The sequence below is a fragment of the Impatiens glandulifera genome, chromosome 7, assembly GCF_907164915.1.
Source record: "Impatiens glandulifera chromosome 7, dImpGla2.1, whole genome shotgun sequence".
In the NCBI taxonomy this organism is placed as follows: domain Eukaryota; kingdom Viridiplantae; phylum Streptophyta; class Magnoliopsida; order Ericales; family Balsaminaceae; genus Impatiens; species Impatiens glandulifera.
The window spans coordinates 16,742,226-16,814,314 of NC_061868.1; the positions used below are offsets into that span (position 1 = coordinate 16,742,226).

Below are 72,089 nucleotides of genomic sequence, written 5' to 3' on the forward strand. Positions count from 1 at the left end.
TGTATTGTGTTGTTGTATTACACCAAAGCGTGAGTTGGTGCAACCGGCGAGTAGCGAAGTTGGGCTCGACCGACAGTGTTGTTGTAACTTTAAAAGTTAGTGGTGATCCTTCTCATAACCTGAGAGGAAGGGGTGACGTAGGAGGGTTTGCTCCGAACATCCATAAAAAATCTTGTCTCGTGTCTTTTATTTATTTCCCGCTTATTTACTCCAAAACCGAAATACGTTAACCGAAATATAATCCTACTCCAATAGTCAAAACCGGTCTATACATACTCTTAAAACCGACTCCTCATAAACTTCATCCGAATCGTATTCGTTGCTTCAGATTGAAACGGACATTTCCGCACTTGAACTCGGTTCAAGAGTCTGTGACAATCTGTGTAGTGTTAAGAGCGGTTTTAGTCTCTAACCGGACTATCACCAAAGTTGTGTGTTGTGTAAGCGACCACCCTTCCTGAAACCGGAAACACCCCGGTCCTCCAAGGGCGTCCCCGATCCTAACAAAACGCTTTTCCAAAACTCCTTTTGAAATATACTATGATCAAATTCCAAGCATACGGTATTTTCGAATCTTTGGTAGCAAATGTTTTGTTCAAAATAACGGCAAGAATTACTTGACCGCTTTTGATGCTAAATCCGATGAGGGAATAATGTTGGGATATTCAGCTGTAAGTAAAGCCTATAGGATATACAATACTAGGACTTTAACAGTTGAAGAAACAGCCCACGTTGTCTTCGATGAATCGGTTGAACGAAACACTGCATTACCCTTCGACCTTCACAACAGAATGGAAAACTTCAATATCTATTCTGATGATGAAGACGAGGTTCCGGTTTTTAGACGATTTGTCAATGACCAAGCGGTTGATGCTGAACCTCAGCCTGCTCAAGCTGCTTTACCGTAGAAAGTTGACTCTTCAGTTTCTACTGAAGAAATCGGTTGGTCTGACTCTGTTCAACCTACCAATCAGTCTAACCTTGATCAGCCAACCGAAAGCTTGATAGACATGTCTCGGATAAACCTCAGAAGGAACAAAAATCATCCTCTTGAACTAGTAATAGGTAACATATCCTCACCCGTCCGAACTAGGCAACAAAATTTGGAACACTATGAAAACTCAACTTTCATATCACAAATTGAGCCGAAAAATGTGGATGAAGCATTGTCAGATCACGATTGGATACTAGCAATGCAAGAGGAATTAAACGAGTTTGAGAGAAATAAAGTCTGGTACCTAGTCCCTAAACTGAAAAATAAACCGGTTATAGGAACATGATGGGTATTCAGATATAAACTCAATGAAGACGGTTTAGTTACGAGGAACAAAGCCCAGTTAGTGGCTCAAGGCTATAAACAGGAAGAAGGCGTTGATTTTGAAGAATCATTTGCCCCTGTAGCTAGACTCGAGGCCATCCGAATATTTTTAGCATATGCAGCTTTCAAAAACTTAAAAGTCTTTCAAATGGATGTTAAAAGCACTTTTCTAAACGGTAAAGTAAATGAAGAGGTATATGTTAATCAACCTCCAGGTTTCAAAAACCCAGAACACGAAAACCATGTTTACCGGCTGAACAAAGCCCTTTACGGTTTGAAACAAGCTCCAAGAGCTTGGTACGATACATTAACACAATTCTTATTTGATCACAAGTTCACAATAGGTTCAGTTGACAAAACACTTTTTAAATTTGAGAGAAAGGAACAAATATTACTCGTTCAAATTTATGTCGATGATATTATTTTTGGATCAACCGATCCAAAGTTATGTGATAAGTTTTCAAAGATGATGACTGAAAGATTTCAAATGAGTATGATAGTAGAACTGAGTTTTTTCCTAGGACTTCAGGTTAAGCAGATTGAAGCCGGAACCTTCATAAGCCAACCGAAGTATACAGCCGAACTATTGAAGAAATTTGGAATGGATACATGCGCTGAAGCGGCTACGCCAATGAGTCCTTCCGTAAAATAGACAAAGATGAGGATGGTCAAGCCGTTGACATCACATCATATCGAGGAATGATTGGATCATTACTTTATCTAACAGCCAACCGACCTGACATTTTGTTTGCGGTTAGGGTATGCGGAAGATTCCAAGCCAATCCAAAGCAATCACATTATACTGCTGCCAAAAGAATTTTAAAATATCTGAAGGGAACTCAAGAAGTGGGACTTTGGTATCCGAAAGACTCAAGTTTCAACATCATAAGCTACTCAGACGCTGATTACGCAGGATGCAAGATTGATAGAAAGAGTACAAGTGGAACCTGTCAGTTCCTAGGTGACCGATTAGTCACCTGGAGTAGTAAGAAATAGACCTCAGTTGCAACATCAACCGCAGAGGCAGAGTATATAGCAGCCGGAAGCTGTTGTGCACAACTCCTCTGGATCCAACAACAACTAAGGGACTTCGGTGTAGAAGCCAATGAATCTCCAATATTCTGTGACAACACCAGCGCTATAACGATTATATACAATCCCGTGTTGCACTCAAGAACAAAGCACATTGATATAAGACACCATTTCATCCGGGAGCATGTTCAGGAGAAACACATCCGGTTGGAATACGTCTCGACCGAGCAACAAGTAGCGGACATTTTCACAAAACCGCTACAGGAAGCTAAGTTTTCTCACTTTAGAAATATTCTGGGAATTACTGATGTTAAGCAACTTATATCATGATCATGCATGCATATTGCTTAAACACGTAATAATGAAGAACCAGAATATGTGTTCAGGGAGAAGTTCTCGCTTCTCAAACCATATTCAAATAGGCCATTGAAAATTCAAGAATGCTAACCGGGAGGAAGTCTCCGGTTATGCCTGATTACTTCATGACGTCAAAATCACGTGTATACTTACTACATGGTTGAAATGACCTGGTAGAAGTGGATATACTCAATCCAAAGTTGAACAAATGTTGACGTGACTCAACATTTCTTCACAATCGGAACAAAATATCCAACTAAAACCGGTCATGGAAAACCGCTCAGTACAAATGCACTCTGGTTTTGATGGAATGAACTTTTCCGGTTAATCTGGGATAACTAACTGAGTTTTCATGCATACCTTGAGAATAAAGCCTGTAATAAATAAAAACAGTCTACCGCAATCGAGATGACGACATGTGTCCATCATCAAGAGAGGGAGACTCACATCTTGTCAACAGATTTTTGTCATCATGAATATCTTGGTAATAATTAGTTTTGCTTTGGAAATAAACATTATACACTTCAACAAGTTAAATCCTATTAACTAATTGATGACATCATCGAGCATGCTTAACCTACTAATCTAGCCGAACCCCTGGCTATATAAACCACCCTTAAATCCTTACAAATCTTCACAAAGTTCACTATTCACAAAAACAGTCTTGAGCTTAAACCATTTCAAGAACATGAACTCCAACTCTCTAGCAAAGAAAATTCTATTGGCTGATTTCAACTCAATCTACCAATACGAAGATCATGAGGTTAGAGAAATGTTTTTAGCCGTTGAAAGAAGCGGGCTAAGAGGATTTCTCGAAAATAGATTCATTCTCGACTACCTAGTAGTCGAAGAATTCTTCCAGACCGCAAAGGAGGTGCATCGAGACATAATCGTTGCACAAGTTTACGGTCAGTCATTTCTATTCAGCGAGACGGATTTCGCTGAATACTGCGGTTTGCCCACTGAAGGAGTAACCGATTTAACATACTCTCCGGTGACCATGGAAGAAATGTGTCATCGGTTCTCCAATTCTGACATCCCGGTTAGACCCTGGGGTGCTAAAAGCCAACTCTCTCACAAGTACCAGCTTCTTTATGAGATTCTGGGAAAGTCCATCTTGGGCAGAGAGAAAAGCTATTACTACACCCAAAGGCTTTTCGAGATGATGATCTCTGTTACGGTTGGGACACCGGTTAATTGGTCTTGGATCATCTTCAGCAACCTGAAGATGCTCCTTTCAAACAAAACCGGCTACGCTCCTCAGCTAAGCGGTTTCTGTGCCAGTCTGGACATCCACTCTGGACCCTTCGTAACTCTCCATCCAAAGCATGTGCTCACTAAGGAGAGAGTACAAGAGCTGATCGACCGATGGGAAGCAGCTAAGGCAAAGAGGAATCAAGCGGCCGAGTCATCAAATGTTTAACTTATCTATCTTTCTTTTTCTTTCCCAAACCGGTAATTTTGCTGTACTACTGGTTTGGTACCATGAATTAATGAAGATCATTTATTTCCATCTTAGTCTAAAATCTAAAATCATAAATGATCAACATTTAATGCGTCGTATCAAACCAAATCGAATCACTCTTGGAAACAGAAATCTCCATTTTTCAAGAAGCATGCCTGATCCGATTTGACCAGACATGACTTTATTCTCTTGATAACTTACAAAACATTAATGTCCAGACATAAACGGTCTGATTTTTCAAAAATATCCTCATTTAATGCATCCAACCGTTCAAGCTATAAAAAGGGATTCAATACTCCATCTTCAAAACACGTCTCCTTCACTCTTCTCTCTAAAGCTTGAAAGATCAAAAGAAATCCTTTCGACTTCTCATTCTCATTCTTCCTAAAAAATATGTCTGCTGAACTAAGAAACACACTCATCGTCAAATTCGAAGAAGTACAAAATAGCCGGTTTTACGATACCACCTTCAAACCGATCATAGAATCGGGACTCCAAAAATTCCTTGAAGGCTTAGACACCATCCTCGTAGAGGAAGTGTGCGAGTTCTTCAACAATGGGCACATTCTCGATGATGGTAGTATAAGGACCATCGTTGACGGAAGATTCGTTTGGATTACCGAAGAGCACTTTGCTACTTTCTTCAACCTTCCAACCGAAGGGTTTTCTAACTTCCCAACGCCATTCCTTCCGGCTAAGGAAGACTTCGGCTTTATCTTCTCCTATTCCATCGAACCGGTCGAAGACCACGGGAAGAAGGAAAAACTCGCCCCTCACTACCAAGTCTTTCATGATTTGGTTCAGCGGTCCATCATGGGAAAAATGCCAAATCAAAACTACAGCCGGGAGGCATTCGACATCATGATAGCCATCATCCGCAAATCGGCAATCAACTGGTCCTCCTATCTCTTCAAAAACCTGAAGCAGCTCATAACCGCTTCAAGAGAAGGGTCAGTTTCGCTCCACAAATCTCTCGGTTTCTGGAGGCTCAACGCCGCAACCTTGGGCCCGGTGTTCCTGTAGGACCAGCCAATACTATGACTCTATCCATGCTACATGGATGGATATCGAGGATTGAGGAACGGACACCCGATAACACTGTGGACAAGTGGTTTGACAGAATGGTGGAAGGGGATTGGGTCGATCTAGTCTAAGTTGTTTGTTTTTATTTCCGGTTTTTGGTCATTTTGTTGTACGACCGAAAATCCGCCCCGCTTACTCTTTCGGACTTATTTATAAAAATTCTCTAATTTTAAAGTCTCCGGTTTTTCCGGTTTTAAGTTTAATAAACATAAGACTTCATGTTAAACGAAACTTCCGGTTAACAACGTTTCCAGTAAATCGGAATCTCAAGCAAAAATAAAAAGTTTGAAAAATTTACCGCCCACGGTTTTACCGCACAAAAATTTACCGCCCATTGTTTTCTCCGCATTTACCGCCGAAAGTTACTGCAGTAACTTTTGGAGGGAAAATTGGCGCCAAAACACTATCAAGTGACGGTTCGTCTTCCAACCGTTTGAAACCGTCTCCTATATAAGTTCAGATCAGTTCATTCTCTACATACGCTTTCTCTCTCTAAACCCTCAAATCTTCAAAAGGCTCTCCAACTTCCTTTCATCGTTGTTCTTCATCTTTCCTTCACAAATTTATCATGGCTCTAGGTAAAGCACCCTTTCAATGGATGTTGCATGTCGATTTCAACGACATCGACGAACACGCTGGGGATAAAAACAAGGTTGTGCTTCAATCTCTAAGAGATTCGGGATTGGAGGCGTTCTTGTCTGGACCGTTCGTCGTGTATCCGACAGCAGTTATGGAGTTTCTGGCGACGACGACTTTGACGAAGAGGAAAGTTTCCGCCACCGTCAACGACAAAGAGGTGAACATCACGGAGGAGCTTTTCTCTAAAGCCCTCGGTTTGCTTAACACCGGCTTGGACTTCAAGACCGACCTAACCGCTGCAGAATCTAATGCGGTCTGGTTGGTGATATCAGCTAACGATCAGGATCTGGTGATTCACTCAAGCCGGAAGAACAAACTGAAACCGGTGTTCAAGTGGTTGCTGAACATCATCTCTCGTTCGATTCAGGGTAGAGGAAGTAACTTCGATAACCTGACCAAACTTAAACTTAAGATGATGATGGCTATTGTCCGCGGTGATAAGATAGATTGGGGAGCCGTCATTTTCGAAGAGTTCTGTGAAATGGTGATATAGAAGGATGGCCGGGTTCAGGCATTTGCAATGCAGATCATCAAAATTCTCAAGTTCCTTAAGATGGAACTTGGTGAAGGTGAACCACTCCCACTCAACAAAATTCTCAACTCTCAACTCCGAGTCAATGAGTGAGAAGACCGACAAAGCGGTTAAGCCGAAGTCCTCCAGAACGAAGTCTTCAAAAGGGACCAGTTCTTCCGCTCCAGCTGAAGAATGTTCAAAACAAGAAAAATTGAAGAGGAAGGCGGTTCAAGCCGAAGCCTCACAGAAGAAGAAGGGAAAGAAGAAGTCTTCCGCAAAGAAGAGCTCCAACAAACCGGCTGACTCCGAGAAAACCCTTTCCTCGGACAATTCACCGGAGAGAACCGGAAATGTCTTCCAGCCCATTCCCATCAACACCGTTCGTCCCATCAATGTTGACTCTCCACCGTCAAGGCAAACCAAACCCTCGGGGAGCTACGAATCCGAGTCAGCATCAAAGGAGGCAGTAGAGGTAAGTATTCACTCTGAAAACTCCAAATCCCCAAGCAAGAAGATCGACGAGGTAATAGCCGACGTAGGCTTAAATACCTCGGAAGTCATTGTGGACGTAGTCCAAAATATTGCTAAGGAAACCAAAGACGATGTGTCAAGTCGTCTTAAGCCAGCTGATCAGGTTGAGATACCCGGTCAAAGTTAAAAACATTCGGTCGAAGAAACGGCCAACACTGTGAATATCACACCTCCGGCTCAGGAGGACAATACTGAAAAACAGGAACCATCCGGTTTCGCAGGAAACAAGTCTGCTCCACACGATACAACGATCCAATCAGCCCAAGATGGGCCAGCTGATTCAACAATTATACCTGAAGGGTCAATTCAGGTTAACAAGGGCAAAGAGGTTATAACCGACTCCCAACCTGAGATAATAACCGAGGCCAAGGTCGCCTTTTCCGCAGAAGAAGAGGAAGAGATGTTTGAGGGCTCATTAGGGACATGAACAAAGATGCTAGTGAATTAATATCACCATACCTTCTATGGGTACAGCTTCGTTGTGAGACAAAGCTGTCAGATATGATCCCAGAGATGAGCGGTAACAAACATTGGGAGAAACTCTTAGAATTAGAAGAAATGGCCCTCAAGCTGGCAAACACCAACCTTATCCAAGCCGCTTTCAGCAAAACCGTGGTAATTCACGAATACGCTCGGTTACAAGCGGTAGAAGACGCATTAAAGGAAGCAGAAGGAGTAGCGTTAACTCCGATTGAATCGAGAATGACTGAACGGTTTCACCCAGTACGAGAAAAGCTCCTTAAAAGTGTTGACCGGCTTGATGCACAATGGAGGAACAACTGCAGACATCAATTAATCAATGCCGACTTATATCAAAGCAAACCCTTCTTTGTTGCCGGGGAGACATCCAGGACAGCAGAAAACCGGGGACGAGATCCTCCTCAAACTGATAAGGCTCCTGAACTTGAGCAGGTAAAGTAGGTGGTGATCGATACACTTGAGTCGTGCCTTGGGAACTACAGCACCGCAACCGACGAGAAGATTGCAAAAGCTGAAACCAACTTGTCGAATACCATCCAGGAATCCGTTCAAACCGAAATGGTCAACACCGTTCAACCCTCGATCAGATCCATGATAGATGATGCTGTGCAAACTTCCGTCAAATCATTGATCGCAGAATCCATTCAAACCGCAACCGCTCCCTTGGTCGATATGTTGCAGGTTATGGCTGTTCAAATTGGGGAGTTGTCCAAACTCCAAGTAAGCAAAACTCAAGAGCAAATCAATTCTGACGCCGAACCCGCAAAGAAACTACAAGACGAAGAAAGGGAAAGGGAACGGTCAAGGAAGGAACTTGAAGACAAAGATCATGAGCTCGCCCAGAAGTGTAATGAGGAAGAACAGGCAGCTATCCAGGAACCCATACCGGCTCAATCCTCACACGCTATGAAGACAAGGAATAAAAACAAGAGGAAAGCGGTTGTAGAGGTGATGAAGCGGGCAGAACAAAACAGTCAAAGAGTGATCGAACCAGTCGGGCTGAACGTGCAACCTCTTGATGAAGAAGAAGAAGAAGAGGACCTCGAAGAACTTAACCGGCGTAAGAAGAGGGCAATCGAAAGTTCAACCGCAACTCCAAGCTCCAGACCGACTGTTGCTCAACCGCCTCGACCACCAAAACCAGTCTGTGCCGGTTTTGGATTCGGCAAAAGAACTCCCGGCATATCAAGTATAGTTGACGGATGGAAAATTGACGCTGCGAGAAAAGCCAGAGAATGGAAGGCAAGGGAGGAAGAAGAAAGGAGGCGATTGGAAAAAGAACTGGAAAAAGAACTGGAAAAAGAACTTGAAAAGGGGGGACCATCCAAGCTTTAGCTTCCTTTTCTTTCCTTAACAACAATTTATGTTTGATTTGGTTTCAGAACTCAATCGTTTTATCATGTTTTGGATTTATCAGTCTTTACATATCCTTTGAAAACTCAACACATGTTTTTGAAAATTTTCTTAAACAGAAAATAATCAAAAAGGGAGAAATTGCTAAACAGATTTTTTTCAAACCGGCCATACATTACAAGTTTTGAATATTTATTCTAAATAATCAAAAATGGAGAAATTGATAAGAAAAATTAAGAAAGTTAATTTTCAAACCGGCCATACATTACAAGTTTTGAATATTTATTCTAAATAATCAAAAAGGGAGAAATTGATAAGAAAAATTAAGTAAAGATAATTTTTTGAACCGGCTAGAAAAACTAAACAATTGTCAACTTTTATGTGCAAGAATAGATCAAATTGTATAAACCGGCTGGAGCCTCGTGAACCGGCTGTTGAAACACTTCAAAGAAATCTAGTTCCAAGTGATCAAGTCAAGATCAGAGGAACCGGTTTTAATTCTCTCAAGAGACCGGCTAACAAAGACAAAATTCACATTCCAGCCGGACTATATTATGTACGAAACAAACCGGAAACTACAATTTGCAGAAGTGACGTAATATGACGAAATAGACGTGTCTTGAAGGGATAAAAGAAGATAAGATCCAATCGGAAGCATGCGAGGAAAGCAATGATGATTTACTAATCCGATGTTGACAACCGGAAGGTGCATGTCTGACACGTGTCTGAATCTGCAAACTGGCAACATCATCTTTTCCTGAGGAGTTCTTTCATGTTTGCCAAGTGTTGAGGAAGGTGAAGCGTGCAAGCAACCTCCCTGCACCGGCGTGATGGTGGATCAACCAATGCCACGGTGAGAGAAGAATGTGACCGTTGGGATCGTCCTTTCTATAAAAGGAAGACGAAGCGATTTCATTAAACACAGAGAACACAACGAACAATCAAACAAAACAATTTACGAAAATCCTAGAGAGATAAAGAAATCTTAAGAACATCCAAAACCGGTGTGTCATAAACTGGAAGCTTTCTGTGTGTATTTGTGTTGTGTTATTGTATTACATCAAGAGTGAGTTGGTGTAACCGGCGAGTAGCGAGTTGGGCTCGACTGGCATTGTAAGTATTGTAACTTTGAAAGTTAGTGGAGATCCTTCTCATAACCTGAGAAGAAGGGGTGACGTAGGAGAGTTTGCTCCGAACATCCATAAAAAATCTTGTCTCGTGTTGTTTCCTTTACTTACTACTTACTCACCTAACCTAACCACAAACCAAAACAATATTACTCCTTATATCAAAAACCGGTCCACTCATATTTCTAAAATCGACTCCTCCTAAACATCACCTAAGTCGCATACGTTGCTTCAGACTGAAACAAACATTTCCGCCCTTGAACCCGGTTCAAGAGTCTGTGACAGTTTGTGTAGTTCTAAGAACGGTCATAGTCTCTAACCGGACTATCACCAAAGTGTTGTGTGTGTTGTAAGAGGCCACCCTTTCTAAAACCGGAAACACCCCGGCCCTCCAAGGGCGTCCCCGATCCTAACATAGTAAGTAAGGCTTCTGAAATCAGTACACTCGTAAAAACTTGTTGTTCACTGATAAAACTGGTACCTCAACCGTTGTCCTTGAGGATCTATATATAGAAGACAATCATCAACAGTCGAATCTTCTAGATGGACATGTGGCAAGCGCCCATTGGAAAGTTTCCATAGTACAAGAGTACAACAGGCTTTGTGCACAAGGATCTATATTATTTGATATGTCAAGACACTTATAGTCTTGGTGATTCGGTGGGTATCCAAGAAAGACACATGGGTAGAACGTGGAAGAAGTTTATGAATCATCGTGGATGGAAATAGAGGGTAACACAAACACGTAAACACACGTAAATGGTCATACGTTGAATCTTTATGGTACAAATGTTGTAACGGAGTAACATATGTCATGTGTTTACATGGAAGAATATTTTAGGAGGTATGTGGTCATTTGAAGAGCATGATATCAAAATGATTCACACATGGTAGCTATGGCATTGATTTGTCTTCATCCTCTTTTACATCCCTCTTAGCTCTTACATTGATGATGGTTGGAGTGGGTTCCCGGATACACGTCGTTCGAAGTCTAACTACTATGTCTTCTTGGGAGATAATTTAATATTTTGGTTATCTAACCATATATAAAAAATTCCAAGATAACTATTAAATGATTACATTTATAAATTTTGTTTTTTTTTATTTTCATTCATGGTTTAGAAACATTTACATTGTTCTAGAAGATCTATTGAAATATATATATATATATATATGTGTGTTTGTAAGATAAAATGAATGAACCAATAATGGTTAAATAATTGAAAGAATGGTAAGAATTCAAGAAACCAAAACAAACCATGTGAAAATGATAATGGGTTGAGATTTGATAACTTATATATATAATAATAATAATAATAATAATAATAATGCTTAATTTGAATCTAATTGGTTTGTCGTGTTGAGAATTGCGGTTAATTTGGATATATATGTGAGAGTAATAGATATTTAGGTCGGATCATGAGTTGACCCGCCCATAAACTTGAAACGGTTAAAAATAAAATTAAAAATACTATATGTATGTTTCGAACTTGCAACCTAACAAAACAAATACAAATATTTAACCACCTAAGCTAATACGACTTTATATTTTAAATTCAACACAAAATTTAATGAACGCGTGATATGTATACCAATATAAGTTTAACTTTTTAACTAACATATATATATATATATTAATGCTTAATTTGAATTTTCTAGGTTTGTCGGGTCGAGAGTTGTGGTTAATTTAAATATTATGTAAGAGTAATAGATATTTAGATCGGATCGTGGGTTGACCCGCCCATAAATTTGAAACGGTTAAAATTAAAATTAAAAATTATATATATATATATGTTTCAAATTTAAAAATAAAAAAAATAAGTACAAACATTTAACTAACCTAACTAGGCTAATATGACTTTATTATTTTAATTAAATACAAATTTGATAAACGCGTGACATTTTAAAAAATGTAAGTTCAACTTTTTAATTAATTAATACATATATATAATGCTTAAATTTAAAGTGTTTGGATTGCCGGATCGAAGCTATGATTAATTTAGATATTTATGTAATATAAAATAGATACTCGGTTCAGATTTTTATAATAAATTCGACCGTAAGTTAATGGATATAGGTATAAGTTATACCAAATGTCTTTTGTTTAATTATTATATTTTATTTATCAAACTTAAAATAATATATGAAAAGTCATTTAACATTTTAACTCTTGTAAACATGAAAATTTGACTTATCCTATTTTCAAATAATATTATTATTTTTAATAATATTAAAATAATATTTTAAATTTTTATATTCAAAATAACTTCAAGAAGTAATTAAAACTTAATTAAGGGTTAATTATTGTGATAATTAAACAATAATTAAGAAAATTATTCAAAATTCCAAAAATAATTTGAGGATAAAATATTGTATTTATTTGACCCAAATTAGACAAAAAAAAGGTGAACATATTTAATTGTGATTTAATCATGATTTATATTTAATTCATGACTTAAATGAATTAAATAAAATACCCAAAAAATATCAAATAAATAAAATATCATAATTGTTATTAAGATTCCAAAAATATATTTTTTTGAATTTTTTGGTGAAGAAATGGATTTAAACTATCGATGGGAGAACCAACAGTCCTCCATCTATTTCCTCAGTATCTAAATGGTGCGGCCCTGCGTTGGTATCACCAAAAGAAGATAGTTTATCTTCAAACTATCGACGAACTCGCGTCAGCCTTCATAGAATGTTTCAACATGCATCTCATCTTCATTCGTCTTGAGAAAAACTCAAGAATGTGAAACAAGGCGAAAATGAGAAATTTGCGGTCTTCATAGAAATATGGAAAGTTCTTAATGAAGAGATTGATTCTCTTCATAGCGAACAAAGACAAATCAACATGATTTTGGATAATGTTAACGGACGATATTCTATTGGATTCGCCGTCAAAACTTTCCAACACATGAAGAAGTTCCTTAAAACGGACAATAACCTCGACGAAGCCTTTGACAAGGAAAGAAAATATGATAAAACCGTGAAGGCATATGTTGCTCCTTCTCAACCTTAAAGGAAGGACAAAGCCAAAATTCACCAGGTCACAACTGCCTAGTAGGCCCTAGCTTCTCCTAAGCTCGGTCTAAGAAAATCAGGGTTTGATAAAACAAGTACTCCGACGACATCTAAGCCACCAATACTGAGGGTCCCAAGACCTCTTAGAACTTTTGACGATCTGGGTATGACCCTGAGTCAAGCTTTTACCCTCCTTCAGTAGAGGAACCTCGTCAAACTCTTAACTCCTCGAGAGGGTGTAGAGTTCCTTGGAAAGTTTGAAGGAACATGGTGTGCATATCATCAAATAAAGAGTCATTCTACTGATAACTGTAGTTCCCTTAAGCATTAGTGTCAAGACCTAATTGATCAAAATATCATTCATAAACCTGAAATCGCGAGCAACCCATTGCCCGATCATCAGGACAACTTGATTTCTGTAGACGAACAGGTTAATATGGTCAATCCATGGCCCAAAAAGGAGGATCGATGAGTTCCACCTCCGTTAGTAGTACCTCGAAATTGGTGGATCATTGACAATCCCACTTTTAGCGCTCCAAAAATACTGCAATGAGAAGTCTCAACAACCTGGGGTGGAGCTGACTTCCAGCCCAATTTCATGAAACAACCCCTACGATTAATCTTCTTGGTCCATCTAACGTTCCAAGAAGGGAAAACGAGCCCAAAGATCTAAACCCCGCGCGATAGTCTTCTTGCTTAGCTTAAGAAGACCAATGCCAATATTTCCATCTGGGAAATCCTAATGTATTCTATCGAGCATAAGAAAACTGTTCTGAATGAACTAAGTCAGACTAGTATATCAACCAACACGACTCTTGAAGAGTTAGTTGGTATTATCTTAGTGGCTCCTAAAATCAACATGATAAGTTTCGAGGACAAAGACAAACTTGCTCCCAATGAACCTCATGTTAAGGCTCTTTACATTTTTGTAAAGATGGATAATAAAGTCATTCATATGGATCTGATCGACAATGGTTCAACATTGAACATATATCACTAGAAGACTCTCCAAGAAATCGACATTTTTGTCTAATAAAGTTCTTTCTTCCAATTTGTGCGTCCGTGGCTTTGATAATTCTCGTCGAGAGATTATGGATAGTTTCTGAACAATGATCTACGTAACTGATACACCTTTTGAGGTAGAGTTCTGCGTAATCAACATGCGACCGTCGTACAACCTAATCTTGGGACGACCCTAGTTGCATTGGGCCAAGGCTCTTGCCTCCACCCTACATCAGAAAATCTGTTTCATGGCTAACAAAAAACTCTTCACCATAAATTGTGAGAAATACGTCACAATCATTGTCGGTTCAACTCACTCCATTAACCTAGAGATTGAGTTAAGTGGATTCGACATTTGTTCTATATTTAGGCAATGTCAGGTTTCCCTTCCACTTCTGATTTTACTCCCTATGGAGTCATCTCCCTACGTCTCATGCAGAAAATGAGATATTTCACAAGAATGGGTCTAGGACCAAATGCTACTGGTATAACTTCTTTCCCTTGGTCTTATTACAACTCATACAGCTTCGATGTCGGCTATACTCCGACAAAGGGTGAGGAATCCAGAAAAGGCTGCACATAATTTGTTTAATTGGTCATGAAATCTTGTATTCTGAAATTGCTGCGATGATGAGACTTTTGTGGACTAGAGTTTCTGATCTCCTTCGTTAGCACGTGCTACGGGTGGAGAGTTACGAAAGGGCCAGAGTGGCTGTCCAGGATTTCACAGAAACCGCTTAGCTGAGGAGTGTAGCCGGTTTTGTTTGAGATGATCATCTTCTTCATATTACTGAAGATGATCTAGGACCAGTTTACCGGTGTCCCGACCGTGATGACAATCATCATTTCGAACATTCTTTGGGTATAGTAGTAGCTCTTTTCTCTACCCAGAACAGATTTTCCCAGAATCTCACTCAGAATCTGGTACTTGTGAGAGAGTTGACTCTTAGCACCCCGGGGCTTAACCGGGATGTTAGAGTTTGAGAACATGTGACACATTTCTTCAATGGTCACTGGGGATTAAGTGAGATCGGTTACCCCTTCAGTAGGTAAACCGCAATATTCAGCGAAATCTGTCTCGCTGAATAGAAATGATTGCTCATAGACTCGTGCCACAATAATGTCTCGGTGCACCTCTTTTGTTGTTTCGAAAAACTCATCGACTACCAAATAGTCGATGATGAATCTATTCTCTAAGAACTTTCTTAGCCCGGTTCTTTCAAGGGATAAGAACATTTCCTTGATGCCATGATCTTCATATTGATAGATGGAGTGGAAATCGGCCAACAAGATCTTTTTAGAGAGAGGTGAAGAGTTCATATTCTTGTGAAAAGTTTAAACACGAGATTTTTGTGAATAGTGAATTTGTGAAATGTTTGAAGATTCAAGGGTTGTTTATATAGACAGGGGTTCGGCTAGGTTAGTAGGTTAAGCGTGCTTAGTGATGTCATCGGTTATTTAATGGGAGTTAACTTGTATAAGTGTAGAATGTTTAGTTCCAATGCAATAGTAATCATTACTAAAGATTTTCATGATGATAATAAATATATGGGCAAGATGTTAGTCTTCCTCTCTTGATGATGGACATGTGTCGTCATCTCGATTGAGGTATACTATTTTATGATTCATAGGTTTAATTTTTCAAGAGGTGCATGAAAACTCGATTAGCCGTCCCAAGTTAACCGGAAAAGTTCAATTTACCAAAACCATGATGCATTTTTACTGGTTGGTTTTCCATGACCGGTTTTATTTAGATAACTTATTCCGGTGTGAAGAAATATTGAATCAGATCAATATTTGTTCAGCTTTGGACTAAGCTATCTATTTTACCAAGTCATTTGAACCGCTAAATATGTAAATGCATGTGATTTGATATTATGAATTTGTTAGGCACAATCGGGGACTTCCTTCCAGTTAGCATCCTTGAGTATGTAATGTCCTATTAGGGTAAGGTTTGAGAAACGAGAGCTTCTCCCTGAACACATACCCCGGTTTTTCATGAGAAAATGTTTGAAATCATTCATTGATGATTATGGCATAAGTTGTTTGCTATCAGTAAGTCCTAAAATATTTCTGAAATAAGAGAACTTAGCTTCCTATAGCGGTTTGGTGAAGATGTCAGCCACTTACTGTTCAGTCGAGACATACTCCATCCAGATGTGTTTCTGTTGAACATGCTCCCGGATGAAATGATGTCTTATGTCAATGTGTTTTGTTCTTGAATGCAACACCGAGTTATATGTGATCGCTATTGCACTGGTGTTGTCACAAAATATTGGCGACTCTTCAGCAATCACGCCAAAATCTCTTAGTTGCTGTTGGATCTAGAGGAGTTGTGCACAACAGATTTCGGCTGCTAGGTACTCTGCCTCTGCGGTTGATGTTGCAACTGAAGTTTGCTTTTTGCTATTCCATGAGACAAGCCGGTCTTCCAGAAACTGGCAAGTCCCACTTGTACTCTTTCGATCGATTTTGCATCCTGCATAGTCTGCATCTGAGTAGCTTATGAGGTTGAAGCTTGAATCTTTCGGGTACCAAAGTTCTACATCTTGAGTCCCTTTCAAATACTTTAGAATCCTTTTAGCCGCGGTGTAGTTTGATTGCTTTGGATTGGCTTGAAATCTCCCGCATACTCCGACCGCGAACAGAATGTCCGGGTACCAAAGTAATGAACCAATGATTCCTCAATATGCTGTGATGTCGACGACTTGACCATCCTCATCTTTGTCTAGTTTTACGGAAGAACTCATCGGTGTAGCCGCCTCAGCATATGTGTCCATTCCAAATTTCTTCAATAGTTCGGTTGTGTACTTTGGTTGGCTTATGAATGTTCCGGTTTCGATCTGCTCAACCTGAAGCCCTAGGAAGAAACTCATTTCTCCCATCATACTCATTTGAAATTTGTCAGTCATCATTTTTGAGAATTTATCACATAGTTTTGGATCGGTTGATCCGAAAATAATATCATCAACATATATTTGAACGAGTAGTATGTGTTCCTTTTTCTTGAATTTGAAAAGAGTCTTATCAACCGAACCTATTGTAAATTTGTGATCAAATAAGAATTTGGTTAGTGTATCATACCAGGCTCTTGGAGCCTGTTTCAAACCGTAAAGGGCTTTGTTTAGCCAATAAACATGATTTACATGCTCTGGATTTTTAAAACCTAGAGGTTGATTAACATACACCTCTTCATTTATTTCACCGTTTAGAAAAGCGCTTTCAACGTCCATTTGAAAAACTTTGAAATTTTTGAAAGTTGTAAATGCCAGAAATATTCTAATGACCTCAAGTCTAGCCACAAGAGCAAATGATTCTTTAAAATCAATGCATTCTTCCTGTTTATAGCCTTGAGCCACTAATCGGGCCTTGTTCCTCGTAACTAAACCGTCTTCATTGAGTTTATTTCTGAATACCCATCGTGTTCCTATAACTAGTTTGTCTTTCGGTCTAGGAACTAAGTAACAGACTTTGTTTCTCTCAAACTCGTTTAATTCCTCTTGCATTGCGAAGATCCAATCGGGATCTAGCAACGCTTCATCCACCTTTTTCGGCTCAATTTGTGATATGAAAGCTGAGTTTTCATAGTGTTCCAAATTTTGTTGCCTAGTTCGGACGGGTGATGAGATGTTACCAATTACTAGTTCAAGAGGATGATTCTTATTCCTTCTGAGATTTATTCTAGACGTGTCTTCCAAGCGTTCGGTTGGCTGATCAAGGTTAGACTGATCGGTAGGCTAAATAGAGTCAGGCCGACCTATTTTTCAGTTGAAACTGAAGAGTCAACTTTCTGCGGTAAAACAGCTTGATCAGGCTGAGGTTCAACATCAACCGCTTGATCATTGACAAACCGTCTGTAAACTGGAACTTCATCTTCATCATCAGAATAGATATTGAAATTTTCCATTCTGTTGTGAAGGTCGAAGGGTAATGCAGTATTTCGTTCAACCGATTCATCAAAAACAACGTGAGAAGTTTCTTCAATTGTTAAAGTTCTAGTATTATAAATTCTATACGATTTACTTACACTTGAATATCCCAACATTATTACTTCATCGGACTTAGCATCAAATGCGGTCAAATAAGTTTTGTCGTTGATGTGAACAAAGCATTTACTACCAAAAATTCTAAAATACTGGATGTTTGGAATTCTGTCATAATATATCTTAAAAGGGGTTTTAGAAAATCGTTTAGTGACTAGAGACCGGTTTTGAGTATAACATGGGTATTGATAGCCTCGGCCCAAAACTTTTGAGCAACACCCGAATCGGCTATCATTGACCTTGCGGCTTCGTTGAGAGTTCGGTTTCTTCTCTCAGCCAGACCGTTTTGTTGAGGAGTTCTGGCACTAGACAACTCGTGCCTAATACCGGAATCGTCAAGAAAAGTAGTTAAATCGCTGTTTGTAAATTCGGTTCCTCTATCACTTCTGATTTTGTTTACCCGAATAGATTTTTCATTTTGTATCCTCAAAATCAGTTTAATCAGGTTTGGTGTTGCTTGAATTTTAGACGCCAAAAATGTTACCCTAGTGAATTTAGAATAATCATCAACAACTACCATAGTATATTGCATGCCTCATATGCTTGTTACCCTAACCGAACCAAACAGATCCATATGCAAGAGTTCTAAACATCGTTCGGATTGATGGTTTCCTTTACTTTTAAAAGAAGACTTTATTTGTTTACCCATTTGACATGCAGCACATACTTTGTCTTTTGAAAACTTTACATTTGGAAAACTGTAAACTAATTCCCTGGAACATATGAATTTTATTGTTTTGAAGTTCAAATGGTTTAGCCGTTTGTGCCAGAGCCAGTTTGGATCATTTCTAACTAACATACATACAGGATTTTCAATCTTAGTTTTCCAATCAACTTTGTAAATATTCTCCATCCGGTTTCCGGTTAGTAAAATGTCATTTTGATGATTTTTAACTAAACATGCATTTTTATGAAACTCAACCTTGTATCCTATATCACACATTTGACTAATGCTTAGCAAGTTGAAATGCAAGTTTTCTACCAACAATACATTATTTATAGACAGGTTACCGTGGACAATCTTACCCTTGCCCGCGGTTCTACCTTTTGAGTTGTCACCAAATGTGATCATTGCTCTGGTTTCATAGGTAATGTCGATTAGTAGTCCACTATTGTCGGTCATGTGTCTTGAGCATCCACTGTCTAGATACTATTCCGAGTTCCTTAGCCGGTTGCTTCTCCTAACCTGCAAAAAAGAAATATTTACACCTTTTTGGTACCCACATTCAGTTGGGTCCGTGGTTGATTAATCCTTTGGGATCCAAACTTTGATGAGTCGGATCACTTTCCCGGTAATGGTTCTAATGGTATTTAGCTTAACCTCTTGCTTTTTGCCCAAGAGTGCCTTGTGTTGTGGTGATGAGGGATTTTGATTAGTTTTATTTTGAGGTACATGTGTTTTGTTTTATTTATCTCCTGACCGGCTGACTCTCCTTCTCTCAGGATGTAGTCATTTCTCCGAATCAGTTGGACTTACATATTTTAGTTCAGGTTTTATAACAGTTTCTGCCTCACTGTTGGTTGAAGAGCTCTTGACAAATCTTACGAAAGGAAGATTGTCTTCTGTGAGTTTCATCCCTTTAGAGTTGTTTGATTTGGCGGATTTGTTTTGTTTGTATCCAATACCAAATTTACATTTAGGGTGTCGTTTATATTTGCACATCTAATCTACGGCTTCACGGGATCTTTCCCAAGCAGCCGTAATATACTGTGTTCGTTCATTTTCTTTGGTTACTGGTTGAATTGTCTCCTTATTTTCTAAGGATAGTCTAGCCGGTTCATATATTGTGGTTTCGCATGGCTCACCAGCAGTACCACTTGACTCTCTGGTTTCATGTTCTGACCGGGTCGGTATATATGTAGATATGTTTCTGAACTCAGCGACCATTTCGTTGAGTGCAGAAATCAGATCTTCCTTAGTAAATTCATCAAAAGAGAAATCAAATACCTCTTCGTCGTTTGCCATGAAGCATGTTACTTTTTCTTTATCATTTTCGTTGTCGGAGTATGCCCAGTCGCTTCCACCGTCGGATGCGATGAGTGCATTTTGTATTTTCTTTCTTTCATCGGCTTGCTGGTTATCGTTCCTTCGGTAATCGTTTCTTTGGTTGTCATTCCTCCGGTAATCGTTCCCTTGATAGTTGTTACACTGATAACGGTTACCTTGATAGTTATTGTTTTGGTAGTTGTTTTCCGGTTTTCGATCGTCTCTTCTCGGTTTCCTACACTCCGACCTGAATGTCCAAAACTATCATAGTTATAGCATCTTTTATTTGATTTATCAATATAGTTATAATTAAAAATGTTGTTAGATGGTGGTTGGTTCTTCTTCATGAATCTCCCGAATTTCTGTGTTAGCATCGCCATCACATCTTCACTGATTTGGTCAGCGTTTTTGACGGGAGCCGGAACGGTTGATACATTGACCGCCGGTTCCACCGATGTAACCAAAGTTCTAGTTGCGGTTGACGTAGATGCTTCATCTTCAATCCGAGACTTTATCTCGAACTCGTATGCTTTCAGATCCTCAAACACATCGTGCAGCTTCATCTGCCCGAGATTGCTTGATTCCCTCATCACCATGGTCTTGATATCCCAAGTACTCGGTAGTGATCTTAAGGCTTTGGTTATTATCTCCCGGTTGTCATATATCTTTCCGAGTGTTTGTAGTTCGTTGACCACACTGGTGAACCGGTTGCTGAACTCTTTCATGTTTTCTCCCGGTTTCATCCTGATGTTCTCATATTTTTGAGTTTCCACCAAGATTTTGTTTTCTTTTGTCCTTTCATTTCCTTCATGGATCTGAATGATCGTTTCACAGGCTTCCTTTGCATTTTCACAATCTGAGATTTTGTTCAGTGTGTTGTCGTCCATAGCCTTATAGATGTGTCTCATGTAATGGTTGTTCAGGTTACTTCTTCTCCGATCTTCAGTCGTCCATGCATCTATCTCCTTGTTGATCTTTATCGGTCCTTCCTTCAGAACCCTGCTCATCTCATCATCCAACGTAATCAGATGTAAATACATCTGTTTCTTCCAGCTGTTAAATGCTTCATTGTTTAGCATCAGTGGCTTATCGTTGTGGGTCATACTTCCCATCTTCTTCGGTTGCTTGAGTGTTAAGAACCTCGCTCTGATACCACTTGTTAGGATTTGGATCGCCCTTGGAGGACCGGGGTTCCGGTTTTGGGGGTGACCGCTTACAACACAACACAACTCACGCTCTGATTGGTGATAGTCCGGTTAGAGACTACAACCGTTCTCAACACTACGCAAACTGTCACAGACTCTTGAACCAGGTTCAAGGGCGGAAATGTCTATTTCGTTTTGAAGCAACACACAAGATTTGGATGATGTTTATAAGGAGTCGGTTAAGGAGGATCGATAGACCAGTTTTGGTTAAGGATTATGTTTCGGTTAGTAATTGTTTGGTTTTAGAGTAGGTAAGTAGGAAATAAGTAAAAGACACAAGACAAGATTTTTTATGGATGTTCGGAGCAAACTCTCCTACGTCACCCCTTCTTCTCAGATTATGAGAAGGATCTCCACTAACTTGAATATTACAACACTCATAGAATGTCGGACGAGCCTAACTCGCTACTCGCCAGTTACACCACTTCACTCTGATGTAATACAAATAACTCAATACAACAATGCTTTTAGTAATTTTGAATTGCAAATTTGGCTCGCACGTGAGATTTATGTCTCTCTCTTAATATTTCACAACCGTGTTTAATGAAGATCCTTCGTCTTCCTTTTATAGTAAATGATATCCTAACGGTCATCTTCTTCTCTCTTCGTAGGATTGGTCATTCTGAAACCATGACGGTTCAGAGATGTTGCGTGCACATTTCATCTTTCTGACACTTGGCAAGCATGCGTCTACCGGTCAGGTTTTGATGACATCAGTGGCTTGCAGTTTTGGACACATGGCAAACATGCACGTTCCGGTTGTCTGATTCAGATTTTGCTTTGGATCTTGGATAAGCAGATCATCATTGTTTTTATCTCATGCTTCTGATCCGGATCTTATCTTCTTGCATTTTCCCAATAAGCATATATTTCGTCATATTACGTCATTATGCAATTCATAGTTTCCGGTTGATCTTTTCGTAGTATGATCCAGCTCGAGTTGAGAACTTTCTTGCTAGCCGGTTTAATTGAGATGTTTAAGGACTTTCTTGCTAGCCGGTCTGGTTGAGAAGTTGAAGTCGGTTCCTCTTGGTCATGACTTTGATCATTTGGAGCCGAATTACTTTTGGTATATTCTCCAACCAGTTTATGCGGTTTGATTTGTTCCTGCACATGAAAATTGAAATTAATTTAGTTCGCTGACCGGTTAAAATTAACCTACTTAATTTTTCTAACATATAAATGTCTCCATCTACCAATCGGTCGTATATACATCTCTTGACATGTTACCTTCAATGAACAACTATTTCCTTTTCTACAATATCATCTTCTGCACCTACTCACACAACCCAACAACCATCGCTATCTATCTACACATATTATGTTCCACCTACAACATCAACATTTATTAATCCACAACCAACCACACCTACCACACCTACACCTCATAATAATCCAATCAATCTAGTCACTACCCCACCTCAATCTTTTCCTAACTCATCTACTCTCACATTAGTTAAATCCACACCTATTCCTAGAAACCCTCTTCCTTGTACTTCAACTATTCGTGTCCCTACATGTTCCCTTCATCCCAATGTCACTCGAGCCAAAAACTAGATTCATTCCTTAAATATCAACTTTGCCTCTTGTGTTGAACCTACATGTGTTTTATCGGCCAATAAGACCCTGCTTGGAGGACTGCCATGACATCCAAATATAATTCTCTACTCTAGAATAACATGTGGACTCTTGTTCCGCGAACTCAGGCTCACAATGTGGTTCAATGCAAATGGGTTCTTAAGCTTAAACAGAAAATTGATGGGTCAATTGAATGAAACAAAGAACGCCTTGTTGCAAAACGGTTTCATCAACAATCTGGAATTAATTATAAGGAAATCTTTATCCCGGTTGTCAAACCAACTACTATCAGACCAATTATATCACTCGTTGTTACACAATAGTGGCTTATCCACCAACTTAATGTGAGTAATGATTTTCTTCATGGAACATTACTTGAAGAAGTTTATATGCCTCAGCCGTTTAGATTTATACATCCTAATTTCTCATATCATGTATGTCGTCTACAAAAGACCATTTATGGACTAAAGCAAGCCCCGCGTACTTGTCATTCCAAGTTATGTAGGGCTTTATTATCCATTGTCTTTATTGAATCAAAATCCAATACATCACTCTTTCTCTATCACAAAGGAGATATTTCATCTTATCTACTAGATTATGTCATTAATATTATATTTACGGGAAACTTTTCACCCCATCTTATGTCTACGATATCTAAATTGTGTAAACTATTTCCTATTAAATACATGGATGATATTCATTATTTTCTTAGAGTTGAAGTTACTCAAACTCATACCAGTTTGTTTCTTAGTCAAGTTAAATATATTTTCACATTCCTCAACATAGCTAATATGGTGGATGCAAAGCCACTTCACATTCATGTTGCCACTAGGTCTTCTCTTTCCAAACACAGTGGTGAACCCTTGAGTGACCCACTTCTCTATCAAGGTATTGTTGGCACACGTCTTGAGCTTATATTTATAGTTAATTGAGCGAGTTAGTTTATGCACTCTCCCACCATTACATATCCTCTATCTATCTTTATGTTTCTCTCACCGCAATGAAAGAACTAACAAAGATATTTATTACTAGGTTTAACATGTACCTCACTTATGAAAAACTAGAGAAGCGATTGAAGTATGTCAAAAAAGGGGAGAATGAGACATGCATGTCATATTTAGATAGATGTAAAGAGATTGCTTGCTAGATAGATAATTTGTCGAGTGAAATGGAATAAATGGAGATGATAGTCGACAATCTTAATGGTGAGTACATCATGATAATGCATTCTAAGGACTATTCGGGATTAGCAAATATAATGTGAGCTAGGGTATATTTTGACAACGCAATAGCCAAGAAGGGGAAGAAAAGAAGGAATACACGACCTTAAACTGAGGTGAAAGGAGAGAAAGTGGAAACCAAATGTACGAGTTCATTTTGTGGCGGATGCATGAGTTGAATGTGATTTGCTAACAAAGAACGTCTATAGAATTGACAATCAACATCTTAAGGAAACTAGTTCATACCTTGAAAACAATGACTCCTTCTACGAGACCGTGACAAAACTATGATGATATACGTAGGAGTGTAAGCAAAATCAAACTGAACCAAAGAAAAACCGAGTAAAATAGGTATAAACGAATCGAACAGAGTTCTAACCGATTTATAATTTTCTATACTAACCTTGGCAGGTTCGATTGGCGGTTTAAATAATAAAAAACTGACGGTTTAAACGACCAACCGTATATATACTTGTTTTTAATATGTTTTTAAATATATGTCATTCTAGCCTATTGGTAAAGGATGAACATGATTAATTTTTTTTGTCCAAAAATTGAATCTTGGCGCACACATATTTTGTTATTTTGATGTATTTTTCTTTGTTAAGCTCATTTTGATTGAATTAATATTCTAATATATATATATATATATATTTAAAGTTAAATAGTTATTTTATTATCTAATTTATTAGAATTTTATTATAAACTCAACTAATTTTTTCATTCTTTAGTTTATTTTATTATATATATATATTAATTTATTTTACAAAACTCAACTAGTTTTTTCATTCTTTAGTTTATTATATTATATACATATTTGTTAATTTTTTTATAAAACTCATCTAATTTATTCATTATTTAGTTTATTATATCATAAATATATATATTTTTTGGGAATTAAAGATAACTTACATGATACCCCACAACCATGACCCTCCGATTAAACTTAAAGCGCTTCCAGATGGAATCGAACCCGTGACTTTTTTGGTTTCTTAAGTCGACTCTTACCACTAGGCTACCTTGGTGGGGTTATTTTATAAATTTTTTATTTTTTATTTTTAGTTTATTATATTATATATTTTTTTTTCAACGATTAACTAATTAATCAACCGAACTAATTTTATAACTAACCAAACTAAACTGGCATTTAATCGCCAACCGACGGATGAAGATTTTGAAAAACTAACACTAACGGTTGGGATGATTTTTCGGTGAAAAAAATGATCGAACCGAATCACTTACACCCTTAGATATATGTATATCAATTTCCAAGGCTTTTGAAGCTTTAAAAGAAAAGAAATTGATCCCGCCACTAACATTGATACTCGGGAAAATAGTATCGGGTAAATGGACAATATCGTGAAAATATCGACTAAACCAAACACGTTACACCCTTAGATATGTGTATGCAAATTTCCAAGGATTTTAAAGCTTTAAAAGAAAATAACTTGATCTAGCCAATAACACCGATACTAGGGAAAGTAGTGTAAGTATAAGTGCAGAATTGTTGTGTGTTTTGTATTAGATGAAGGGTCACGAGACTAATTCTTTTATGTGTTGAAAGATAAAATTCAAGATCTAATCGACAAGAAGGTACTTCCCAAACCAAAGGTAAACACTAACCCTTTACCCAACCAAAAAATGTACATTTGAAATTAGTGAGGAAACAATTTACAACAATCACATATTAGGCGTAATTCAAAATGAAGAATCGATAATAGAAATGACAAAATTTTGAAAGAATGCAGTTAATGAAGAGGTTGATTTATGGGAAGAGATTGCAAGACTTCTAGTAAATTGAACATAAGGTTGATGACGACTTTTGGGAGGTCAAAAGAGAGAAGGTCGAGAAAAAGACTAGAGTTGAATTAGTGGTACATATAAGAAGTCAATATCTAAATAAAGAAGGTTAGGAAAAGAGAAATCATGAGAAGATGTTAATGTGACTAGAAGAGGAGTAAATTTTCATGAATACTATTCATTTTGGGTAGTTGTCCCCATCTAAGACATTAGTCGGGAAAAAGATTGAGCGTTTGATAGCGACTAATGCAGACGAAAACTTGTTGAGACAATTGAAAAAAATCGTAGTTAATATATCAATTTGGGCCATGCTCATGTACTTCATTAAGCATATAAAGTCCATGTTAAGAGAATTTACAAAGAATGATATATCCGTCAATACAACTCCCGAAGAACTAGTTGGCATAATCAATTGTGCAGAAAGAACAAAAGATTGGGTTTGATGATGTAGATTTGGCAAGATTCGGGGCAAGTCATACAAAAACATTATATTTTATAGTGGAGATGGAGGGTAAGACAGTTTCGATGGCCCTTGTCAATAATGACTCAACATTGAATATATTCCCACGGAGGACACTTAAGAGGATTTACATCGGGAAATATTTTACTATCTTGTCAGATCTATGCGTACGTGGCGTTGACATCATGAGGAAAGAAGTCATGATAAATTTCAAGATAATAATCAATGTTTTAGGTGTGCCCTTCAAGATTGACTTTTGCGTTATCAATATGAAATCATCATACAATGTCATTCTCGGGAGGTCATGGCTATACAAGCAAAAGGTAGTAGATTCTACATTCTATTAGAAACTCAGATTTATGGCCAATGATTCCATGATTACGGTTGACGGGGATGTATATTCTACGAATGGTGTTGGTAACTCCCACGTATCTAACCAAGATGTCGATTTGAATGGTTTTTAAGTAAGTGTAATGTTTGCATCAGAGATAGATCATTTAGGTACTACAAGTTTCTCTTACTTTGGTTATCCAATTCAGAGCATGATGTTTAATATGTGATATTTTCCTGAAATAAGTTTGGGTCTATTTGATATATGATTGTCAATCACATAAAGTCAATCCGAGAGAAGTACAACACGAGTGGTTTGGGCTATCAAAGGGAATAAGGCGAAGGGTCCAGAAAAGGTAAGATCCAAATGGTTCACATTCAGATTCCTCCCACATTGAACATACAATTTGTACGAGAAGGACATGATGTATTGTGCTTTAGCTTTCCTAAACCCTTCATTAATCCCTTAACTAAAAAATATTTTCCCGGTTTTGAGATATTTGTCAATTTCCTTGACAAAATTAATCATTTTCATTACATGAACAAAAAAGAGATGAGAAGTGGCGAAGCAAGCTAAAAGGGCTACCTTAAAGACCTATAGGTTTGGAAAGGAAAGCTCGAACTGAACGAGGTGAATCCTCAAGGCAGACATATGAACTCTCCAAAGGGACAACCTTCTTCGACTTAATCCACAAAAATTTAGATGATACTGACATTGACGAAGACGATCCTTATGTTAAGATGATCATCGGTACCACTAGAACTAGGGATCGAGAGGAGGGTGATTTAATAATAAAGGATATTGTATTTGAAAAACTCACTCATAAACTATACCCCTTTATAATTATGTTACTTATTCTCCCAACATAATAATTCTAGCACGAGTAATGATGTAAGAAATAGTAGCATTTTGTTTAATGAAGAGAATTTTGAGTACGGGCTATGTGATGATTACTTTAACTTCAAAATAAACTTTGAAATAAAATTTTATTTATATAATGAACATGAAAGCACGTCTACAACTGAAAAAACGACTAAGATTTACTTAAACAATGAAGATGACCCTCAAATTATTTTAATCGGACAAAGTTTAAATGAACAAGAACAACATGATTTAATTGAATTATTAAAACCAAATTAAAGATTTTTTTGCATGATCATACCGAGATATGTCAGGATTTGATCCTAATATCATTCATCATCTTATACCTCTTTTTTTAGACGCCAAGCCAGTCAAACAAAAGCTTCGTCGAATGCGGAATGATATTGTTAAGAAAGTCAAAGAGTAAGTGAAGAAATAGTTGGAGGTTGGTTTTCTAGTAGTCGTCAAGTATTCTAAGTGGGTGGCGAACGGGGTCATAGTTTTCAAGAAAGATGAAAAAATTCAGGTATGCGTAGTCTATCATGATCTCAACAAAGTAACTCCAAATGATAGTTTTCAGCTACCTCACATTGACGTATTGGTTGACCACGCCGTGAGTAATCAATTACTATCATTCATGGACTGATTCTTCAACTACAATCAAGTGTTTATGGCACCAGAGGACAAAGAGAAGTTCTTGTTCATCATAGAAGTGGAAACGTTTTGTTATCTGGTCATGCATTTTAGACCCAAAAATGTCGACGCCACGTACTAAAGAGCTTCCACAATTATACTTCACGATATGATCTACAAGGAAGTGGAAGTGTACGTGGACGACATGATTGTTAAGTCCAAAAAGTGAGAAGAACATATTTAAAACCTTAATAAATTCTTACAATAGATTAGGAAATATCAGAGGAGTGTAATATCAAACTTCTTAGTAGACCAACAATATACGTTGAAGACGAGGAATAATTGACATTCATAGATGACAAAGTGATGTACATTGAGACGACATCGTGGAGACTCATGTTTGATATGGCTTTGGAAAAGCAAGGATATGGAATTAAGATTCTTCTCATTAATCAAATGTGTACATATAACCCGATATAGAGTAAGCTTGATTATCCCGTCACCAATAGTGATGTCGAGTACAAGACATATTTGTTGGGGCTAAAATTGACTTATGAGAAAAGGGATGATCCGTTGGAAGTGGTTGGAAACTCAAATTTGGTCATATCTCAAACGAATGACGATTGGAAAGCAAAATGGGAAAACCTAAAACCATCGTATCACGAGTATCTCATGAAATTGGTTGCCCGATTCGAAAAGGTGACATTCACACATGCACCGAAAAGCCAAAATCGATTCACGAACGCGTTGGCTATTTTATCCGCCATGACTAAAATTCTGGGGGTGTCAAAATCAAACCCCTCGAGATTTAACATAAGTCAAGGCGACTTTGGAAAGAGAGTTGTGTCCAACACTAAGATATCAACTAAGGTATGGTTTGAAGCACTTCAATGATACATCGAATACGGAGAATATCAACTCACTTTCAGAAAAATGAGAAAACGACAGTGCGTCAATACTCAACTAACTACATCTTTATGGAAGAAAAACTTTATGGAGTCATCTCCCTACGTCTCATGCAGAAAATGGGATATTTCACAGGAATGGGTCTAAGACCGAATGCTACCGGTATGACTTTCTTTCCCTTGGTCTTATTACAACTCATACAACTTCGGTGTCGACTATACTCCGACAAAGGGTGAGGAATCCAGAAAAGGTAAAATTTCTAAATAATATATACATATTCATCCAACCCTAAATGAACAGTTTGTGCGAGAAGGGGAAACCACACTGTGCTTTGATTTCCCCAAACCATTCTTCAACCAAGTTTTACAAACCCGCTCTCTAGGTTTCGAAAGATTTTTAGATTGTTCTTTTGATCCTAATTCATCTATTAATATGATTAGGAAAAAGACTGTTTGTTGGCATGAAATCCTGGAAAAACTGGTTAGAGATTTTTCTATACGGACGTGGATGTTGATGAAGACTATTATAAGATAAACTCCACAAACCAATCAACGGTCAATAAAAAAATATTATTTTATTAGTACAAAATTGGTAAATTAATTAAAAAATAAACTTGTATATTAAAACAAGAAAGAGACATTTATTTATTTATAGATTAAATTAAAAAATTAAAATTTCATACACAATTTAAAGTTTGAAGCAAATTCGACACTATAATAACATTTGGGCCTTTAAACAAACTAATGGGCCTAATGGATTGAAACCCTAAAATACAAATAAAATATAATTACTAGTTTCATTTAAACTTACTAAATAATGGCTGGAAAGTGGAAACCCTAGTTACGGAGAAATAGTGTCCTATTTATTCCTCCCAAGCCCTTTGCATTTCAATATCATCTTTTCTTCTCCGTTGAAGAGACGATTCATACTATGTTTCAACAACATCCTCTTCGGCGATAGGTTCTTGCTTTCATATGTTAATCTTTTCTTTCATGGTTTTTTTTATTGTGAATTTGATGTGTGCAGTGATGAGTATTTTATATGGACTAGAGTTTCTGATCTGTGATTCCAATAGATGCTAATTAAGAAATTCATCTATCTTTTGATTGTTATTTTGGGCTTATGATGAAAAATTCATATATCTTAGCGGATTTCAGTGAGAATTTTTCAATGATCTGATTGTTACACACACTGAAGCCCTTGTTGTTCTTAGCAATTGAATTTTCTCTTAAAACTATTATTTTTAGAGATGTGGTTATTCTATGCAATGATGAGACTAAACACCAAATTGGTGATTAGGGCAGTGGAATTAGGGACACTTTTGTGTCTCTCCGTGAGTCCCTTAATAAACGACTTCTCCTTCCACTGAGTATACATACACACACATCCTCATTGGTTATTTCTCCATTTTTTTTAATATAATTACTTCATTCATTGTTGTCATGTAATCAATATGAATATTGTTGTATTTCCTAATTGACTTGCACTTTGTTTAATTGATCATGAAATCTTGTATTCTGAAATTGTTGCGGTGATGATACTTTTGTGGACTAGAGTTTCTGATCTTGGGATTTATCCCATTATTGAAGACAAACCCTTGGCTGTCTGAGCACATAGTTTATTTGAAATCGTAGTTGATCATTATTTCTCATCATAATCATGGTGGTAAAGATGTTTGTTCTATTCAAGTATGAGACCAAGTTTATGTTATACATTGGATCATTCACAATGTTTTTAGTTTCATGCGTCCTTTACCAATACTGGGGATTAATATGTTCCTTTTAGTTTAATGGCACGGACGCAATATGAATATTGTGGTTATATCCTGATTACTAACTTTTACTCTGTGTTACTTAATCCTGGAAACGCCACATAAATGTTGATTTCTCCTTATAATGCAAATGTTTTATTCTACTTGATGTTAGATTGTTAAATTGTTTTGTGCAGTGATGAGACTTATGTGGACTAGAGTTTCTGATCTTGGGTTTTATCCCATTATTGAAGACAAACCCTTGGCTGTCTGAGTACACAATTTATTTTTATTGTTTTTGTTCATTGACATTCAACATATTGAACAAGAACCCATTCATAATTTCATTTTTGGGCTTATGATGAAAAATCACATTATCTTAGCGGATTTCAGTGAGATTTTTTTCAATGATCTGAATGTTACACACATTGAGGCCCCTTTTATACTTTTTATTGATCTGAATGTGTTATTTTAATCTGACAACTATTCTAATGGAGCAAATTATTTAGTCTTTGCAAATTCCATTCATAGTCGTCAAAGATTGAGCCTCCTTTTCTGATCAATGAATGGTTGAGATTTTCTCTCTTAGGAGATGGGACTTTCCTGTTCTTCAGATGGTGTGCGATCTCATATCCTATTGCCTTGAGTAGCAGTTTCTGCCATTACCTTTTGGGATTTGCCATGAGAAATACATTTCATTGAATCACATTGTCCTTATGTTATTTATTCTTAATTTTTCATTTTAAATGGTTTGATTTGTTTGTCTGTGAGGAGATCAGTTAAAATAACACCATCTTTCGGGACTGAATGACCTTTTGGTCTTGATGTTATTAATTCTGCAATTCTGAGACTTCATTTTAATTCTCAATTCATATCTGATAATTTTTTTTTTTTTTTTTTTGTTCTAACTTAATTTTTTTATCTGGTATTTTTCTTTTTTAGCTTATTATAAAAAATAAAAGAATATTACAGCAAACAAGGTTGTGATATTTTAATTCAGAAACATGGCAACAGTCCATTGTGACCATATTTTGAATCTCTTTGAAGGAATCCATCTTGTGAAAACATTTTTTTTTCTTTTTAGAATGTAAGATACTTTTGTGGACTAGAGTTTCTGATTTTTTGACTTATTTAATGATTTGAAGACAAACCAATGGTTGTCTGAGCACAATGTTTAATTTCTTTTTAATGTTAATGTTGATTAACATATTAACCTTCTAAACAAGTATTAATGATCAAATGTTACACAGGCAATTGAGTACTTTAAGTTCAAGAGCAAACAATTTTCAATCATGGTCTATTGCAGTTAGAATTATCCTTATAATATACTAAAGAAATCCTCATATTTCTTTTGAATGAGATCTCTATTTATCCATTCTACTTTCCTCTCAACTTCATCTTCATCCATTTATCAAATCTTCCGATTAAGAATCCCTATCCACAGATTTAAAAAAAAAATTAATTTACCACAAATCCTTCAGAAACTGTAGTAGTTTCTGGAGGTCTACTGTAGAACTACATAACCAACAATGTAAGAGACGTTTTCATGTCCTCCGAAACTGTTCTTCCACAATTTTGGTTGTCAAGACAATCCACCATATCACATATGCTCTAATCAAGATATCACATATGCTCTAATCAAGCTCATCTGCAACATGTTTCTAACTTGTTCACATATTTTTGTGAACCCATATTTTCTCTCCCCTGCAACAGCATCAACCACATCTTCCTTATTTATAAACCACATTTTGCTAAATAGATAATTGATTTTCAACTTGCAATGACTGCAACTTGCAATGACAATATTAGCTATGTGTTCAAAAACACTCTCCAAAGAAGGATAATTATGTAGCCGTTTATTCAATGTGATTTGTAATTAATAATTCAAGGCAGAAGACAACAACTGCTTTGTCCTTTCCCTTGACGTCATTTAATAGCAAAAATTGGAGCCTGTAAGAGCGTTTCAGATTGCAGAAATTTGCTTTCAGCAAATATGCAATCTATATGTCATTCTTGAATCATCTTGATAATGGACCTATGGATTGCAAGCTCTTCTTCCGTTGTGGCGATGACTCCTTTTTATCAAGATTCAAGAGTCCAAGATAAGCAAGGATAAACTCATAGCCTTAGTATCTTCTTCTGCAAAAAGCAAGGATAAAATTGATCTTCTATTTGATTTTGGGATTGACTTTCTAATCTTTATCCTGCATTTTCAGCTTAGGTTAAAGAAGATGAAATGATTAAGGAATGAAGAGAGATAAATGAAACATAAAAATTAAAGATTATGTTGAGAAATATAATTTATATGTAAGGTTACAGAATGATCACAGAGAAAGTAAGCAATTAGCGCTATAGTTAGAGAATTAGAAAACCGAGAAATTTGTCGTTGTCATTGGATCACCTTTTATATTAAAGACTCAGCAACGGTCGAATCTTCTTCTTTGATAACGTGTCAGCTATTCGTTGGATGTATGACAAGTGTACGGGAAGTAGGGCTGCAAATGAGCTGAGTCGAGCTCAAACCAGCTTGAGCTCGACTCGATTTAGTATTTGTTAGTTCGACTCGAACTCGAGCTCGAGCTCGAACGAGTTTATAAATTTGAGTTCGAACTCGAGCTCGACTATTAACCTACAGGCTCGACTCGAAAAGTTTAAACTAAAATTAAATTTTTAAACTCGAGTTCGAACTCAAACCTAAACCTAAATTTATTTTCAAAATGAAAATATCAAACTTTCATACATATTCAACATTTAAAACATTATATTTCAAAATAAAATATTAAACAATCATAAATATTCAAAATTTCAAAAATGATAGTCCAAAGTACAAACTTTAAAAACATCAAACCACCATTATTAATCAAAATTCTAAAACATAAAATTTCAAAATTAAATTAAAAAATAATATAAATTCTTTAAACAATCAATATATGAATCTTTTTTAAGTTTGTTTTTCAAACATAATACACGTGCTTACCTGCAGTCAATAATATTAAATGTTTAAACTTAAAAATAATTAATATAAAAATAAATGTTAAAAAATATCTAAATTTAACTTATATATTAAAGACAAAAAAAAAATAAAATTATAAACTTATTTATAGCTAGAATCTACTAATTATATATATATATATATATATATATATATATATATATATATATATATATATATATATATATATATATATATACTATTAATCTTATAAATTCATTTTCCTCCCAACATATTATATATAATATATATAAACTTATTTATAGCTAAAATCTACTAATTATATATATATATATATATATATATATATATATATATATATAAATCTTATAAATTCATTTTCCTCTCAACATATTATATATAATATATATACTATAATTTTTTTATCCTTTCATATAATATATAATAACATTTTTTTAATTTTTATTATATATAATATTTTAACATTTTTTTTTATCTTTTTCAATATTGTATATAATATATTAACAATTTTTATCTTTTTCAATATTGTATATAATATATTAACAATTTTTATCTCCCTCGATATTATATAATATTATATACTAATTATTATATCTTTATTTAAGCATAATATAAATTGAAAATCATTTTATATAAATCCTGAAAATCATTATATATAATAATGTTATTATATTTATCCAACCTCTAATATATATATATATATATATATATATATTTATATATATATATAATATTAGTGTTTTTTCTATATTCTTATAAGCATTAGTTTCTCATCATACATAAGGAAATCAAAGTTATCTATAGTAGAAGTAAAAATAGATAGATTTTAATTACTTGTAAGGCTTGTGAATAAATGAGAGAAATATTGTAGATGAAAGATAATATAAAAAATGGAATCAACCTATTATCAATAAGTGAAAGAAATAGTAAAGACAAAAAAAGAAAAAGAAGATGAAATGGTGAAAAAGAATAAGAAGATAAGAAAAAGATGAAATGCTTGAAGAAGAAGATGAAATGCTTGAAGAAGATGAAATGGCGATGAAGAAGAAGAAATTGTGAAGACGGAAGAGAGAGAAGAAAAAAAAAGATGAAGAGTTATGTAGATTGAAATTAGGGTTTTGTTTTAGATAATATAATATAATAATATAAATTGGGCTTATTATATGGGTTTTGAAAGAGAAGAGGAAAGATAAAAAAATATTGTTTTAAATTTTAATATTAAAAATAAATAAAAAAATATATTATATTATCATGCTCGAAAAAGTTTGACAAGCCATCGAGCAAACATTATATGAGCTCGAGTTCGGCTCGAATATTAAACGAGCCGGCTCGAACTCGGCGCGAACTCGATTAAAGTCAAGCTCAAGTCGAGCTTTGACCGAGCGTCTCGCGAGTAGCTCACGAGCGGCTTGACTCATTTGCAGCCCTAACGGGAAGGTACACAAGAATATATTCGTTGCATCATGGCTTACCGTATTGTACTGGAAAATATTCGCTGGAATGTGATGTATAGAAAGGTAAAAAATAGACTGGAGGAATATTGAGCACGTGACACTTGAGCGGTTACAACTTGATAGGCAGACTGGGCATACGACTAATAACATACGCTGCTTATGAGTTGATCAGAGGGGTAGACGGTTCTTCAGACGGCTGCTGAAGCAAGGCGACTGCTTGCGCACTTCTTCAGAATATAAGTCTGATGAATTCAGACGACGTCTACTCGTGCACTACTTCAGACTAACACGTCTGATGTAGTTCAAAATTCGTTTGCTCGCGCACTTCTTCAGACTATAAGTCTGATGAAGTCAGACGACGTCTGCTTGCGCACTTCTTCAGACTAACACGTCTAATGAAGTCAAATGACGTCTACTCGCGCACTACTTCAGACTAACACGTCTGATGTAGTTCAGACTTCATTTTCTCGCGCACTTCTTCAGACTATAAGTCTAAGGAATTCAGACGACGTCTGCTCGCGCACTATTTCAGACTAACACGTCTGATGTAGTACAAATTTCGTCCACTCGCACACTTCTTCAGACTACAAATCTGATGAAGTCAGATGACGTCTGCTCGCACACTACTTCAAACTAACAGGTATGATGTAGTTCAGACTTTGTTTGCTCGCGCACTTCTTCAGACTACAAGTCTGATGAAGTCAGATGACGTCTGCTCACGCACTACTTCAGACTAACACGTCTGATGAAGTTTAGACTTCGTACGCTCGCGAACTACTTCAGACTAACACGTCTAATGTAGTTCAGACTTCGTCTGCTCGCGCACTTCTTCAGACTACAAGTTTGATGAAGTCAATCGACGTCTTCTCGCGCACTACTTCAGACTAATACGTTTAATGTAGTTCAGATTTTGTTTGCTCGCGCACGACAATTAATTGAGCATCCGAAATTGACTAATGCGGACCACAATTTGTTGAGACAATTGATAAAAATCGTAGCTAATATATCATTTGGGACATGTTAATGTTCTCCATTAAGCATAGAAAGGGCATGTTAACATAATTAAGAAAGATTGATATATCCGTCAATACAACTCCCGAAGAACAAGTTGGCATAATCAGTGGTGCCATAAAAGAACAAAAGATCAAGTTTGATGATGCAAATTTGCCAAGATTTAGGGTAAGTCATACAAAAACATTATATTTTATATTGAAGATGGAGGGTAAGACAATTTCGATGGTCCTTATCGATAACGACTCAACATTGAATATATTCCCATGGAGGACACTAAGAGGATTTGCATCGGGAAAATTTGTATTATCTTGTCAGATCTATGCGTTTGTGGCATACGAGAAAGAAGTCCTGAGAAATATAAAGATAATAATAAAGGTGTCAGGTGTGCCCTTCAAGATTGACTTTTGCGTTATCAATATGCAATCGTCATAAAATGTCATTCTCGAGAGGTCGTGGATATACAAAGAAAATGTAGTGGATTCTACATTCCATTAGAAACTCAGATTTATGGCCAATGGTTTCATGATTACGGTTGAAGGGGATGTGTATTCTATAAGTGGTGGCGGTACCTCCCACGTATCTAACCAAGACGTCGAATTGAATGGTTTTGAAGTAAGTCTAATGTTTGTATAAGAGATTTTAACTGTTTTAAGTTTATGGGCGGGTTAACCCATAATTCGGTCCAAGTATCTATTACTCTCACATATATATATCCAAATTAACCACAACTCTCGATCTAGCAATCCAGACAATTTGAAATTAAGCATCATTATCTATATATATATATATATATTATATTTTTGATCATTGCCTCACTTTAGATTGGCTGACTTTTAAAAAAGTCATTATTTCGTTTAATTTTAGGAAGTTAAGACACGAGATTTAATGAAATTGTATTAAGTTAAATTCTAGTTTATTTTATCATTTTGGTTTCTTATTCCGATATGGAATCTGCTGTCCTTAAAGACAAATGCTATTTATACATTTAAAAAAGAAATTCATACCATAACGTCATCTCTCATCCGCTTCTCTCTCTTTGAAGTTGGAATCACACCATCTTGCTAATATCTTTGCTAATCACTCTTCTCTCATCTCAGTCTATCAATCAAACAAGATGCATATCTTGGCAGGCGTATGTAGATGACCATCTTATGTGCGAAATCGATGGTTCCTATCTCACATTTGCCGTCATCAGCCATGAAGATAGTGTCTGGACCTAGAGCAAAACGTTCCCTAAGGTTTATATATTCTCTAATTTCCTTTACTGAATCTAATCAATTCTCATTTTTCTTAATTCTTGATTTAGTATAACAATTTCATTACCAGGTATAGTATTGCATCCCTTTTTGTTATGCCCTTCTTTTCTACAATTAGTGCAATGCATTTTTCTTCCTCTTCTTGACATTTTTTCATGAGATTTTGGTTCTTCATATTTGTCTTTGGCCTACCAAGTGGTCTCCCCTATTTTGGTGGTAAAATTTTCTCTTTAATATCACTCTTCCAAAATTCTGGTCTATGTTTGTATATCCACCATGTTTGCTTTGAGATAAGTACCCTTCTTATACTAATAAGAAATGTAATCTTTAATATTATCACTTGAATGATAAATTACACCAACATCATGTGTAAAAGGAATACCTCTTATATTCCAAATTCTATAAGAGCATTTTTCATTGATAAGGTTTACTGTGTATCTATGATCATATTGAGTTACTTCATAAATTATACTACCATTGAAATCCAAGTGGCGTTCGTAATATCTAGATTTACTCAACTCGAATAGTTTCTTTAGCCTTAGACGATATATTTTAATAACATTTCTGAATTGATCTTCTCTTCCTTGAAATCTTTCTGTGGACAATAACCTGATCATTTCTAACATATTAACAATGGACTTTTCCCTCAAAATTAGAATCGATGCATTAAACGCCTCACACATGTTGCTTACAATTACATCGCATTTGGGTATCTCTCGGATAAAGGCTTTAGTCCATGTTTTTTTCCAGAACATATATAACTCTTATTGCAATACCCTCCATTAATTCATCCAACTTTAAAATATTGACATCTAGTTGTTTTGGATATGTTGATTTTGCACACGCCCAAAACTGCAATTTAAGATTTGTGCCTTTGCATTTCTTCGACTAGTTAGCATACCAGTGCCTCGCGCAAAACCTATGTTGAGCTTCAGGGAAAACATGTTTAATAGCTGCGATTAGTTCCTACAATTATAAGAAAGTAATAAGTAGCCACTAAGTAACCAAAAAATAATAAAACAATGTAATGATAAGTAAAAAAGAAGAAATATTACCTTTTGCATGTCTAAGATAATTATCAAACCAACACCATCCAAAAACCAATGTCTTTCATTAATAGTTTTAAAAACCATCTCCATGAATTAGTGTTCTCGGATTCTACAATAGTCTAGGAAATCGGGTACATCTAGTTGTTGCCATCTCGACCGATGGCATATAACAATTCTCCCTTACAAACGGTTTTTAGAAAACACCCGGCAACTCTAATAATTGCTCTACATCCAGACAACCAACCCTTCTTGCAAACATCAAAATAAATATAAAATCTTTTGAAAGCTAATTAATTAGTCTCTTCATCTTTTTTTACCTTCAACTCAATTAATGATCCTAAATTAATCAATTTAATTTCTTCGACATATCTCCACAAAGAATTGTACTATAGTAAATGGTCAATTTTAATTTTTTCAACAATTAATTGTTATGCTCTCCTAACAATTGATTGAGTAACATCAGCATGCAATTATGTCTTGCATAATTCCTTGAGCACTTTAAGTTTAATAGTAGGTTCTATTGTAATTCTATTTTCGAATTTTTGGCAAGAATCTTAGCTGTTATTAGTCTATTCTTGTAATATGTATAACAAGTATGTTCTGGTTGATACTTATTGGTGATCCATTGTCATCAGTTTTGTCTACACTAACTCACAAAACCCAAGGAAAATCACCATTATTATATACAACTCTAATTCAGATGTTGTTAGCAATATTTAACCTCAACAACACACAATTTTCACAACCATATTTAGTTATGGTAAATTTCACATCTTCTTTAGAGTTAAAGAACATGTCAACCTTAAACCGTGTAGTACTTGTAACATTGGAATTATATGCATGTCTTCTACTCGGTTTTCTAATCGATTCAATGATCAATTTCTCAATATTAAATTTTTCTTCTTCACCATCGTCATCTTGTTCAGATCCCTCATTCTCATAAAGTTCCCACATCACATGAATCATACTCATGGTATATTGACTATCTTCATCACTATTTATATGAATATATAAATTATTCTCATTCTCATCTTCATCAGAAGGTGTTGGTTTATATGTAGAATTATTCTCATTGCCAATATTTTTTCAAATTCATCTTCAACATGTATTTCATTTGTGCGTTGACTTGGACCCACATCCAAATATAAATGGACATCTTTGTCCGAAGTCAAAACTTTTTCTATCTCATTCACAATATATATATCTACATTTTTTTATTCTTTTAAGTATGACGACATAACTAAGATGTCTTTGTCACAAGTTAGTTCCATAATTCCTATGGTTAAAATTGGATTTAATATGCAATAAAAGAATTTTGTGACAATCCGATTCATATATCCTAGCTTAGGCTATATCCATTATATCCTAGTAACTTAATTTGTGCAAATCTGCTATAAAATAAATAAATTTAAACTCGTTCATATACCTCGTTTCTTCATGGAATATAGTAAATTTACCTCCATGATATATAGTCAACTTATAATCATTCCATCTGAAAAAATTATTAATGAAAGAAGTATGAATACAAATCTAAAATAGGGAAACACCAAAATAAATGTTTATTTGGGATGGTTTATTTTATAGTCAAATAATTAATGAGTTTGTAACTAATGAAACATTATTAAATTTAAAGTGAAATTTAATTGTGAACACTACAGTTAAAAAAAATAGAAGAAGAAGATTTGTAAACTTCATTACCTATCATCACCGTTCACTGTGAACTTTGTTTGAGACTAGTCAAAATAGGAAGACATAGTTGAGGTTTTGAGGATTGACTAAATGTCAAAATTCATCGTGGTAGGATTTTTAGATTTGACGCGACGAGGATTCAAGGTTATTCAATGAGAAATATCCAAATATCTCTTGCGAAAGACAATCTCGGTTCTAAAATAAAAATATCCTCCATTTCCCTCTATGCTCTCACTAACTCGTACCCGTCTTTCATCGGTTTTTTTCGACTCGAACTTATCGAGCCCGTCATAAAACCACTACTCTAATTCCTCAATAAAACTAAATATTTTATTATGGTTAATGCTTATGTGGATTATTCTCTATAGATTATAAAATAGAAGAATGAAGTTGCGAGGAAGAACAATAATGTTGCGGTTTAGGGCAACATGAAGAAGAAGGAAAATGTAAAGGTGGTTTGAATTTATTATTTAGAATTGTTAATAAAAATAAATGAATAATATAGATTAATTTAAAAAAGTGTCATGTCAATCATACATGTCATCTTATTTAATATAGAACTTAACATGCTAGAATGTTTTGTTAACTAATGACATAGATGAACATTAAGCTCAACTATAGTGGTATGATGAACAAAAATTAGTTCGGTGATATACGTGAATATTTCATTGTGATTTGATGATAAAATTGGCCTTCTTTCCGTTATCTATTTGGATTGCACACTATGACGGGTGTCCTATTAACTTCAGGATCTTCGAACTAGATAAGACCCTCTTCTTCATAGACGTCAAGGTCAGGTGAGAGGCTTATGAATTATATGTACAAAAGATAGAACACCACGACGATAACTTTTCACAACAGTGTAAGGAAAATGTGTCCCACTTTGGATGAGTTCCGAGATATTCTCATGATAAAGAGTAAGAGCCTCCTATACCTTAAGACACTATCCAAGACTATGTCTTTGAGGAAGGTTCTTCAAGAAGACTTTGGTTATACAAATACCACCTTAGATAACTTAGTCAAGAGGAGTATCATTGACTTTAAGAAGTGGCATGCATTGGTGGTCAAAGATGGAGTCATACATAAGTTCGAGAAGTTTAACCTCATGACGATCACGATCCTCTTAGCCCATTTATTTTTGGCTCAATCCGACAGGAATCCATCAACCAATGTATTAAAGATGACTTATCACATGGGCGACTCTAAGAGATAGGCTGAACATGGTAAACCCGAAATCTATAATCAATGATGATATCATTATTCGAGATCTTATGTCTTATTATCAGATATTGGAGATGTCTCACATGTTAGATGAAAAGTTATGATCATATTGTTCGGGTTTGAGTCCACCATAACTTATTACACTTTGCCTCTATTTGGGCAATTTGGTCAAGATACAATGCCTTATTTAAAAGGAATGTCTTGGCACTAATAATATATTCAACTAATAAATGTACGTCGCTCACTCCGATAAATGGAGTAAGGAAAAGGTAGTGAGTATGCCCACGAAGAGGATTGATTACTTGGAAGATTCCCGAAAAGAGGCGGAGCAAGCTCGAAAGAAGAGAACGAAGATAAGTAACAAAAGGAAGACGAGCTCGATGGGAGTTTAGATTCATTTTATGTCATTTTCCTTTGTAATGAAAATATATTATGAGGAAGAATGTGTGGTGAATGTTTGTAATTTTGGTTTGTATGTTTGAGCACTAACCCTTTAAATTTAATACATATATCATTTTTGAAAAGAATCCGAGTTAGAAAGTAAATGTGATACTCACCTTAAGAAACATGTATGTGTATAATTAGCAATAAAGGTTGTCACACAGATGTTGAAGATCTTTCTATTCTTAACCCCTTTTCTTTCAATTGTCATACAGGGTTCACCAGGACTTATAAATTTTGAGATCCCAAAATAAAACGCTTCATATCAAAAGGAATGGAAGAAGAAAAAGTCTAGAATAATATAGTTACTTGAGGAGAGTTCTTAGAACTAAAGAACTCCTTTGACACGATGACGAAATAGCTCGCTCTACTACGAGAGTTTCCAAGATGTCCATGCACACCCAAACCTAAAAACTTCAACCAATATTCATACTTTCCAAACTGACCTAAACACGGACGCATATCCTAAACATGTCTAGAACCCTCAAATGAAATATGAAAGATTGCATTATGAGTTAGAAAATGAGGAGGAATACATCGCTATTAGGGAGAAGAACTTATTGACACGCATTAGGAAGAGTTCCAATTGTGACGGCTTTTACGATTGAAAATGAGAGAATGACCAAATTGTTCATATAGAAGAGACATAGAAACACATGAAAGCCATATTAATCTCTTGACTAAGAGAAATAAGAAATCCAACTTTGGCAATTGGGATCATGGGTTAGACATGACTATGAAGGTATACATTCCAAAGGGGGTGAAGCTTTTGACATTGACCAAGTTCATAGGCAAATCAAATCCGACATATTTCATGAACACGTATTTGAACAATATTTTGTCACTACAACTCGGTACAAAGACGGTCCTATAGACATTCATCGAGACTTGGATGATATTGCCCTTTGATGGTATCTTCGTTGGGATATTGCACGATTCACCATTCTAGACAACAAAACTCATCATTGGTATCAATAACAAAAATTAACCACAAAACTTAATTTTATCTTAAATAAAGCATCAACATACAATTACTTTATTTGGGTATATCAAAGGTCACATTGATTAATATAACGTATATTTATTAATTATTCTATTATATGTATTTAACCATGTATGTTACTCACGATACTCATTAAGAAAAAATAGCCAAAATTATTTACGGCTAAAACATATATTTTATCTATTTTTTATTTTTCTGATAGGACCGGCTTTATCGATAGAGACGGGGGTCTGGCTAAGGATGAAGGCTTATGAAAAACGGTTTGAAAGAAATCCTGTTAGGGATTTAATTCGCTTTCTATTCTACGCAAACACTTGTAAACACTTGAAACAGATTCAATGCGGAATTCTTTACTTGGGTTTGAAGCACAAGATGAAATATGAAAAGATGACAGAAATGAAGAACACATCAATTTGTTTATGGATGTTCGGAAAAACTCTCCTACGTTACCCCTTCTTCCAACCACCGGAAGGATTCACTATAATATGATTCGAATCAAATACAGTTTACACACAATTAGCTCACTATTGAACATAACACTTTCTGTTCAATTACAAGATAAAGAATATCACTCAGCTAAAGGTGCTTTGATTCTAGCTTTCTCTTGATTCACACACAGTACAATCAGAAAGCAGCTTCACAGTATGAGTATTCAAAAACTTGAATTCAGTAAGCAAGATAATTGAGTAGTTTCTCTTTCTGCAAAATCAGATTGCTTGTTTGTTGTGTTCGGATAAATTCGTAAGGCAGATTGTCCGTTGTCCTTGAGATTTGTTAAATACTGAGCAGGAGCTAACGGTCGAATCTTTTAGAATGATACGTGGCACTCTTCCATTATAAAGCCTCCATTGTACACAACAGGTTTTGAGCACAAGGATCGTGGCCGTACACCACTGGTAGTGCGCCGAATATTCCATCAGGGATGTACCTACAAAACAAGTAATGTGAGGAAAATTCTCTTACGTGGCATTCCTTGGTTGGTTGCATATAGTTTTTGTACTGATCTTCACTAGAAAGTGGAGCAGGAGTAGGGTACAACTATAGCACGTGGGTAGGTGAAATGCTAGCTTCAATCATACTGCTTAAACTGAGCATTAGACGTATTTCAGTTAGACGGATTGTGAAAATCAGTCTAATGAAATTAAGCATCTCTTTCTAGTAACCGAGTCTATTAGACCGCCTGGTCTAATAGAATTATACTACACGTCTAATTACAATAACCATTAGACTGCACGTCTAACTCCACTGACTTAGACTGCACGTCTAATTTCGGTTCTACCTCAGACTTGTCTGAAGGAGTTAGACTCGCGTCTAACTTTCACTAATTAGACTACGCGTCTAATTATCCAATAACCATTAGACTGCACGTCTAACTCTACTAAGTTAGACTGCATGTCTAATTCGGTTCTACCTCAGACTTGTCTGAAGGAGTTAGACCCACGTCTAACTTTCACTGTCTATTAGACTGCACGTCTAACTCTACTGAGTTAGACTGCACGTCTAATTACGAATATATTAGACTATCCGTCTAATTGCAAATATATTAGACTACACGTCTAACTCCGATGAGTTAGACTGTACGTCTAATTCTGAATAATCTATTAGACCATCCGTCTAATTATAAGTCTATTAGACTACACGACTAACTCCGATGAGTTAGACTGTACGTCTAATTCTATTCATTCATTAGACTACACGTCTAACTTCGATGAGTTAGACTGTACGTCCAATTCTATGCATTCTTTAGACTACACGTCTAACTCCGATGAGTTAGACTGTACGTCTAATTCTATGCATTCTTTAGAGTACATGTCTAACTCTAATGAGTTAGACTGTACGTCTAATTCTATGCATTCATTAGACTACACGTCTAACTCCAATGAGTTAGACTGTACGTCTAATTCTATGCATTCATTAGACTACACGTCTAACTCCGATGAGTTAGATTGTACGTCTAATTCTATGCATCTAATTGCCAAAATCGGTTTAATGATCCTTATTAGAGCCAAGTCTCATGGAATATTGTTTCAATACACCTGCATCAAAACTCATAAGTCATTTCATCATCAAAATCTCAATGGTTAAATTATTTCAACACTCAGTCAAAATAATTTGACCCAACAATTTCCCCCTTTTTGATGAAGAAATTGCAAACCTGCATATATATCAACACATGCATTCATCATATAAATAAACTAAAACTCTTGTTCACTTACATCACATATCCAAAACCAATATTTAGAGAATCATCAAAGAAACATTGTTTGAAAAACTTAAATAGAATATAAGAAAAGAAATTATTGTTCTTCCCTTTTAACTCGAGGATCGGTTGGACTCATGTCTTGACCGGGAAGCATGTTGAAGAAGGAAGGATAGCCGCGACCACCACAACCGCCTCCACTTGATCTACCACCCCGTTCATTATCGCTGCCACGACCTCCTTGATCAAAATTTGCTAGCCTACTATGGCCACCACAACTTCGACCTCCACGATCACCACCGCTTCGACCTCCACCTCTCTTGGTTGGCCTAGGATTGTCATCAGTGCTTGGAGCTCGCCTAGATCTAGTGCCGGTTGACACACCATCATTTATTCTACTTGATTCTCCTTGGGCGTGTCGAGATTGAGCACCTTCGACATTAGCCTTTGCGTTCTCCTTTGCTTGAAACTTCCTTGCAATGGAGTCAGCAAATTCCTGACGTTTATTATCATTTCTGTTAAAATAGCCCTGAATTTCCACCATCTGATTCTTCACCAGAATGAATTCTTCTAAGGTCTCTTTATGACGTTCATCATTGAATTGCCTTTCAATGTACAATAATTCACTTTGACGTTGGAAGAGTTGCTTTTCAAACTTTGAGAAGTTTAGATTTGAGACATGAGTCTCATATGTGTTCTTCTTCAGAGTGTTGTCCAACTCAGTAAGAACCTTGATAATTTCGCAAAAGCCTTTTCTTTCTTCTTCCTTCGTGTTCATGGCCTTTGTCATGGTCTTATGAATAGATGAGAGCACAAACTTCATAGACCTTAACATCTTGTTTCCTTCGGCAGAAGATTCTTCATGTGATGAAATCTCTTCAGACTCTGCTGCCATGCTCTGAATTGGCTCAAAGTTTGTGTGAATCTGCAAGGATTGTTCCTGTTGATTCTTCTCGGCATTCTTAGTAGCTTCATCCTTCTCTTCTTCTAATAGTTCTTCTTCAGCTCTCTGAAATCTCTCATATAGATTTCCAGTGTAGTGAAGAGGAATGTTGATATTTTCTTGAACATTTCCCACAATGGTGTCGGGAAACAGACGGGGCTTCTTATATGTTACATTTTGATCCTGTTCCTCCTCAGATGAGGAATTTTCTTCTTCATCGGCCTTCTCTTTGGAGGGTTCCCCCTCAGATCTGATAGTTTCTGGCTGAGTTACCTCAGCCACTTTCTCTTGAACATCCTCTGTTCTCACAACAGGGGTTATCATCACATTTTCTTCAATAGGATCTTGAACAGCTTCCTCAATCACATCTTCCACATGAACTTATTCTTCATTTGTCTCAAGGGCTTGTTCAGGCTCTTGGACAATCACTTCTTCTTCTTCATTCGGATTCTCTTGAATTGGTTGATCTAGAATGCGTCTCTCTTCGACAGAAAGATTCCCGAATTCGATCAAGAGAGCAGCATCTAGCTCATCAGCATCGTTGTCAGCATCAAGAATATCTATAGTTTCATCATCATCGAGGGGTTTTGCGCCAGAACAATCGGCGCCATGAATGTATCGAGAAGCTACCGAGACGTAGACATCCAATATGTCGTTCAACCTTTTCAAAACTTTTAATTCAACTTCAGATCCTCTCTCAACAGGATTGAAGTTAGCCTTTCTGGCTTCAAAGATTGGGAAAAGAGCTTTTCCATACAGGCAAGCTTCCACTAAATCTTTTCTCTTCAGAGCCTCAGCAACCTCTGAAGTTCTTGCCCATTTCAGAACTTTCTTTTCATTTGCCACCCGCTTCTTCCATTCTTTCGTTATAGCAGAGTTTGACAAAGAATCATTGTACTTGGACGACAATCTCTCCAGGGACCATGATTCAAAAATCTTCAGTTTCTCAGTCGTAATGACTTTGACTTGATCTAAAATGAGGTCAACAATGCATGTTGCCTCCGATACTCTTTCAGGAACTTGAGTTGCGATTTTCTTACCTTTTCCAACAACCTCTATGGGTTTTGGAGTAGGTCTGGGTTTATCGAACACTATTTCACCTGTCTGTCTTTTGGAACGCATCAGTTCGAACGCAGATTGGGGTTTCTTATAGAGCTCAGCAGGGAGCTCCACACGAATAACTTTTCCAGCTACCAATGAATCTTTAGGAGCAGGAACAGTGGATTCACCAACCACAAGGGTAGAAACAACACCTTGTTCTGGTTGAGATTACTCTGTAGCACCAGCGGCTACTATATCAGTTGGAACAACATGAGACACATTCCTGTTAACATTTTCAACATTTAGATCGGCTGACTCAACATCGGGCCCTTCAGTAGATTCTCTCATTGGAGAAAATAAAGATTCAGCTTGTTCCACAATAGGAACATCAAACTTAGGCACAACGGCCAAAGATTTAGAAGAAGTTACCTTTACAGATTTAGACGCGCGGGGCGCCTTCTTCTTCTTGTTCTTTGAGACACATGATCTCGAAGGCTTCCTCAAAATGGTTGAGGGAGTAGATAGTGAGGACATTGGAGTTGCAGCAAGTACACCTGGACTTTGCCTTAACCTTGAATCGATAGATTCAGAGTCCTTCTTGTTTGAACTCTTAAGAATGGAGGAACTGGCCTCTGATTCATTCACTTTTTTCGATATTTTTGCCCCTATAGTGACAGAAGCAGACGGTTGCTTGGATCGGGTAGAGGGTTTTCCACCAGTTTGGTAACTAGATGCACCAGATGTAGATTCAAGATTGTTCTTCATCATCATTAGTATGTTAGCCACTGTAAGGGCAGTATATACTCTTGGAGAGTTGATCTGCACAGGTTCACCAATAGGAACCCCCAAATGCTTCAATAAATGACTCAGTTGAGCCGCAAACGTTATGCTTTCCTTGTTCGTCTGACAGATCGAAAAGCACAAGTTCTGGAAAAGGGTGTGAGCCCAGTTTACCTGGATTCCCTTTGAAATAGCACACATATAGTCAAAACGGTCTTGACTATAGAGATGGAAAGAGCCAACTTTCCCTTGTAGCGCCTTTTCCACCACGTCGTTCAGCAGAATGAAATGCGGTTTAAACGCCTTTTTGAGTCCATTTACATGGATTATCGAACCATCGGCAGAGAAGGTTCTCTTCATCTCCTCCATGATTTCTAGTGAAATGATCAAGTTGAACGAGTGCCCCTCCGTTGGAAGTTCAAAGAACTCCGCATAAACTGCTTCATCGAAGGAAAACTCCATGCTGTTGACGGTTGCTATGATGGATTCACTCACCATAGTTGCAGATTTGAATAACTCGCGAACTTCTTTCTCATAATATATGAATGGACCGCTGAGATACTTCCTTAACCCAAAATATTTTAGGGTTCGGAACATCTCCACCACCTCCGGTTGATCGAAAGTGTACACCGATGGAAAATCCACCTGCAAAGTACAGTGACCCAAAGTGATTTTCTTCACCATTTTCGAAAGAATATGAAACGACACATGATTTCAGAGAGATTTAGAGAGATAAATGCAAAGAAAGCTAGGGTTCATAAGGATTTCGAGAGATTGAAAACTTTCAAACTCATGCACTAATATCCTTATATAGACGGAAGAGAGAAATACAGAATAACCGTCTTATCTTAAGGGTATGGCCCATCAATAAATGTTAGAAGTCCTTTTTCAAGGAGTCATCATTAACAAATGAGGGTATATCAGTCATTTTTTCTAAAATTGAGAGACACGTATCTTCATGTTAGTAAGAGATGACTGTTTGATATTTTGAGCAGGAAAAGTAAATAGCTCTCAATCGTGGGATAACTGTCCTTGATCAGTTTAATCAGCACGTAGTTAGACGTTTTTCTTACTCCACAAATCCATATAACAAAACATCTATTAGACGAATGAGTCTATTAGACGCATACGTCTAATTCCGTGTTATAAAAATCCGTCTAATGTCTATTAGACGTGTACGTCTAATTCCGCATAAACACCACGTGTTAGACGTGTATTTGATTAGACGTGAGCAACCACTTGCACATGATGTAAAAACGTCTAACGTCTATTAGACGTGTCCGTCTAATCGCGTAGGTATAACACCTCAACATATAGACTTAGATGTATAGATTATGAGCAAAAATACGTCTAAGTACACACTGTTTCTTTTAGACACACTTGTCTAATTAGACCGATTAAGGATATTCGTCTAGAGAGTATCTTTACTTCCAAAGTAATTTTCCCTCTCATTTTAAAAGAATGTAATAAATAATTTTTGTGGTCCAAACACCAAAAACTTTTTCAACAAATAAAAACATTTATTCTTCTAGAATGGAAAATGCCATTGTTGATCTTCCGGGCTGTGTACTCAGAAGAGTACTCTTCTAGCTTCCTTCCTGCAATCCTCATACATCACCTACAAAAGAAACTATTTACACATTTTGGTACCCATACTCAATTGGGTCCTCGATCAATTAGTTCCTTAGGAATCCATATTTGAGTTATTCTGGTGGACTTTAATGCATAGGATTTTGACTTAGCAGATGACTTCCTGCTAGCCACTGATCTCTTAACTTTTGAAGAAGATTTTCTTTTAAAACTCCTTGACTTAGAGTCAGGTTTTAGATTGCCAGACTTGTTAGCTGCTTCTAGCTTATTCTTAAGCCAACTAACAGTAGGCGGAACATAAACTATTTCATTTTTGAAAGCAACTTCTTCATGAATAGGATCAGATTCAATGTCAGTCATACTTCTTTTGACAAAACTTATTGGCTTAAGTTTTTCATATGATTTTGACTTTTTGCATGATAGGTTAGGTCATTGCTATAAAACCCCAATCCGGATCTAGATCCAGCAGGTTTCAACATGCTGATCTGATATTTGATAGCATTTCCAGACCTTGTCCATGCACAGACAACATAGTTTAACCTTTTGTTTTCAGATGAAAGGGTTTGAATCTGTTCCTTGAGCATCTCATTCTCAGATGAGGTCTCTTCAATCTTTTTTTCAAAAACATTTGACTCTTTAGCTTGAGACATATTTGGTTTGTTTACATCTGATGAAGATTTAGTTTCATTTAGAGATTCTTCTAGCTTTCTGTACTCGATGACCATATCATTTAGTGAAGCTACCAGTTGTTCCCTTGAAAACCTTTCGGAAGAGAAGTCAAATACCTCAGTCTCCTGAGTTCTTTCTTCATCTTCTCTTACCATGAAGTACTTCACCTCTTCTTCATCACTTTCACTAGATGAAAAATAAGAGCCATGACTGCTTCCTCTGTTCTTCCCGTCACCTGCCATAAGAGCCTTCAGCTCTTTTCCATCATCCTTGGAATCTTCACGCTTTGGCTTCTGCATTCTGATTCATAATGACCTTTAATATCACAGTTAAAACAAGTAACATTAGCTTTAGATTTTTTGTTGTCATTAGAATTTGAAGAGTTTGAGTTAGAGTTGCTCTTCTTCATGAAGTCGCCAAACTTCTTCACAAAGAGAGACATGACATCGCTGCTCAGCTTCTGAGCTGCCATCTTCACGTCTGGAGCGGTTGGTGTCTCTTTAGCAGTCACCAGCGCCTTGGCAATGATAACGGACGTGGGTTGATCTTCTTCCATCCTACAGTTCAGCTCGAACTCATAGGCCTTGAGATCAGCAATGAGATCAAAGAGAGAGATCTTGTTAATATCTTTGGATTCTCTCATCGCCATAGTCTTTATGTCCCATTTCCTTGGAAGAGCACGCATGACCTTGATAGCAAGCTCTCAGTTACTATAGGTCTTGCCTAGGATAGACAGAGAGGAGACTATTTTGCTGAATTTGGTGTCGAAATCGTTCATTGTTTCACCAGGACGCATCTTGAAGTTGTCGAACTGTTGAGTGACAACCATGATCTTGTTTTCCTTGGTTTGCTCGTTGCCCTCGCACAGTTGAATGAGTCTGTCCCAGACCTCTTTGGCAGTATCGCATTCGATAATGTAGTTGAACATGTTGTCATAGAGAGATCTGTACAGAACATCAAGAGCCATGTTGTTGAAGTTGTTCTGCCTCTTTTCATCAGCGGTCCAGTCAGCCTTCTCCTTATCAATCTTGATAGTACCTTCTGTGACAACGCTCCACATGTCATCATGAAGAGAAGAGAGATGAGCACGAACTATTTTCTTCCAAACAAAGTAGTTTTCTCGAGAGAAAGTTGGAATGGCTGTAGCACTGGCATCTTTGGTTATGGTCGATATATTTCAGGAAAGGCTTTGAGAATAGAAACAGGGCTCTGATACCAATTGATATGATCAGCTTTATCGATAGAGACGGGGGTCTGGCTAAGGATGAAGGCTTATCGATAGAGACGGGGGTCTGGCTAAGAAAGAAATTCTGTTAGGGATTTAATTCGCTTTCTATTCTACGCAAACACTTGTAAACACTTGAAACAGATTCAAGGCAGAATTGTTTACTTGGGTTTGAAGCACAAGATGAAATATGAAAAGATGACAGAAATGAAGAACACATCAGTTTGTTTATGGATGTTTGGAGAAACTCTCCTACGTCACCCCTTCTTCCAACCACCGGAAGGATTTACTATAATATGATTCGAAACAAATATAGTTTACACACACTTAACTCACTATTGAACAGAACACTTTCTGTTCAATTACAAGATGAAGAATATCACTCAACTAAAGGTGCTTTGATTCTAGTTCTCTCTTGATTCACACACAGTACAATCAGAAAGCAGCTTCACAGTATGAGTATTCAAAGGCTTGAATTCAGTAAGCAAGATGATTGAGTAGTTTCTCTTTCTGTAAAATCAGATTGCTTGTTTGTTGTGTTCGGATAAATTCGTAAGGCAGATTGTCCGTTGTCCTTGAGATTTGTTAAATACTGAGCAGGAGCTAATGGTCGAATATTTTAGAATGGTACGTGGTACTCTTCCATTGGAAAGCCTCCATTATACACATCAGGTTCTGAGTACAAGGATCGTGGCCGTACACCACTGGTAGTGCGCTGAATATTCGATCAGGGATGTACCTGCAAAACAAGTAATGTGAGGAAAATTCTCTTACGTGGCATTCCTTGGTTGGTTGCATATAACTGTTGTACTGCTCTTCACTAGAAAGTGGAGCAGGAGTAGGGTACAACTATAGCACGTGGGTAGGTGAAATGCTAGCTTCAAGCATACTACTTAAATTGAGCATTAAACGTATTTCAGTTAGACGGATTGTGAAAATCAGTCTAATGAAATTAAGCATCTCCTTCTAGTAACCGAGTCTATTAGACCGCCTGGTCTAATAGAATTAGACTACACGTCTAATTACAATAACCATTAGACTGCACGTCTAACTCCACTAAGTTAGACTGCACGTCTAATTCCGGTTCTACCTCAGACTTGTCTGAAGGAGTTAGACTCAAGTCTAACTTTCACTAATTAGACTACGCGTCTAATTATCCAATAACCATTAGATTGCACGTCTAACTCCACTGAGTTAGACTGCACGTCTAATTCCGGTTCTACCTTAAACTTGTCTAAAGGAGTTAGACCCACGTCTAACTTTCACTTTCTATTAGACTGCACGTCTAACTCCACTGAGTTAGACTGCACGTCTAATTCCGAATATATTAGACTATCCTTCTAATTGCAAATATATTAGACTACACGTCTAACTCTAATGAGTTAGACTGTACGTCTAATTCCGAATAATCTATTAGACCATTCGTCTAATTACAAGTCTATTAGACTACACGTCTAACTCCGATGAGTTAGACTGTACGTCTAATTCTATTCATTCATTAGACTACACGTCTAACTCCGATGAGTTAGACTGTACATCTAATTCTATGCATTCTTTAGACTACACGTCTAACTCCGATGAGTTAGACTATACGTCTAATTCTATGCATTCTTTAGACTACACGTCTAACTCCGATGAGTTAGACTGTACGTCTAATTCTATGCATTCATTAGACTACACGTCTAACTCCGATGAGTTAGAATGTATGTCTAATTCTATGCATTCATTAGACTACACGTCTAACTCCGATGAGTTAGACTGTACGTCTAATTATATGCATCTAATTGCCAAAATCGGTCTAATGATCCTTATTAGAGCCAAGTCTCATGGAATATTGTTTCAATACACCTGCATCAAAACTCATAAGTAATTCATCATCAAAATCTCAATGGTTAAATTATTTCAACACTCAGTCAAAATAATTTGACTCAACACTTTCTCTTGGTATCAAAGCGTCTTCTGGACTACTCTTTCTATTTTTTCTATCCTATGGATGAATCAAATAAAAAACAGTTGTTTCCTAACTTTCTTCAATCGATCTATGTTAATTTGATCAGCACAACTTTGTAATCTAGAAAAGTCAAGTTATACTAGTTCTAAAAGGCAACCTCTTTTCCGATTTGTTACTGAATCCCACCCACCCCCTAAACAACAATTACTTTAGTACAGGACGATGAAGGTGTTATTGACAATGACAGAGAGAAACCCACCATCGTCGTTAATCCTGAGTTTGAAGCATGGGAGGAGAAAGATCAACGAATCATAAGTTGGCTCCTCTCTACCTTATCAAATTCCATTCTTGCTCAAGTTGTTGGCGACGCATGTGAGACCTCTTGGCGTATTTAGGCTACAATTGAAAGAATATTCGCAACACAATATAGAGTTTGTTTGGTTTAGTTACGACTAAAACTCCAGACTTAGAAGAAAGGTAATAAATCAATGAATGAATACCTTCAATCTATAAAATCTATAGTAGATTCTCTTGCAACAATTGGTGAGAGAGTTTCTGAACTTGATTTGTTCACTCATACCTTGAGTGGCCTTAGACAAGAATACAAAGCCTTAATGGTTGCTATAACCACCCGTTTCGAACTGGTGAGTGTCGAAAAAATCATAGGACTTCTGCTCAACCACGAACAACGACAAGAGCTAGCACATTCTATTGCCAACAATACATCATCCAATCTTGCTTTCGGACGACATAGATGAGGTGGAAGAAACTCTCGCGGGAATCCATCTTTGCGAGGAAGGGGTCAAATTCAGGATCATATGGCTAAAAATTTGTATGCCAATGGACACGAGTCCGAGTCTAGTGGTAACTGGAGCGAGATGCCTTTATATAGGTCCAACAATAATATAAATAATAATGCAAGTCGAGCTAGATCAAATTATGGGCTCAATAATCTTCAATCTAGAAACAATTTATTTTCTCGTGACGGGAACTGCCGCAGAAATAATAATGGTGGTAATCAACGTCCGAAATATACTAATTTTTATTGAATTGACATACATCAGATAGTTGTCGCTCTCACCAACATCTTGTGAATACTCAATACTTGTCGGCGTAGGTTTGATCATAACTTTCAACCTTCAGCTCCACTAATAGCTATGATTGCCAACTCATTAGTGATCTCAAATTTCGCGTGTTATCCAGACTTGAGTGATACTAATCATTTTACAACTAACTTAGAAAATCTCCATACTAACTCGACATATCAAGGTACTGAACTAATTTTCAGTTGGTAACGGTAACCCATTATCCATATATCACATTGGAAATTCTATTACTAATAGTGGAAATCAAACTCTACATCTACGAAATATTTTGAATTCTACAAATTGTCAAGAATTTGATGAGTGTTGTTCGATTTACTACTGATAATAATATATTCTTTGAATTTCATCTTTCCTACTATTTAGTAAATGATTGCTCTACGAAGATGGAAGTTCTTCGAGGAAGACTTAAAGACAAGTTATACTACATTTGTCCATCAACCTTCCCTAAACATGCTTTTAGGACCTCTTGAGCTTCAACGTCTACTTGACATCATCGTTTTGGACACCCATGTTCTGCCACCACATCTTATGTTATTTATCATTTTCAGTTACCTATGTTAGGAAATAAGAACTTTAATATTTGTGAAGCATGTCAGATTTGAAAAGATCCAAATTACCTTTTCCAAATTTTGTACCAAAAACTCTTGCTCCACTCAGATGTTACCCTCTCATAAGACCCTACAACCAACACATGATGGATTTTCGGTCCACCTGATGTACCTTTCTTGGGTATAGCTTGGTTCACAAAGACTATAAATGTCTCCATCTACCAAACGATCATATATACATCTCTTGACATGTTACCTTCAATGAATAACTATTTCCTTTTCTACAATATCACCTTCTACACATACTCACACAACCCAACAACCATCGCTATCTATTTACACATATTCTGTTCCACCTACAACCCCAACATTTATTAATCCACAACCAACCATACCTACCCTTCCTAATAATCCAATCAATCCAGTCACTACCCCACCTCAATCTTTTCCTAACTCATCTAATCTCACATTAGTTAAATCCACACATATTCCTAGAAACCCTCTTCCTTGTACTTCAACTATTCGTGCCCATACATGCTCCCATCATCCCAATGTCACTCGAGCCAAAACCAGATTAATTCCTTAAATATCAACTTTGCCTCTTGTGTTGAACCTATATGTGTTTCATCGGCCAATAAGACCCTACTTGGAGGGCTGCCATGACATCCAAGTATAATTCTCTACTCCAGAACAACATGTGGACTCTTGTTCCGCGAACTCAGGCTCACAATGTGGTTGAATGCAAATGGGTTCTTAAGCTTAAACAGAAAATTGACGGGTCAATTGAATGACACAAAAAACGTCTTGTTGTAAAAGGGTTTCATCAACAATCTGGAATTAATTATAAGGAAATCTGTAGCCCGGTTGTCAAATCAACTACTATCTAAACAATTCTATCACTCGCTGTTACACAATAGTGGCTTATCCACTAACTTAATGTGAGCAATGCTTTTCTTCATGGAACATTACTTGAAGAAGTTTATATGCCTCAATCGTGTAGATTTATACATCCTGATTTCCCATATCATATATGTCGTCTACAAAAGATCATTTATGGACTAAAGAAAGCCCCGCGTACTTGGCACACCATGTTATGTAGGGCTTTATTATCCATTGTCTTTATTGAATCCAAATCCAATACATCACTCTTTCTCTATCACAAAGGTGATTATTCATATTTTCTACTAGATTATGTGGATTATATTTACGGGAAACTCTTCACCCCATCTTATGTCTACGATATCTAAATTGTGTAAACTATTTTTTATTAAAGACATGGATGATATTCATTATTTTCTTGGAGTTTAAGCTACTCAAACTCCTACCAGTTTGTTTCTTAGTCAAGTTAAATATATTTCCACATTCCTCAACAGAGCTAATATGGTGGATGTAAAACCACTTCACATTCCCGTTGCCACTACGTCTTCTCTTTCCAAACACGATGGTGAACCCTTGAGTGACCCACTTCTCTATCGAGGTATTGTTGGCGCACGTCTTGAGCTCGTATATGTAGTTAATTGAGCGTGTTAGTTTATGCACTCTCCCACCACTACATATCTTCTATCTATCTTTATCTTTCTCTCACCACAATGAAAGAACTAACGAAGACATTTATTACTAGGTTTAACATGTATCTCACTTATGAGAAACTAGAGAAGCGATTGAAGTATGTCAAACAAGGGGAGAATGAGACATGCATGTCATATTTAGATATATGTAAAGAGATTGCTTGCTAGATAGACAATTTGTCGAGTGAAATGGAATAAATGGAGATGATAGTCGACAATTTTAACGGTGAGTACATCATGATAATGCATGCCAAGGACTATTCGGGATTAGCAAATATGATGTGAGTTCGGGTATATTTTGACAACGCAATAGCCAAGAAGGGGAAGAAAAGAAGCAATACACGACCTTAAACTAAGGTGAAAGGAGAGAAAGTGGAAACCAAATGCACGAGTTCATTTTGTGGCGGATGCATGAGTTGCATGTGATTTGCTAACAAAGAACGTCTATAGAGTTGACAATCAACATGTTAAGGAAACTAGTTCATACCTTGAAAACAATGACTCCTTCTACGAGACCGCGACAAAACAATGATGATATACGCAGGTGTGTAAGAAAAATCAAACTGAACCAAAGAAAAACCAAGTAAAATAGGTATAAACCAATCAGACTGAGTTCTAGTCGGTTTATAATTTCCTATACTAACCTTGGCAGGTTCGGTTGGCGGTTTAAATAATAAAACACTGATGGTTTAAACGACCAGCCGTATATATACGTATTTTGTAATATGTTTTTAAATATATGTCATTATAATCTATTGGTAAAGGATGAACATGATTAATATTTTTGTCCAAAAATTGAATCTTGGCGCACAATATTTTGTTATTTTGTTTATTTGATGTATTTTTCTTTGTTAAGCTCATTTTGATTGAATTAATATTCTAATATATATATATATATATATATATTTAAAGTTAAATAGTTATTTTATTATCTAATTTATTAGAATTTTATTATAAATTCAACTAGTTTTTTCATTCTTTAGTTTATTATATTATATACATATTTGTTAATTTTTTTTATAAAACTCAACTAGTTTATTCATTATTTAGTTTATTATATTATAATATATATATATATTGGGAATTAAAAGATAACTTACATGACACCCCACAATCATGACCCCCGATTAAACTCAAAGTGCTTGCAGATGGAATTGAACCCGTGATCTTTTTGGTCTTTTAAGCCGACTCTCACCACTAGGCTACCTTGGTGGGGGTTATTTTATATATTTTCTATTTTTTATTCTTTAGTTTATTATATTATATATTGTTATTTTTTCAACGATTAAATAATAAACCAACCGAATCAATTTTATAACTAACCAAATTGAATTGACATTTAACCGCCAACCAACGGATGAAGATTTTGAAAAACCGACACTAATGGTTGGAATGATTTTTCGGTTAAAAAACCGATCGAACCGAATCACTTACACCCTTAGATATATGTATGTCAATTTCCAAGGCTTTTGAAGCTTTAAAAGAAAAAAAAATTGATCCGCCACTAACATCGATACTAGGGAAAATAATGTCAGGTAGATGGACAGTATTGTGAAAATAGAGACTAAACTAAACACGTTACACCCTTAGATATATGTATGCCAATTTCCAAGGCTTTTAAAGCTTTAAAAGAAAATAACTTGATCTAGCCACTAACATCGATACTAGGGATAGTAGTGTAAGTATATGTGCATAATTGTTGTGTGTTTTGTATCAGATGAAGGGTCACGAGACTGATTTCTTTTATGTGTTGAAAGACAAAATTCAAGATCTAATCGACAAGAAGGTACTTCCCAAACCAAAGGTAAACACTAACCCTTTACCCAACCACAAAATGCACATGTTTGAAATTAGTGAGGAGACAATTTACAACAATCACATGTTTGGCCAAATTCAAAATGAAGAATCGATAATGGCAATGACAAGTTTTTGAAAGAATGTAGTTAATGAAGAGGTTGATTTATGGAAAGAGATTGTACGACTTCTGGTACAAATTGAATATAATGTTGATGACGACTTTTGGGCGGTCGAAAGTGAAAGGTCGAGAAAAAGACTAGAGTTGAATTAATGGTACATATAAGAAGTCAATATCTAAATAAAGAAAGTTAGGAAAAGAGAAAGCGGGAGAAGATGTCAATGTGACTAGAAGAGGAGTAAATTTTCATGAATACTATTCATTTTGGGTAGTTGGCCCCATCTAAGAACTTAGTCGGGAAAAAATTGAACATCTGATAGCGACTAATGTAGACGACAATTTGTTGAGACAATTGAAAAAAATCGTAGCTAATATATCAATTTGGGACATTCTCATGTACTTCATTGAGCATAGAAAGGCCATGTTAAGAGAATTGACAAAGACTAATATATCCGCCAATACAACTCCTGAAGAACTAGTTGGCATAATCAGTTGTGCCGAAAGAACAAAAGATTGGGTTTGATGATATAGATTTGCCAAGATTCGGGGCAAGTCATGCAAAAACATTATATTTTATAGTGGAGATGGAGGGTAAGACAGTTTCGATGGCCCTTGTCAATAATGACTCAACATTGAATATATTCCCATGGAGGACACTTGAGAGGATTTACATCGGGAAATATTTTACTATCTTGTCAGATCTATGCGTACATGGCGTTGACATCATGAGGAAAGAAGTCATGATAAAGTTCAAGATAATAATCAAGGTGTTAGGTGTGCCCTTCAAGATTGACTTTTGCGTTATCAATATACAATCATCATACAATGTCATTCTCGGGAGGTCATGGATGGCTATACAAGCAAAAGGTATAGTTATTCTATTAGAAACTCAGATTTATGGCCAATTGGTCCATGATTACGGTTGACGGGGATGTATATTCTACGAGTGGTGTTGGTACCTCCAACGTATCCAACAAAGACATCGAATTGAATGGTTTTTAAGTAAGTCTAATGTTTGCATCAGAGATAGATCATTTAGGTACTACAAGTTTGTCTTACTTTTGTTATCCGATTCAGAGCATGATGTTTAATATGTGATATTTTCCTGAAATAAGTTTGGGTCTTTATGATACATGTATTGTTAATCACATAAAGTCAATCCGAGAGAAGTACGACACGATTGGTTTGGGCTATCAATAGGCATAAGGCGAAGAGTCCAGAAAAGGTAAGATCCAAAAGGTTCACATTCAGATACCTCCCACATTGAACACACAATTTATACGAGAATGATATGATGTATTGTGCTTTAGCTTTCTTAAACCCTTCATTAATCCTTTGACCAAAAATGTTTTCCCGGTTTTGAGATATTTGTCAATTGCCTTGACAAAATTAATCATTTTCATTACATGGACAAAAAAGATATGAGAAGTGGCGAAGCAAGCTAAAAGGGCTACCCTAAAGACCTATAGGTTTGGAAAGGAAAGCTCGAACTGAACGAGGTGAATCCTCAAGGAGGACATATGAACTCTCCAAAGGGACAAACTCCTTCGACTTAATACACACAAATTTAGATGATACTGACAACGACGAAGACGATCCTTATGTTAAGATGATCATTAGTACCACTAGAACTAGGGATCGAAAGGAGGGTGATTTAGTAATAAAGGATATTGTATTTGAAAAACTCACTCATAAACTATATCCCCTTTATAATTATGTTACTTATTCTCCCAACATAATAATTCTAGCACGAGTAATGATGTAATAAATAGTAGCATTTTGTTTAATGAAGAGAATTTCGAGTATGTGTTATGTGATGATTACTTTAACTTCGAAATGAACTTTGAAATAAAATTTTATTTAAATAATGAACATGAAAGCATGTCTACAACTGAAAAAACGAATGAGATTAACTTAAACAATGAAGATGACCCTCAAATTATTTTAATCGGACAAAGCATAAATGAACAAGAACAACATGATTTAATTGAATTATTAAAACTAAATAAAGATTTTTTTGCATGATCATACCGAGATATGTCAGGATTTGATCATAATATCATTCATCGTCTTATACCTCTTTTTCTAGATGACAAGCCAGTCAAACAAAAGCTTCGTCGAATGTGGAATGATATTGTCAAGAAAGTCAAAGAGTAAGTGAAGAAATAGTTGGAGGTCGATTTTCTAGTAGTCGTCAAGTATCCTAAGTGGGTGGCGAACGGGGTCCTAGTTTTCAAGAAAGATGAAAAAATCCGGGTATGCGTACTCTATTGTGATCTCAACAAAGTAACCTCAAATGAAAGTTTTCAGCTACCTCACATTGACGTATTGGTTGACCACGCCATGAGTAATCAATTACTATCATTCATGGACTAATTCTCCAACTACAATCAAGTGTTTATGGCACCAGAGGACAAAGAGAAGATCTTGTTCATCATAGAAGTGAAAACGTTTTGTTATCTGGTCATGCATTTTAGACCAAAAAATGTCGACGCCACGTACTAAAGAGCTTCCACAATTATACTTCACGATATGATCTACAAGGAAGTGGAAGTGTACGTGGACTACATGATTGTCAAGTCCAAAAAGTGAGAAGAACATATTTAAAACCTTAATAAGTTCTTACAACAGATTAGGAAATATCAAACTTACGTTGTAGACGAGGAATAATTGACATTCATATATGACAAAGTGATGTACACTGAGACGACATCGTGGAGACTAATATTTAATAAGGCTTTAGACAAGAAAGGATATGGAATTAAGATTCTTCTCATCAATCAAATGTGTACATACAACCCAATATAGATTAAGCTTGATTATCCCGTCACCAATAGTGATGTCGAGTACAAGACATATTTGTTGGGGCTGAAATTGACTTATGAGAAAAGGGATGATCCGTTGGAAGTGATCGTAAACTCAAATTTGGTCATATCTCAAACGAATGACGATTGGAAAGCAAAATGGGAAAACCTAAATCCATTGTATCACGAGTATCTCATGAAATTGGTTGCCCGATTCGAAAAGGTGACATTCACACATGCACTGAGAAGCCAAAATCGATTCACGAACGCGTTGGTTACTTTATTCGCCATGACTCAAATTCTGAGGGTGTCTAAATCAAACCCCTCGAGATTCAACATAAGTCAAGGTGGGACTTCGGAAAAAGAGTTGTGGCCAACACTAAGATATCAACTAAAGTATGGTTTGAACCACTTCAATGATACGTCGAATGCGGAGAATACCAACTCACTTTCAGAAAAATGAGAAAAGGGCGATGTGACAATACTCAACTAACTACATCTTTATGGTAGAAAAACTTTATCGATGATCATTTGACAACCAAAATATGTGCATAAATCAATCTGAATCGACAGGAATCATGAGTGAGGTACACGTTGGCACGTGCAGACCACATATGAATGGACTAGCCTTGGCTAATAACATATTTCGTTTGAGTATATTGACAAAATATGGAGCAAGAGTGTGTGGTTTTTGTCAAGAAGTGTCATTAGTGTCATATTTACTCAAATTTGAAGCATAATCCAAAGTCTTTGTATACAACATGGGACATCGTCATCATCAAGAAGATCTATCTTCATGCCTTGAATGGTCACAAGTTTATACTTATAGCGATTGATTAGTTCACCAAATGGTTATATGCAACGTCATATAAAGTATTGAAGTTATCACATGTGGCCAAATTTATAAGAATAATATCATCTTGTGATACAAAGTACCTCATTCAATGATTTCAGACAATGGGCGTCACTTGCAAGGGAAAGTACTCAAGGTGTTGGACGAGTTCAAAATCTGTTGAGAAAAGATCTAATCTAAACACGCGATAAAAGAAGATATAAAGATAAACTGGTAAAGAATAATAAAGAACACAAGATATAACGAAGTTCGGCCAACAATGCCTAAATCCTCGGGGAGTCGTCCATTCTATTGATATTCTATGGAATAACGGTCCAAATAACCCTATGTTACAATGTCTCTATTTATAGGAGTACATCAAAAGCCAGAAGACTAAACTACTACTCTTAAGCCGAATAAAGGCTTAAAGCCCAATTACAATATATAAACTCAAATTAAATATGAGCCCAAAATCCAACAATCTCCACCTTGGGCGAATACCATTCTTATTTAGATGTGATGAATAAATTACAAATCTCCACCTTGACAAATTTCACGTCCCTTAGGAAATACACGAGCCGTACCCATCAATCTTCACCTCCACTCCACTCAAGAGCCCTTAGAAGAATAACAATCTCCACCATTACGTATATCACGCCATCAAAAAGTTATGAGCCACACATCAATCTTCACTGTTCGAGCCACTTACGAGATAAATCATTATACCTCCACATTTGTTTAAAAGCCTTAGAAGATAAAATCATAGAGTTTATGATAGGATCGGCTTAATCGATAGAGACGGGGTCTGGCTAAGGATGAAGGCTTATGAAAAAATGTTTGAAAGAAATCCTGTTAGGGATTTAATTCGCTTTCTATTATACACAAACACTTGTAAACACTTGAAACGGATTCAAGGTGGAATTGTTTACTTAGGTTTGAAGCACAAGATAAAATATGAAAAGATGACAGAAATGAAAGAACACAGCAGTTTGTTTATAGATGTTCGGAGAAACTCTCCTACGTCACCCCTTCTTCCAACCACCAGAAGGATTCACTATAATATGATTCAAATCAAATACAGTTTACACACACTTAGTTCACTATTGAACAGAACACTTTCTATTCAATTACAAGATGAAAAATATCACTCAGCTAAAGGTGTTTTGATTCTAGCTATCTCTTGATTCACACACAGTACAATCAGAAAGCAGCTTCACAGTATGAATTCAGTAAGCAAGATGATTTAGTAGTTTCTCTTTCTGCAAAATCAGATTGATTGTTCGTTGTATTCGGATAAAATCGTAAAGCTAGTAATTCTTCTTGTTAAGGATGATTGTCCTTTAGATTTGTTAAATACTGAGCAGGAGCTAACAGTCGAATCTTTAAGAATGATACGTGGCACTCTTCCATTGGAAAGCCTCCATTGTGCACAGTAGGTTTTGAGCACAAGGATCGTGGTCGTACACCACTGATAGTGCGCCGAATATTCCATCAGGGATGTACCTGTAAAACAAGTAATGTGAGGAAAATTCTCTTACGTGGCATTCCTTGGTTGGTTGCATATAGCTGTTGTACTGATCTTCACTAGAAAGTTGAGCAAGAGCAGGGTACAGCTATAGCACGTGGGTAGGTGAAATGCTAGCTTCAAGCATACTGCTTAAACTGAGCATTAGACGTATTTCAGTTAGACGGATTGTGAAAATCAGTCTAATGAAATAAAACATCTCCTTTTAATAACCGAGTCTATTAGACCGACAAGTCTAATAGAATTAGACTACACGTCTAATTACAATAACCATTAGACTGCACGTCTAACTCCACTAATTTAGACTGCACGTCTAATTCCGGTTCTACCTTAGACTAATCTGAAGGAGTTAGACTCACGTCTAACTTTCACTAATTAGATTACAAGTCTAATTATCCAATAACCATTAGACTGCACGTCTAACTCCACTGAGTTAGACTTGCACGTCTAATTCCGGTTCTACCTCAGACTTGTCTGAAGAGTTAGGCTCACGTCTAACTTTCACAAATTAGATTACACGTCTAATTATCCAATAACCATTAGACTGCACGTCTAACTCTACTAAATTAGACTTGCACGTCCAATTCCGGTTCTATCTCAGACTTGTCTGAAGGAGTTAGACTTACGTCTAACTTTCACTAATTAGACTACACGTCTAATTATCCAATAATCATTAGACTACACGTCTAACTCCACTAAGTTAGACTTGCACGTCTAATTCCGGTTCTACCTCAGACTTGTCTGAAGGAGTTAGACTTACGTCTAACTTTCACTTTCTATTAGACTGCACGTCTAACTCCACTAAGTTAGACTGCACGTCTAATTCCGCACATATTATACTATTCGTCTAATTGCAAATATATTAGACTACACGTCTAACTCCACTAAGTTAGACTGTACGTCTAATTCCGAATATCTATTAGACCATCCGTCTAATTACAAGTCTATTAGACTACACGTCTAACTCCGATGAGTTAGACTGTACGTCTAATTTCGAATACATTAGACTTACGTCTAATTCCGTGTATATGAGACTACACGTCTAAGTCCGATGAGTTAGACTGTACGTCTAATTCTATGCATTCATTAGACTACACGTCTAACTCCGATGAGTTAGACTGTATGTCTAATTCTATGCATTCATTAGACTACACGTCTAACTCCGATGAGTTAGACTGTACGTCTAATTCTATGCATTCAATTGCCAAAATCGGTCTAATGATCCTCATTAGAGCCAAGTCTCATGAAATATTGTTTCAATACACCTGCATCAAAACTCATAAGTCATTTAATCATCAAAATCTCAATGGTTAAATTATTTCAACACACAGTCAAAATAATTTGACCCAACAATTTCCCCCTTTTTGATTAAGAAATTGCAAACCTGCGTATATATCAACACATGCATTCATCATATAAATAAACTAAAACTTTACATGAACATTCATCATAAAAATATCATATTAATAAACAACCAAACGTGAGTGATTTCAGAAGAAACACACACAAACTTGTTCTCAAGAATAACCAAATTAAGTTAACATCAAAACATCATCTAAATATTCAAAATAAATTTCATAAAGAAATTTAAATTCTATTCTTCTTCTTATTCTTCCTAGACTTTACTCTGGAAAGGATAGACTTCAACCTAAGAGATCTCTAAGACTGCGGTTAGAGGGGATTTGGAGTCTTCTCTTTTCCTTTTCTTAAACTTGAGCGTCTCCACCCTTTGAATGTAATCTACAACCTTCTAGAAGTTCAGGATTTTAGATTGAAGGGGAAAACTCTTACTAGGTTCATTCAGAAGGAAGCACAGAAGAGAGCTAAGAGAACCGTCAAAGCCAAAAAATTTCTTCCGAGCAACAACCATCCTGACAAGATTTCTGAAGAGGAAGCTTGTCCAGTTGACAAGAATACCCCTAGTGATAGCCACCATTATCTGAAAGACCTTCGTACAATACTTGTAAGATGATTCTTTGGAGAGAAGAGATTTCGAAATGATATCGCTTAACAAGGAAAATTCAACCTTCAGGAGGTTTTTCTTTCCATGAATGTCTACTTGAGGGGAATCATAAAAGACTCATCATTGTAATCATTAGATCAGGATGAGTGGTTGAGAAATCATCAATACATACTTTTGGAAGTTGGAAAAACGCACCAAAAGACTCTTCTGTGATGGAGATCATCTGGCCCATCACGACCCCGGCGATAACTTTATCTTGATAGAACCCAACGGTTGCGAAAATTTCATGAACCAACTGTTCATGATAGATTTCATGAGGGGTGAGGAATTTTCTCATCCCAGAAGCTTTTAGAGATTCAAACATCCTATGCATTCCCGGAGATTGTAGAGTGGATACGGATCTAAAATCCACCTGAATCGACTTTGGACGGAAGGACGACATTTCGATTTGGTGAACAAAGGTTTTGACGATTCGAATTCTAGAGAGAGAGAAATGGATTTCGAAGAACTCTAATCTTTAGAATGAATAACCCTATAAATATCAAGGTTTAATCATGTAAGAAATAACTAATGATTACTCCTACCGTCAAGAACTTCAAAAGTTTGTTCCCAATAAACGTATCATTTAATGTTAGCATGAAACTAAACATTTAATACTATGTGTACAAGCAAAAGTTGTTAGAAATATTAGTCATTCTTTGTATATTGAGAGACATGTGTCTTCAATTCTTTTGAGGAATGACTGATTTGATTTTCAGCGGGAAAACAAACTTGATCAGAAACCAGCAAAGGACAGTTGTCCAACTATCTAGAAGATGAAGAGTCTAATTACATCAGTAGTTAGACGTTTATTCTCCTTTTCACATTTTCAACTTTCTTTTGAGAATCAGTCTATTAGACGTATACGTCTAATTATGCAAAAACATCACGTGAGACACGCGTGTTTAGTTAGACGTGAGCATCCTCTTGCTCATGACATAAAAACGTCTAACGTCTATTAGACGTGTCCGTCTATTAGACGCATCCGTCTAACCATGCAGGTTAGAATAACCAAGACGATTATTTCAGATGAAGATGAAACTGCTAACGTAGACGTGCGTCTAAGTAGTTATGTTTCTCAAACTATGAATCCTTAGGACAAATTAAGACCTTTGTCTTTCATGTGTGTTCAGTTGCATTTTGAACAATACATTCCCCTTTAATTTATGCACATAATCACTTCAATCAAGATCAAAAAGACCTAACATGTTTCCAAAGTGAGAAAACTTAGCTTCCGGTAGGGGTTTTGTGAAAATGTCTGCAATTTGTTGATCTGTAGAGACATGTTCAAGACGAATCTGCTTCTGATTGACGTGTTCTCGGATGAAATGATGTCTGATTTCAATATGCTTTGTCCGAGAATGCAAAACTGGATTGTAGGTGATTGCGATAGCACTTGTGTTGTCGCAGAAAATTGGAGATTCATCAGCCTCAATCCCATAATCTCTGAGCTGTTGTTGAATCCACAGAACTTGAGAACAACAACTTTCAGTTGCAAGATACTCTACTTTAGCTGTAGACGTGGCGACCGACGTCTTCTTCTTGCTGAACCATGTGATTAGACGATCTCCAAGGAACTGGCAAGTTCCACTTGTGTTTTTTCTATCGATTTTGCATCCTGCATAATCTGCATCTGAGAAACTGGTTAAATTGAAACTGGAATCCTTCGGATACCACAGTCCCACATTTTGAGTTCCCTTTAAGTATTTAAGAATACGTTTAGCAGTAGAGAAATGAGAGAGTTTAGGATCAGCCTGAAATCTGCCACAAACACCAACATCAAATTGAATGTCTGGCCTGCTAGGAGTTACATACAACAGAGATCCAATGAGTCCTCTATATGTTGTTACATCGACACTTTGACCACCTTCATCTTTATCCAATTTAGTTGAAGAGCTCAATGGAGTAGCTGCTGCAGAACAGTTCTCCAAGCCAAACTTCTTTAGCAATTCTTTGGTGTATTTGGCCTAGTTGATAAGAGTTCCGTTTTTTAGCTGACGGACTTGAAGCCCAAGGAAGAATGTCAATTCCCCCATAATGCTCATTTCAAACCTATCATGCATCAGCTTAGCAAACTTCTCACATAATTTGGGGTTAGTTGAACCAAAAATAATGTCATTAACATATATTTGAACAAGTAGAATGTGAGAATCTTTAGAAAATCTAAACAAAGTTTTATTCACAGTTCCAACAACAAAGTCATGATCAAACAAAAAGTTGGTTAATGTGTTGTACCAAGCTCTAGGAGCTTGTTTCAGACCATACAATGCTTTGTCGAGCCTATAAACATGATTTGGCAACACATGATCTACAAAACCAGGGGTTGCTCAACATATACTTCTTCACTTAATTTTCCATTTAAAAATGCACTTTTCACATCCATTTGAAAGACTTTAAAACTTTTAAATGATGCATATGCTAGGAAGATTCTGATTGCCTCTAGTCTTGCAATCGGTGCAAAAGACTCATCAAAATCAATACCTTCCTCTTGTCTGTATCCTTGAGCAACTAAACGAGCTTTGTTTCTAATGACTAAACCATCTTCACTAAGCTTGTTCCTAAAGACCCATCTTGTTCCTATAACTGACTTGTAAGTTGGTCTAGGAGTAAGATACCACACTTTATTTCTCGCGAATTGGTTTAACTCCTCCTACATGGCATTGATCCAATCTGGATCAACTATAGCTTCACCAATTTTCTTGGGTTCAATTTGAGAAATAAATGCAGAGTTGTCCATTTCATCCATCAGTTGACGTCTTGTCCTTCGAGGAGAAAAAGGATTTCCGATTATCAGTTCTGGTGGATGATTTCTATTCCATCTGAAGTTGGATCCAAGGGGGTTGGTCATCTGAACTGGTGATACCGCGACATCCAAACTCTCAACTTCTCGTTGAACAGGAGTTTGAACATCTGGTTGAACTTCAATCGGATCAGCCACTAGATCAGACACAGCCATCCGCTTATCCAAAGTATCTTCTTCTTCACTTACAGACTCAAGACTAGATGCTTTAAGTCTGTCAGCAAGATCAATGGGTTCATTAGATTTGCTCTCAACAGGCTCATCAAAAACTACATGGAGGGATTCTTCAACAGTCTGTGTTCTTTTGGTGTATACTCTGTAAGCATTGTTTACTGATGAGTATCCCAACATGAATCCCTCATCTTCTTTAGCATCAAAAGTGGTCAGATAAACCTTTCCATTGTTACGGATAAAACATTTACACCCGAATATCTTAAAATAAGAAACTGTGGGAATTCTCCCATAGTACAGCTCGTAGGGAGTTTTATCAAAACGTTTGTTAATTATTGATCGGTTTTGTGTATAGCAGGCAGTACTAATGGCTTCCGCCCAGAACCTCTGAGGTACATCTGATTCAGCAAGCATAGATCTCGCTGCTTCCTTTAGAGTTCTCACTCTTCTCTCAGTAATGTCGTTTTGCTGTGGAGTTCTGGCACTAGACAACTCGTGCTTAATTCCAGTCTCCTCAAGATAAGATGATAGGTATCTGTTGGTGAACTCAGTTCCCTGATCACTTCTAATGCACGTGATATTCAAAGATTTCTGATTCTGAATTCCTTTAAATATCCTAATCAAATTTTCAGCAATTTTATCTTTTGATGGTAAAAATGCAACGCATGTAAAATGAGAGAAATCATCAATAACTATTAAGGCAAATCTCATTCCTCCTATACTCTTTACAGGAATTGGACCAAACAGATCCATATGTAAAAGTTCTAGGATACGGCTGGATTGTGACTTCTCTTTGCTTTTGAACGATGATTTGCCCTGTTTGCCTAACTGGCAAGCAGTGCATATCTTGTCCTTTGAAAACTGAAGTTTAGGCAAAACAATAACTAAATTGTTTGAACAAATGTTGTTGATGGTTTTAAAATTCAAATGGTTCAAACGTTTATGTCATAACCATTTCTGGTCATTCTTGGCAATCATGCACATAGGATCAGAAGACTCTTTTTGCCAATTCATTTTATATGAGTTTCCTACTCTACTTCCAGTCAATAAAATGTTTCCATCTTGGTCTTTAACTAGACATGCATGAGTTTGAAAATCTACTAACAAACCATTATCACATAATTGACTAATGCTGATTAAATTATAGCACATATTGTCAACAAGCAGCACGTCATTAATAGTTAGGTTACTATGGATAATCTTACCCTTACCCATGGTCTTACCCTTCTTGTTGTCACCAAATGTGATCTTAGGTCCAGAGCAATCTGATATATCAGTGAGAAGTCGTCTGTTTCCTGTCATATGCCTAGAACATCCGTTATCAAGATACCATACATATTCCTCCAGTACTTCGTTTATTTGTACCTTAGATTGGTCATATGTCATCAGACAAGTTACAGCTTCGTTCTCTTTTTCAGCAGGAGACTCCTCTGTATCACTATCAGCCCATCTGGATTTGTTCTCACTACATATGAATGCTTTTTGATTCTTCTTAGCTTGAGTGTTTGTACCGTAGATCTGATTAAGTTTGTCCCATATCTCTTTAGCAGAGGAAAAGAACTTGATTTCATAGAACACGTTCATGTTGATTGACTGGTACAGAATATTCCTTGCAACATTATCCAGGTTGTTAGTCATCTTATCTTCAGTAGTCCACTCACTTCTTGGCTTCAAAATCTTTATAGGGCCATCAGTAATGACGTTCCACATATCACAGTCAAGAGCGGCCAAGTGAGCTTGCATCCTCATCATCCAATACTCGCAGTTGTCCATTGACAGAATAGGGATTTCATTGATGATAGACATGCTTCAGGTTCTTGATGTTTGAGAATAGAAACAAGGCTCTGATACCAATTGATAGGATCGGCTTAATCGATAGAGACGGGGGTCTAGCTAAGGATGAAGGCTTATGAAAAACGGTTTGAAAGAAATCATGTTAGGGATTTAATTCGCTTTCTATTCTAAACAAACACTTGTAAACACTTGAAACGAATTCAAGACATAATTGTTTACTTGGGTATGAAGCACAAGATGAAATATGAAAAGATGACAGAAATGAAAGAACACAACAGTTTGTTTATGGATGTTCGGAGAAACTCTCCTACGTCACCCTTTCTTCCAACCACCGGAAAGATTCACTATAATATAATTCGAATCAAATACAGTTTACACACACTTAGCTCACTATTGAACATAACACTTTCTGTTCAATTACAAGATGAAGAATATCACTCAGCTAAAGGTGTTTTGATTCTAGCTTTCTCTTGATTCACACACGGTACAATCAGAAAGCAGCTTCACAGTATGAATTCAGTAAGAAAGATGATTGAGTAGTTTCTCTCTCTGTAAAATCAGATGCTTGTTCGTTGTATTCGGATAAAATCGTAAAGCTAATAATTCTTCTTGTTAAGGAAGATTGTCCATTGTCCTTTAGATTTGTTAAATACTGAGCAGGAGCTAACGGTCGAATCTTTAAGAATGATACGTGGCACTCTTCCATTGGAAAGCCTCCATTGTACACAACAGGCTATGAGCATAAAGATCGTGGCCGTACACCACTAGTAGTGCGTCGAATATTCCATCAGGGATGTACCTGCAAAACAAGTAATGTGAGGAAAATTCTCTTACGTGGCATTCCTTGGTTGGTTGCATATAGCTGTTGTACTAATCTTCACTAGAAAGTGGAGCAGGAGTAGGGTACATCTATAGCACGTGGGTAGGTGAAATGCTAACTTCAAGCATACTACTTAAACTGAGCATTAGACGTATTTCAGTTAGACGAATTGTGAAAATTAGTCTAATGAAATAAAACATCTCCTTTTAATAACTGAGTCTATTAGACCGACTGGTCTAATAGAATTAAACTACACGTCTAATTACAATAACCATTAGACTACACGTCTAACTCCACTGAGTTAAACTGCACGTCTAATTCCGGTTCTACCTCAGACTAATCTCAAGGAGTTAGACTCACGTCTAACCTTCACTAATTATACTACACGTCTAATTATGCAATAACCATTAGACTGTACGTCTAACTCCATTGAGTTAGACTTGCACGTCTAATTTCGGTTCTACCTCCGACGTGCCTGAAGGAGTTAGACTCACGTCTAACTTTCACTAATTAGACTACACGTCTAATTATCCAATAACCATTAGACTGCATGTCTAACTCCACTGAGTTAGACTTGCACGTCTAATTTCGGTTCTACCTCAGACTTGTCTGAAGGAGTTAGACTTACGTCTAACTTTCACTAATTAGACTACACGTCTAATTATCCAATAACCATTAGACTGCACGTCTAACTCCACTGAGTTAGACTTGCACGTCTAATTCCGGTTGTACCTCAGACTTGTCTAAAGGAGTTAGACTTACGTCTAACTTTCACTTTCTATTAGACTGCACGTCTAACTCCACTAAGTTAGACTGCACATCTAATTCCGCACATATTAGACTATCCATCTAATTGCAAATATATTAGACTACACGTCTAACTCCACTAAATTAGACTGTACGTCTAATTCCGAATATCTATTAGGCCATCCGTCTAATTACAAATCTATTAGACTACACGTCTAACTCCGATGAGTTAGACTGTACGTCTAATTTCGAATACAT

At 36.5% G+C, this 72,089-nt stretch overlaps 1 long non-coding RNA gene, 6 other non-coding genes and 1 pseudogene across 7 annotated transcripts; all 8 read left to right on the forward strand.

The window, feature by feature from the left end:
- Positions 1–29,777: 29,777 nt before the first annotated feature.
- LOC124910581 lies at positions 29,778–31,287 on the forward strand. The gene is made up of 2 exons (XR_007096430.1): positions 29,778–29,909; positions 30,897–31,287. It is a non-coding gene; the product is annotated as an uncharacterized LOC124910581 (long non-coding RNA).
- Positions 30,066–30,149, forward strand: LOC124910853. The gene has a single exon (XR_007096472.1). It is a non-coding gene; the product is annotated as a small nucleolar RNA R11/Z151 (small nucleolar RNA).
- Positions 30,211–30,323, forward strand: LOC124910865. Its single transcript, XR_007096482.1, has one exon. It is a non-coding gene; the product is annotated as a small nucleolar RNA Z152/R70/R12 (small nucleolar RNA).
- LOC124910849 lies at positions 30,472–30,567 on the forward strand. Its single transcript, XR_007096468.1, has one exon. It is a non-coding gene; the product is annotated as a small nucleolar RNA Z157/R69/R10 (small nucleolar RNA).
- Positions 30,703–30,829, forward strand: LOC124910902. The gene has a single exon (XR_007096513.1). It is a non-coding gene; the product is annotated as a small nucleolar RNA snoR80 (small nucleolar RNA).
- LOC124910843 lies at positions 30,887–30,981 on the forward strand (annotated as a pseudogene).
- Positions 31,052–31,136, forward strand: LOC124910858. The gene has a single exon (XR_007096477.1). It is a non-coding gene; the product is annotated as a small nucleolar RNA R11/Z151 (small nucleolar RNA).
- Positions 31,288–31,459: 172 nt separating the features above from the next.
- Positions 31,460–31,552, forward strand: LOC124910954. Its single transcript, XR_007096553.1, has one exon. It is a non-coding gene; the product is annotated as a small nucleolar RNA SNORD96 family (small nucleolar RNA).
- The last annotated feature ends 40,537 nt before the right edge of the window (positions 31,553–72,089 follow it).